Raw genomic sequence first — 71,781 nt, 5'->3', positions numbered from 1 at the left:
CGTTTAAAATGGACACTCTGGCTGGTCAGAAACCTACTTGTGCTAACCTTGTTAAACTCAACATCCAGTCGTTAGAGACGGATGAACTGTTTTGTGATATAACCTCGGTGGTTAACCCAGCTTGGGCTGACGATGTTAAAACTTTACCGCATAAACAAGATTTAAGTGGTTTCCGTCATTTTCATGACGTGAATATGTTTCATTTGAATGATTGTAGTATTGTAGATGTACTGATTGGCAACGACAACGCTTATTTGATGTGGGCAAAAGAAGAACGAGTTGGTGAAAATCGTAGTGAACCGCATGCTTTACTCACTCCTCTCGGTTGGTTGGCTTGTGGTGGTAAGTCACCCTTAGTTGAAATTGAAAGCGTTGCTAATGTGTGCAGAGTGCAGACGTCTTCAGAGTCGGATGTCATCTCTGGCTTTCAGCGTAAAATTGAGTCTCGTGATATGGAAATAGCAGACCTGAACAAAGTCATTCAGGATTTGACCTTGCAAAATGAAACCTGTGAATTGTCTCGCAATGATATTTTGGCTAGAGAACTTGTCGAACCGAATATTGAGTTGAAAGATGGTCGATTTGAGATACCTGTACCATTGAAGGAAGATATTGATTTACCTAACAATTTTCTGTTGGCGTCAGATAGAGCTGCTGCTTTAAGGAACAAGGCTTTAAAACAATCTGAATTTCGAGGAACTTGTGTTAATGATGTAATGTTTTCGGGTCCTGATTTGTTAAACCCTCTGGCAGATCTCTTGGCCAGATTTCGGCTTAGTAGATTTGGTTTCGTGGCCGATATGATTAAATACTTTTTTCACATTTTGGACTCTTCAATTCGTAAGCCCAATTTTATTGAACTGCTTACGTACACAGGCAGTGCCGTTCGGATCGTGAACGAACGCCCTTTGGTACCTTTGAGTGACGACCCTAGGGATTTTACTGTCATTACCCCTGCCTCACTTTTGACCCCATACTTAGACCCATACTGTGCTGTTGGGCAACCACATGATCGTGACCAATTAAGAAGGGATTATCGGTTCAATTTGTCACTTTCTCAGCAGTTTTGGAGTGAATGGATCGATTTTTACTTGCCAGGTCTTCAGGGCCGGAAAAAATGGCTAAAAATGGCCGAGAATTTGGAGCCTGGTCAACTTGTAGTGGTGGGTTCTCTCCAAGACATTGGTAAACGTGGGAGGTATCAACTTGGGAGGGTGCATGAGGTAGTTCCACAAATTAGGAAAGGGAAGCCTGTGGTTCGTAGAGCCAAAGTTGCCGTCTGCAACTATGATGAGAGTACGGGGAAAGTGAAAGTAGACTACGTGTTGAGGGATATTTCGTGCCTCGCCCCCGTAAAGAACACCTAAGTGTTAGAGTTTGAGCCTGGTTTTGTCTGCGGTGGCCGACACTTGTCTGAGCCCGGAACAGTCGGTTATTATCGCAACCATTGTATATAGCGTCATTTTAGCGTGTACCTATGGTACCAATTTCATGTATCGTCGTGTTTATTCTTATTGTTGTTCATTCTTTGTATGCCCTTTGTATTTGCGTATTAACTTAAACGTGAGTGACTCAAACAATTTGTGTATCATGTGTTTTTATTCATTGGCTCACAATTGTCGTCAATTCTTTTTTAGTTATGCCATGTCAGACTGTCATAACTAGGGGCCGCTATGTTCCCGACAATGGTTCACCTAATCAAACGTCATATAAAAACCGTTCAGGTCTACTGAATCTTAGCGTATTACGTCATGGAATTTTTCCTAAAAATGAGCCAAAATTGCACCGTCGTTCGTAAGACTTGTGTCAAACCTGTTTAAACATGAAACATGGCATCACCACCTTTGAACACCTGTTTGAATTGCGTGACAATGTCTTTCACTATTACGTCACAGTACTGCGTACGTGAGTTTGAGATATTGATATCTATTCTGGTCATTCGTGAAATGGTTGCTTGAGAGTTAGTCGCACATTTAACTGTTTGCTTAGTGCTTGCTAGCTGGACAAAAATTCCGTCTTTATCTAAGTACGGTAGTTTGTTCTGTAGTGACAGGTTTTAGTGGCGTACCATGTTGCGTCCCATTTTCGATAGCCGCGGGCTAATTTTACAGAAATACAAATTTGAATAGACGTTTCAAAGGAGTGTTTCTTTCGGTCATTACATTCAGACGAACGGATTCGGGAATCTTATGTTACAATTTTCCCACGAAGAGATTATGGTTTACCGCTGTGACCAGGTGTTGATGAAGCTTTCATCCCCTTTTTTGACGGCGTCATATTGGTTATGAAGTGTTGCGTTTGCTGTTGATATCTACAAACATAAAAGTACAACACAAGCAGTCAGGCGCGGTTCTAGGAGTTTTTTTTTGGGGGGGGGGCAGAAAATTTGAAAATGATTTAAAAAGTAAAAAAAAGAAAAAACAGATATGAACAACCAGTGGCGTAGCCAGGAATTTGGGGGGTTTGACGGCCGGCGGGCGAAGCCAACAGGCGCCAGAAGCCAGGCGACAAGGCGACAGAAGCCAAAGGCGACACCCAGCGGCGGGAGTCTGAGGGGCCTCCCCCAGAAAATTTTGAAAAATTGCTTTGAATTTGGTGCATTCTGAGAGCATTTTCAACAAAATTATGGGTATAAATATTCCTGTGAAATAGTGCTGTCCGATGGCATAGCAAAAGGATAAGATCATGTTTTCTACGGCATTTTTTCAGTAATAAAGCTAAGTTTCTATGTTTTCTTGTTGCTAATTCCTGGCTGAGATGTTTGAGTGTGGTTTGGTATTGGCAAAACTCGCTCTTTTAATGCAGTTTCGCTTAAAATTAGGCAAGCTTTGTTTTAGAGACATGGAGACTGAAAGCATCATTCTCAATATCGTGACGTCACACGCGTGCCAAAGGGGGGTTGTAAGTCCGCTGTGGGACTAATATCAGCTGTTTAGAAGCATATCAAACCATTCAACAATTTCTCACAAAATTTCGGGGGGGCCCGGGCGCATATTTACAAAAGGTTCCCTATTTTGTGCCTATCTCGAAAACTGACCAATCAGAAGCCGTATCGCTTTCTTACGTCATTGCGTCATTTACGTTTTCTTTCTTTGGTCTTCTGCTAGTTGTCTTAATGTCTGGTACAGGAGCAGGCTGGTAGGTTAAAGTTCGCAAGTTAGTCAGTTAATTGAAATGAATGAAAGCGCGCATAAAATAATTATCAATGGAAAATGAGTTAGTGTAATTTTCTTGGCACTCGATGTAGCAGTTATAGCAAGTTAGTCAGTTAACTGTGAGCCTACTGGTGCAAGTGAAATTGAGCCTGACGAATTGGCAATGTTAATTTTTTTTTTTTGGTAGCCTAACCTAGGCAATTGCTGGCATCATGGCTTCTCAGGTAGCCTACCACCTGTGCAATTGGTGAAGGGGTTAGAACGTTGCAAACTTGAGAAAGCCTGTGCAATTAATATCTTTCTCCAAGCTGGCTAATAAAACCACAGATAGTCTAGGCTGGTTGCCAGGGTCAGCAAAGTTGCCAAAGTTTAAAAATGAACAGCTGTTTCGAATATTGAAATTAAGAGAGTGAGGAGGTTCTGCTATTAACATTTTCTCTTTCTACGCATAAATTCGTTGTCCTTGAAAGATTTCTGATTTTATCAGAATTGTAAGGCATGCAGTGCATGTATGGAGAATACGCCACTAAATTAAGCAATGTTTTATTAAAATTGCACACATTTTGCCCCCTAAAGTGGTTCTGTACGGTTATAGCTGTAAGCCTAGGCTATAATAGGAAGTAAATCAATATTGGCTAACTAAAAGGCTAGCTTGTTAGTAGTCCAGAAAGTTATTTATAAACAAAAGTATATACATACATATGTTAAATTTTAGTAGCAATCCAAGGTTTTAATCGGATCTTTCATTTAGGTTTTATTGTGATTAATTCAGTGCTTTAATAATCTATATTTGTGAAATGGGGTTTGTGTGTTGTGTAACAAGCTGTAAAAGTGGGTACAAGTCCTGCAAGACTGCAGTGAAAGTACCAATGTTTTAATTTCCGAAAGATGAAGAAATGAAAAAAAGATGCTGCCTGTTTCATAAATTTAATTGCAAATGTGTGGAAAATCATGTCTGTTGCAACACCTACAAAAGGTAAGAATAAGATCAAAAGAATGGCTTTAGTTTGATTGTTAAATTTAATTAATTAGATTGAAATTGTGTAGAGGGACAACAGTACTTATTACGGCCCAGCAAATAAGTTTTGCTCATTTATTCACCGTCTTCTGACTTTAATTCGAGGCAAAAAAGGTTCGTTTTGGCAAGGATAGTAGGTCTAAATTGTATGTTGTGTACCAATGGGTGTACAGTTGTACACTACTCAGAAATTGCTAATGTGCACTGTATTTTTCAGCTTTTCGAAAAAGAGATGAGATGTGTTCTCCAATTGAAGCTGATGGAATCAAACAACAACCGAGTTTGACCTTCTTGGGAAAAGCTAGAGATCTATTTATACTTTGGAACAAAGAAACCTTTCTGGGCTCACTTCACAGACATTTACTGCATGCATTCAGACCATGGGTGCGGTTCCAGAGTTTGCGCAACATTGATAACCAACCATCATTTCACCTATGTTATTTGTTATACCTCACAGCCAATGGAGTTGCTACTCTCATATACACCTTAACAGTTTTTTCAAGCGTGCTTGGTATTACTGTAACGTTTATTGTATGCTTACTTCACATTTATTTACAACCAATCGTATGAAGTGAGTATTGGTGAAGTTGCTGTTGTATTCTTATTGAATAAGATCAAATTTTCATTGATAAGCAATACCTTATTGTGGCAGGGTAGATTGTTTATCAGTGTGTTGTGATTTGACTACATAATCTCCTGGTCATTCCGGACTATTTTTGATGGCCATATCTCGAAGAAGTATTTGCTTATTTTTTATTTCTTTTTTTTAACATGTGATATATTTTATTAAATACAGGTCATCTTTACGAAGCAGACACAAAATGCTGACTTTTAATAAGTAATCACCCTATCTACGAAGGGATAGGCCTATAGCTGTTTGCATGATTAACAGTCATTGATTAAGTATATTAACGTCTACTTGTGTATATCACGAAACATAGTGTAATCTAAATGGCGATATAAAGTAGATATTTACACTATAGAATATTTGACTTGGGTAACTTTGATCAAAGTGTTGGAAGCATTAATTACGTTGTTCAAATTGCTTGTATCATCAATCTTATCATTTACTTGCTTCCTTGATTGTCACTATTGCATGCAGGGCCTGATTAAGGCTCACGGGGGCCCGAGGCACAGCTAAGTTTAGGGGCCCCTATTGGCAATAGCTTTCAATGCAATGCCATGTAGTCTCTGCGAATGATGAAATATGGGCTAACAAAAAGTTGACTTCATTAAGTTGACTTCATTACAATTTCACTGTTTTTGAAATGTGAGCTGGTTGACAGCAGGATTCCAGGATAGTACAAGAAAAAATACAAGGTTTTATAAAAATATTATGGCAGGCTATTCAAGGAATTATTAATAGCCTATGTAACTAATACTAGTTCCATTTCATCGTGGTAGGCTACCAGTAATGGAATGTTAAATATAACAACTGTGCACACACTGGCACAACAACTTTCACTACCTACGCCTACAGTACTAATGTAAAAAAATTGGGGGCCCCCAAAACCAGGGGGCCTGAGGCCTGTGCCTCATGGATAATCGGGCTCTGATTGCATGGTATTGTGCTCTGTCATGTTACACCATCTGATGTATCTTCTTAAAGAAGTAAATTGTAGTAAATGAATTTTATGCATAACGTTTATGTTTTCATCTTACCAATAAAGTATCCTTAAAGATGACAATCATATTCCAATCATATGCAGGACATATTTAAGCAGGGTGAAGAGCAGCTGTTTACATTTGAATCATGCCATGTGGTAAGATTATTGGTAGCCTATCAACGAGCTCCTGCAGAGCGTGCTCTTTGTGACCATAGATCAATATAACCTGTTTAAAGGTATGAACACTGATCCTCTAGACAAGTTCCATGCAACGCACTTCTCTGCAGTGGCGTAGCAGCCACTTGGCGGTTCTGGCTCTGCGCCAGGGGCGGCAAAATGAGGCTGCACAGTGCACACAGCACGAGAAATGAAGTAATGCAAAAATAAATAAAAAATAAAACAAGAAAATGATTTACAAAGAGACAGCTAGTAGGCTACACCTTAAAAAATTTAGGTATATAACAACAGCTAAAAACCTCGAGTTGCTTCTTGCGTGATGTTGGATAGCTGTAGCCTGTACTTCGTCTGTTCAATTTTTAGTAACATTTATCACGTCATAAATCTAGAGGAGTTTCTCAAAGCTCAAAATGATAAAGTCGTATTTACGTTCTACCATGAATGATGATCGGCTATCAGCTCTATCGATTCTTTCTATAGAAAGAGACTACGTTCAAAAACTTGATTTTGAAGATATTATCGCTGATTTTGCTTCGGCGAATGCTCGAATAATTCAATTTTGAGGCGGCTATTGATCTATTATTTGCCTAATACATTTGTTGTCCATTTTTTGTCTTTTATTTTGTCGTTGAGTCTTCCACATTTTTCTTTTATTTCATTAGAAAAACAAAGATATCCTTACTTAACGCCAACGGTTTGATTTCTAATATGCTTTGTATTTTGCATTTGGGTTGCAAACGCAGAAAGTTATGAGTCAAAATTTGTAAATTATAAAGTCAAAATTTCAAGATTTCAACTTCAGTGAAATGTTTGCAACATATATAGGAATGAGATGTAGGGGTGAAATGCTTTCTTTTTGTCCGATAGTCCAAATCTAAAATTGCAGATAAAATGTATTGTAAGAATTGGATAATCATCACGGTTCATTACTGCACATTGTATATTCAGTGATTATTTGATATATACAAAAATATTACGAGATATAGCCTGCCACAGTAGGCTACTAGCCTAGCGATTAGCCTGCCAGACAGCAGAGCAGACACGAACAGCGAGCAAACTAAAATTGCCAGATGTTTTTAAAATTTATAGCCCAACTGCTACTGAAAAGTAGCCCAGTCGTCGAAAGTGATGAAACAAGTCCAGAATATAGTCAAAGCTTTTTTTGTGAATATAAAACAAAACAAGAAAAACGCCACTGCTAACATTTTTCCGCGACTTTGAAATAAAACTAGCCTAACTCCAGGGGAAAACCGCAGAACTGGCAATCCTGGAGAAAACCTACGAACTCGACGCAATCACGCAAAGAAACTTTGCAAATGAGTTGACGTAAGAAAGCGATACGGCTTCTGATTGGTCAGTTTTCGAGATAGGCACAAAATAGGGAACCTTTTGTAAATATGCGGCCCGGGCCCCTTGGACCCCCCCCCCCATAAATCCGCGCCTGCAAGCAGTCGTAGTACTGTTAGGTAAGCTTAATCTTTTGTAAATTATTTATTTAATTTTTGTAGAGACGTTTTATTAATAAAAGGCTATTAGTCATATATATTTTCTGCTGGATTATTTTGTGGCAAAATAATTGAAGATAGAAAAGAATAAAAAAATCAAGAAAATGGAAGAGTCTGTCGTGTTCTGTCCTCTTGGCTCACTTTCATCGTGCTTTCTTTTCGTGATTATTTCGATCATCAGCCACTAGGTGGAAAAGAAAAGAATTGATGTTTATTGTTTACTAATGATGTCATCTTGTAACTTGTAGTTGTAGACACCACCGTCATTCTGGCAGAATAATTCTGCGCGATCCGCCTAAAAAAATGATCCGTAAAAATTTACGCGATAAACAATGCGATGAAAGTAGCAACACTCGGAAGCTGATAAAATCACTTCTCGTTACCACATCAAAGCAAATCTTATATTTTTTCCATAGCCAAATGAACAGTGAACACAGAAATTTAAATAAAAAACTCGACTTGTCAAAGATAAAGCAACTGCAATTGCGAAAAGTTAGACAAAAAATCGTATCTATTAAGACTGCTATATGTGCTATGGCAAGAAAAATAAGCATCACAAAAACGACTATAAAAATACTTTCCCGAAATATTTTTCGGAATTTTATTTTTGAATCGTGTTCAGAATTAAATTTCCTTTCCAGGGGTGGCAATTTCGTGGTGGGGCAGACGAAGGAAACGCGAGCAGAATGGTTTAAAAATGGGGTAAATGTCTTACAAATTTAAAAATAAATAGAGTTTTTAACGTATATACACGCCTTCAATTAAGCGTTTATAAATATATTTTCTCGAAATATTTTTCGGAATTTTATTTTTGAATCGTGTTCAGAATTAAATTTCCTTTCCAGGGGTGGCAAGCTCGTGGTGGGGCAGACGAAGGAAACGCGAGCAGAATGGTTTAAAAATGGGGGAAATGTCTTACAAATTTAAACATAAATAGAGATTTTAACGTTTATAGACGCCTTCAATTAGGCGCCTATAAAAATATTTTCCCGAAATATTTTTGGGAATTTTATTTTTGAATCGTGTTCAGAATTAAATTTCCTTTCCAGGGATGGCAAACTCGTGGTGGGGCAGACGAAGGAAACGCGAGCAGAATGGTTTAAAAATGGGGGAAATGTCTTACGTATTTAAAAATAAATAGAGAATTTAACGTTTATATACGCCTTCAATTAAGCGTCTATAAATATATTTTCCCGAAATATTTTTCGGAATTTAATTTTTGAATCGTGTTCAGAATTAAATTTCCTTTCCAGGGGTGGCAAGCTCGTGGTGGGGCAGACGAAGGAAACGCAAGCAGAATGGTTTAAAAATGGGGGAAATGTCTTACAAATTTAAAAATAAATAGAGTTTTTAACGTATATACACGCCTTCAATTAAGCGTCTATAAAAAATATTTTCCCGAAATATTTTTCGGAATTTTATTTTTGAATCGTGTTCACAATTAAATTTCCTTTCCAGGGAAGGATGGCAAGCTCGTGGTGGGGCAGACGAAGGAAACGCGAGCAGAATGGTTTAAAAATGGGGTAAATGTCTTACAAATTTAAAATTAAATAGAGATTTTAACGTTTATAGACGCCTTCAATTAGGCGTCTATAAAAATATTTTCTCGAAATATTTTTCGGAATTTTATTTTTGAATCGTGTTCAGAATTAAATTTCCTTTCCAGGGATGGCAAGCTCGTGGAGGGGCAGACGAAGGAAACGCGAGCAGAATGGTTTAAAAATGGGGTAAATGTCTTACGTATTTAAAAATAAATAGAGATTTTAACGTTTATAGACGCCTTCAATTAGGCGTTTAAGTTATAAAAATATTTTCCCGAAATATTTTTCGGAATTTTATTTTTGAATCGTGTTCAGAATTAAATTTCCTTTCCAGGGAGGGATGGCAAGCTCGTGGTGGGGCAGACGAAGGAAACGTGAGCAGAATGGTTTAAAAATGGGGTAAATGTCTTACGTATTTAAAATTAAATAGAGATTTTAACGTTTATAGATGCCTTCAATTAGGCGTCTATAAAAATATTTTCCCGAAATATTTTTCGGAATTTTATTTTTGAATCGTGTTCAGAATTAAATTTCCTTTCCAGGGGTGTCAATTTCGTGGTGGGGCAGACGAAGGAAACGCGAGCAGAATGGTTTAAAAATGGGGGAAATGTCTTACGTATTTAAAAATAAATAGAGATTTTACGTTTATAGACGCTTTCAATTAAGCGTCTATAAATATATTTTCTCGAAATATTTTTCGGAATTTTATTTTTGAATCGTGTTCAGAATTAAATTTCCTTTCCAGGGGTGGCAAGCTCGTGGTGGGGCAGACGAAGGAAACGCGAGCAGAATCGTTTAAACATGGGGGAAATGTCTTACGTGATTAAAAATAAATAGAGATTTTAACGTTTATAGACGCCTTCAATTAGGCGCCTATAAAAATATTTTCCCGAAATATTTTTCGGAATTTTATTTTTGAATCGTGTTCAGAATTAAATTTCCTTTTCAAGGGTGGCAATTTCGTGGTGAGGCAGACGAAGGAAACGCGAGCAGAATCGTTTAAACATGGGGGAAATGTCTTACGTGATTAAAAATAAATAGAGATTTTAACGTTTATAGACGCCTTCAATTAGGCGCCTATAAAAATATTTTCCCGAAATATTTTTTGGAATTTTATTTTTGAATCGTGTTCAGAATTAAATTTGCTTTCCAGGGATGGCAAACTCGTGGTGGGGCAGACGAAGGAAACGCGAGCAGAATGGTTTAAAAATGGAGTAAATGTCTTACGTATTTAAAAATAAATAGAGAATTTAACGTATATAAACGCCTTCAATTAGGCGCCTATAAAAATATTTTCCCGAAATATTTTTCGGAATTTTATTTTTGAATCGTGTTCAGAATTAAATTTCCTTTCCAGGAATGGCAAGCTCGTGGTGGGGCAGACGAAGGAAACGCGAGCAGAATGGTTTAAAAATGGGGTAAATGTCTTACGTATTTAAAAATAAATAGAGATTTTAACGTTTATAGACGCCTTCAATTAGGCGCCTATAAAAATATTTTCCCGAAATATTTTTCGGAATTTTATTTTTGAATCGTGTTCAGAATTAAATTTCCTTTTCAGGGATGGCAAGCTCGTGGTGGGGCAGACGAAGGAAACGCAAGCAGAATGGTTTAAAAATGGGGTAAATGTCTTACGTATTTAAAAATAAATAGAGATTTTAACGTTTATAGACGCCTTCAATTAGGCGCCTATAAAAATATTTTCCCGAAATATTTTTGGGAATTTTATTTTTGAATCGTGTTCAGAATTAAATTTCCTTACCAGGGGTGGCAAGCTCGTGGTGGGGCAGACAAAGAAAACGCAAGCAGAATGGTTTAAAAATGGTGTAAATGTCTTACAAATTTAAAAATAAATAAAGTTTTTAACGTATATACACGCCTTCAATTAAGCGTCTATAAAAATATTTTCCCGAAATATTTTTCGAAATTTTATTTTTGAATCGTGTTCAGAATTAAATTTCCTTTCCAGGTATGGCAAGCTCGTGGTGGGGCAGACGAAGGAAACGCGAGCAGAATGGTTTAAAAATGGGGTAAATGTCTTACGTATTTAAAATTAAATAGAGAATTTAACGTATATAAACGCCTTCAATTAGGCGCCTATAAAAATATTTTCCCGAAATATTTTTGGGAATTTTATTTTTGAATCGTGTTCAGAATTAAATTTCCTTTTCAGGGATGGCAAGCTCGTGGTGGGGCAGACGAAGGAAACGCAAGCTGAATGGTTTAAAAATGGGGTAAATGTCTTACGTATTTAAAAATAAATAGAGATTTTAACGTTTATAGACGCCTTCAATTAGGCGCCTATAAAAATATTTTCTCGAAATATTTTTCGGAATTTTATTTTTGAATCGTGTTCAGAATTAAATTTCCTTTTCAAGGGTGGCAATTTCGTGGTGAGGCAGACGAAGGAAACGCGAGCAGAATCGTTTAAACATGGGGGAAATGTCTTACGTATATAAAAATAAATAGAGATTTTAACGTTTATAGACGCCTTCAATTAGGCGCCTATAAAAATATTTTCCCGAAATATTTTTTGGAATTTTATTTTTGAATCGTGTTCAGAATTAAATTTCCTTTCCAGGGATGGCAAGCTCGTGGTGGGGCAGACGAAGGAAACGCGAGCAGAATGGTTTAAAAATGGAGTAAATGTCTTACGTATTTAAAAATAAATAGAGAATTTAACGTATATAAACGCCTTCAATTAGGCGCCTATAAAAATATTTTCCCGAAATATTTTTCCGAATTTTATTTTTGAATCGTGTTCAGAATTAAATTTCCTTTCCAAGGGTGGCAAGCTCGTGGTGGGGCAGACGAAGGAAACGCGAGCAGAATGGTTTAAACATGGGGTAAATGTCTTACGTATTTAAAAATAAATAGAGATTTTAACGTTAATAGACGCCTTCAATTAGGCGCCTATAAAAATATGTTCCCGAAATATTTTTCGGAATTTTATTTTTGAATCGTGTTCACAATTAAATTTCCTTTTCAGGGATGGCAAGCTCGTGGTGGGGCAGACGAAGGAAACGCAAGCAGAATGGTTTAAAAATGGGGTAAATGTCTTACGTATTTAAAAATAAATAGAGATTTTAACGTTTATAGACGCCTTCAATTAGGCGCCTATAAAAATATTTTCCCGAAATATTTTTGGGAATTTTATTTTTGAATCGTGTTCAGAATTAAATTTCCTTACCAGGGGTGGCAAGCTCGTGGTGGGGCAGACAAAGAAAACGCAAGCAGAATGGTTTAAAAATGGTGTAAATGTCTTACAAATTTAAAAATAAATAAAGTTTTTAACGTATATACACGCCTTCAATTAAGCGTCTATAAAAATATTTTCCCGAAATATTTTTCGAAATTTTATTTTTGAATCGTGTTCAGAATTAAATTTCCTTTCCAGGTATGGCAAGCTCGTGGTGGGGCAGACGAAGGAAACGCGAGCAGAATGGTTTAAAAATGGGGTAAATGTCTTACGTATTTAAAATTAAATAGAGAATTTAACGTATATAAACGCCTTCAATTAGGCGCCTATAAAAATATTTTCCCGAAATATTTTTGGGAATTTTATTTTTGAATCGTGTTCAGAATTAAATTTCCTTTTCAGGGATGGCAAGCTCGTGGTGGGGCAGACGAAGGAAACGCAAGCTGAATGGTTTAAAAATGGGGTAAATGTCTTACGTATTTAAAAATAAATAGAGATTTTAACGTTTATAGACGCCTTCAATTAGGCGCCTATAAAAATATTTTCTCGAAATATTTTTCGGAATTTTATTTTTGAATCGTGTTCAGAATTAAATTTCCTTTTCAAGGGTGGCAATTTCGTGGTGAGGCAGACGAAGGAAACGCGAGCAGAATCGTTTAAACATGGGGGAAATGTCTTACGTATATAAAAATAAATAGAGATTTTAACGTTTATAGACGCCTTCAATTAGGCGCCTATAAAAATATTTTCCCGAAATATTTTTGGGAATTTTATTTTTGAATCGTGTTCAGAATTAAATTTCCTTTCCAGGGATGGCAAGCTCGTGGTGGGGCAGACGAAGGAAACGCGAGCAGAATGGTTTAAAAATGGAGTAAATGTCTTACGTATTTAAAAATAAATAGAGAATTTAACGTATATAAACGCCTTCAATTAGGCGCCTATAAAAATATTTTCCCGAAATATTTTTCCGAATTTTATTTTTGAATCGTGTTCAGAATTAAATTTCCTTTCCAAGGGTGGCAAGCTCGTGGTGGGGCAGACGAAGGAAACGCGAGCAGAATGGTTTAAACATGGGGTAAATGTCTTACGTATTTAAAAATAAATAGAGATTTTAACGTTTATAGACGCCTTCAATTAGGCGCCTATAAAAATATGTTCCCGAAATATTTTTCGGAATTTTATTTTTGAATCGTGTTCACAATTAAATTTCCTTTCCAGGGATGGCAAGCTCGTGGTGGGGCAGACGAAGGAAACGCGTGCAGAATGGTTTAAAAATGGGGTAAATGTCTTACAAATTTAAAAATAAATAGAGTTTTTAACGTATGTACACGCCTTCAATTAGGCGCCTATAAAAATATTTTCCCGAAATATTTTTCGGAATTTTATTTTTGAATCGTGTTCAGAATTAAATTTCCTTTCCAGGGATGGCAAACTCGTGGTGGGGCAGACGAAGGAAACGCGAGCAGAATGGTTTAAAAATTGGAAAAATGTCTTACAAATTTAAACATAAATAGAGATTTTAACGTTTATAGACGCCTTCAATTAGGCGCCTATAAAAATATTTTCCCGAAATATTTTTGAGAATTTTATTTTTGAATCGTGTTCAGAATTAAATTTCCTTTCCAGGGATGGCAAACTCGTGGTGGGGCAGACGAAGGAAACGCGAGCAGAATGGTTTAAAAATGGTGTAAATGTCTTACGTATTTAAAAATATATAGAGAATTTAACGTTTATAGACGCCTTCAATTAAGCGTCTATAAATATATTTTCCCGACATATTTTTCGGAATTTAATTTTTGAATCGTGTTCAGAATTAAATTTCCTTTCCAGGGGTGGCAAGCTCGTGGTGGGGCAGACGAAGGAAACGCGAGCAGAATGGTTTAAAAATGGGGGAAATGTCTTACAAATTTAAAAATAAATAGAGTTTTTAACGTATATACACGCCTTCAATTAAGCGTCTATAAAAAATATTTTTCCGAAATATTTTTCGGAATTTTATTTTTGAATCGTGTTCACAATTAAATTTCCTTTCCAGGGAGGGATGGCAAGCTCGTGGTGGGGCAGACGAAGGAAACGCGAGCAGAATGGTTTAAAAATGGTGTAAATGTCTTACGTATTTAAAAATAAATAGAGAATTTAACGTATATAAACGCCTTCAATTAGGCGCCTATAAAAATATTTTCCCAAAATATTTTTCGGAATTTTATTTTTGAATCGTGTTCAGAATTAAATTTCCTTTCCAGGAATGGCAAGCTCGTGGTGGGGCAGACGAAGGAAACGCGAGCAGAATGGTTTAAAAATGGGTAAATGTCTTACGTATTTAAAAATAAATAGAGATTTTAACGTTTATATACGCCTTCAATTAGGCGCCTATAAAAATATTTTCCCGAAATATTTTTCGGAATTTTATTTTTGAATCGTGTTCAGAATTAAATTTCCTTTTCAGGGATGGCAAGCTCGTGGTGGGGCAGACGAAGGAAACGCGAGCAGAATGGTTTAAAAATGGGGTAAATGTCTTACGTATTTAAAAATAAATAGAGATTTTAACGTTTATAGACGCCTTCAATTAGGCGCCTATAAAAATATTTTCCCGAAATATTTTTCGGAATTTTATTTTTGAATCGTGTTCAGAATTAAATTTCCTTACCAGGGGTGGCAAGCTCGTGGTGGGACAGACAAAGGAAACGCAAGGAGAATGGTTTAAAAATGGGGGAAATGTCTTACAAATTTAAAAATAAATAGAGTTTTTAACGTATATACACGCCTTCAATTAAGCGTCTATAAAAATATTTTCCCGAAATATTTTTCGAAATTTTATTTTTGAATCGTGTTCAGAATTAAATTTCCTTTCCAGGTATGGCAAGCTCGTGGTGGGGCAGATGAAGGAAACGCGAGCAGAATGGTTTAAAAATGGGGTAAATGTCTTACGTATTTAAAAATAAATAGAGAATTTAACGTATATAAACGCCTTTAATTAGGCGCCTATAAAAATATTTTCCCAAAATATTTTTCGGAATTTTATTTTTGAATCGTGTTCAGAATTAAATTTCCTTTCCAGGGATGGCAAGCTCGTGGTGGGGCAGACGAAGGAAACGCGAGCAGAATGGTTTAAAAATGGGGGAAATGTCTTACGTATTTAAAAATAAATAGAGAATTTAACGTTTATAGATGCCTTCAATTAGGTGTCTATAAAAATATTTTCCGGAAATATTTTTCGGAATTTTATTTTTGAATCGTGTTCAGAATTAAATTTCCTTTCCAAGGGTGGCAAGCTCGTGGTGGGGCAGACGAAGGAAACGCGAGCAGAATGGTTTAAACATGGGGTAAATGTCTTACGTATTTAAAAATAAATAGAGATTTTAACGTTTATAGACGCCTTCAATTAGGCGCCTATAAAAATATGTTCCCGAAATATTTTTCGGAATTTTATTTTTGAATCGTGTTCACAATTAAATTTCCTTTCCAGGGATGGCAAGCTCGTGGTGGGGCAGACGAAGGAAACGCGTGCAGAATGGTTTAAAAATTGGGTAAATGTCTTACAAATTTAAAAATAAATAGAGTTTTTAACGTATGTACACGCCTTCAATTAGGCGCCTATAAAAATATTTTCCCGAAATATTTTTCGGAATTTTATTTTTGAATCGTGTTCAGAATTAAATTTCCTTTCCAGGGATGGCAAACTCGTGGTGGGGCAGACGAAGGAAACGCGAGCAGAATGGTTTAAAAATTGGAAAAATGTCTTACAAATTTAAACATAAATAGAGATTTTAACGTTTATAGACGCCTTCAATTAGGCGCCTATAAAAATATTTTCCCGAAATATTTTTGAGAATTTTATTTTTGAATCGTGTTCAGAATTAAATTTCCTTTCCAGGGATGGCAAACTCGTGGTGGGGCAGACGAAGAAAACGCGAGCAGAATGGTTTAAATATGGGGGAAATGTCTTACGTATTTAAAAATAAATAGAGAATTTAACGTTTATAGACGCCTTCAATTAAGCGTCTATAAATATATTTTCCCGAAATATTTTTCGGAATTTAATTTTTGAATCGTGTTCAGAATTAAATTTCCTTTCCAGGGGTTTCAAGCTCGTGGTGGGGCAGACGAAGGAAACGCGAGCAGAATGGTTTAAAAATGGGGGAAATGTCTTACAAATTTAAAAATAAATAGAGTTTTTAACGTATATACACGCCTTCAATTAAGCGTCTATAAAAAATATTTTCCCGAAATATTTTTCGGAATTTTATTTTTGAATCGTGTTCACAATTAAATTTCCTTTCCAGGGAGGGATGGCAAGCTCGTGGTGGGGCAGACGAAGGAAACGCGAGCAGAATGGTTTAAAAATGGGGGAAATGTCTTACAAATTTAAAATTAAATAGAGATTTTAACGTTTATAGACGCCTTCAATTAGGCGTCTATAAAAATATTTTCTCGAAATATTTTTCGGAATTTTATTTTTGAATCGTGTTCAGAATTAAATCTCCTTTCCAGGGATGGCAAGCTCGTGGTGGGGCAGACGAAGGAAACGCGAGCAGAATGGTTTAAAAATGGTGTAAATGTCTTACGTATTTAAAAATAAATAGAGATTTTAACGTTTATAGACGCCTTCAATTAGGCGTTTAAGGCACCTGCAGCTAATAAGGCCCGGCCAGTAATAAGGCCCACCCCCTGGATCTCCGTTGTTACAAATCTTTTAAACAAAATTGGAAGCTCTGATTGCTGCTATGGTGAATTGAAACTAACTGGTAAAGTTTCACAGCCTAAAGTTGAGAACTTTTTGAGTTACGGAAAGTTGAAGTTTGGGGGGGGCTGAAATTGAGTGGTTTTATTAATTTTCACATATTTTAGACTGTTCTGCAGTTAACAAACCGCTTTGACTTCCGTTTTTTTGCATTTTATGTGAAAGATATGTGCATGCTGATGCAGTAAAACCAATAAATTTGAACTTTTTTTCTAATTAAAACAAGACTGATAATGATGATCAGACTAGGCTAATTTTGATAATGAGGCCCATGGGCCCCTGGGATAACGTTGTTCACCCCTGGTTAAGAAAGTGAGGGTTAAAGACTTGAGTGACCTAAACAATTTTTGTTACACCATTAATCCAATTTGTTATTGCAATGGAAATATCATAATTTCAGAATCAAAATACTTTAGTATCCCTACCATATCTAAAAACACCATGTCGCTTTTTAAAAAATGAAGCATGGGGCGGGGGAGGGAATAGTTGTCTCTGTGTATTTAATTCCTAGTTATGTGCCTGTGTTGTCGATTAGAATATGTTTTGTGGTGTTGTTATTGTGCAAATATACCTTTTCCATCACTTTTGGTGCTAATTCAAACCGGGCCTTATTCACAACACGAGTATCTAATAAGGCCCGCTTGAGATTTTTTTAATTTTTTTAATATTTTACAACCCCTTAAACTTAGAAACTTGCTTCATAGATATGTTGTTTAGATAGACCCAAAGTATCCTCATTCCAAGTTTCGTTCAAAATTATGCAGTATTTAGAAAAATATTGAAGTTTGAAAATTAGCGGGCCTTAATAGCTGCAGGTGCCTTATAAAAATATTTTCCCGAAATATTTTTCGGAATTTTATTTTTGAATCGTGTTCAGAATTAAATTTCCTTTCCAGGGAGGGATGGCAAGCTCGTGGTGGGGCAGACGAAGGAAACGCGAGCAGAATGGTTTAAAAATTGGAGAAATGTCTTACGTGATTAAAAATAAATAGAGATTTTAACGTTTATAGACGCCTTCAATTAGGCGCCTATAAAAATATTTTCCCGAAATATTTTTCGGAATTTTATTTTTGAATCGTGTTCAGAATTAAATTTCCTTTTCAAGGGTGGCAATTTCGTGGTGAGGCAGACGAAGGAAACGCGAGCAGAATCGTTTAAACATGGGGGAAATGTCTTACGTATATAAAAATAAATAGAGATTTTAACGTTTATACACGCCTTCAATTAGGCGCCTATAAAAATATTTTCCCGAAATATTTTTCGGAATTTTATTTTTGAATCGTGTTCAGAATTAAATTTGCTTTCCAGGGATGGCAAACTCGTGGTGGGGCAGACGAAGGAAACGCGAGCAGAATGGTTTAAAAATGGAGTAAATGTCTTACGTATTTAAAAATAAATAGAGAATTTAACGTATATAAACGCCTTCAATTAGGCGCCTATAAAAATATTTTCCCGAAATATTTTTGGGAATTTTATTTTTGAATCGTGTTCAGAATTAAATTTCCTTTCCAGGGATGGCAAGCTCGTGGTGGGGCAGACGAAGGAAACGCGAGCAGAATGGTTTAAAAATGGAGTAAATGTCTTACGTATTTAAAAATAAATAGAGATTTTAACGTTTATATACGCCTTCAATTAGGCGCCTATAAAAATATTTTCCCGAAATATTTTTCGGAATTTTATTTTTGAATCGTGTTCAGAATTAAATTTCCTTTTCAGGGATGGCAAGCTCGTGGTGGGGCAGACGAAGGAAACGCAAGCAGAATGGTTTAAAAATGGGGTAAATGTCTTACGTATTTAAAAATAAATAGAGATTTTAACGTTTATAGACGCCTTCAATTAGGCGCCTATAAAAATATTTTCCCGAAATATTTTTCAGAATTTTATTTTTGAATCGTGTTCAGAATTAAATTTCCTTACCAGGGGTGGCAAGCTCGTGGTGGGGCAGACAAAGGAAACGCAAGGAGAATGGTTTAAAAATGGGGGAAATGTCTTACAAATTTAAAAATAAATAGAGTTTTTAACGTATATACACGCCTTCAATTAAGCGTCTATAAAAATATTTTCCCGAAATATTTTTCGAAATTTTATTTTTGAATCGTGTTCAGAATTAAATTTCCTTTCCAGGTATGGCAAGCTCGTGGTGGGGCAGACGAAGGAAACGCGAGCAGAATGGTTTAAAAATTGGAGAAATGTCTTACGTATTTAAAAATAAATAGAGAATTTAACGTTTATAGATGCCTTCAATTAGGTGTCTATAAAAATATTTTCCCGAAATATTTTTCGGAATTTTATTTTTGAATCGTGTTCAGAATTAAATTTTCTTTCCAGGGATGGCAAACTCGTGGTGGGGCAGACGAAGGAAACGCGAGCAGAATGGTTTAAAAATGGAGTAAATGTCTTACGTATTTAAAAATAAATAGAGATTTTAACGTTTATAGACGCCTTCAATTAGGCGCCTATAAAAATAATTTCCCGAAATATTTTTCGGAATTTTATTTTTGAATCGTGTTCAGAATTAAATTTCCTTTCCAAGGGTGGCAAGCTCGTGGTGGGGCAGACGAAGGAAACGCGAGCAGAATGGTTTAAACATGGGGTAAATGTCTTACGTATTTAAAAATAAATAGAGATTTTAACGTATATACACGCCTTCAATTAAGCGTCTATAAAAATATTTTAACGAAATATTTTTCGAAATTTTATTTTTGAATCGTGTTCAGAATTAAATTTCCTTTCCAGGTATGGCAAGCTCGTGGTGGGGCAGACGAAGGAAACGCGAGCAGAATGGTTTAAAAATGGGGTAAATGTCTTACGTATTTAAAAATAAATAGAGAATTTAACGTATTTAAACGCCTTTAATTAGGCGCCTATAAAAATATTTTCCCAAAATATTTTTCGGAATTTTATTTTTGAATCGTGTTCAGAATTAAATTTCCTTTCCAGGGATGGCAAGCTCGTGGTGGGGCAGACGAAGGAAACGCGAGCAGAATGGTTTAAAAATGGGGTAAATGTCTTACGTATTTAAAAATAAATAGAGAATTTAACGTTTATAGATGCCTTCAATTAGGTGTCTATAAAAATATTTTCCCGAAATATTTTTCGGAATTTTATTTTTGAATCGTGTTCAGAATTAAATTTCCTTTCCAAGGGTGGCAAGCTCGTGGTGGGGCAGACGAAGGAAACGCGAGCAGAATGGTTTAAACATGGGGTAAATGTCTTACGTATTTAAAAATAAATAGAGATTTTAACGTTTATAGACGCCTTCAATTAGGCGCCTATAAAAATAATTTCCCGAAATATTTTTCGGAATTTTATTTTTGAATCGTGTTCAGAATTAAATTTGCTTTCCAGGGGTGTCAATTTCGTGGTGGGGCAGACGAAGGAAACGCAAGCAGAATGGTTTAAAAATGGGGTAAATGTCTTACAAATTTAAAAATAAATAGAGATTTTAACGTTTATAGATGCCTTCAATTAGGTGTCTATAAAAATATTTTCCCGAAATATTTTTCGGAATTTTATTTTTGAATCGTGTTCAGAATTAAATTTTTTTTCAGGGGTGTCAATTTCGTGGTGGGGCAGACGAAGGAAACGCGAGCAGAATGGTTTAAAAATGGGGTAAATGTCTTACAAATTTAAAAATAAATACAGATTTTAACGCTTTGACAAGCCTTCAATTAAGCGTTTATAAAAGATAGTTGAAAAATTGGAAATTACAGAAAATAATGGAAATGACCTGTACAAAAATAAGTTCCTTGTGTTACATTTGTTGATTAAGTTCTGTACTGTTGTAAGGTTTTGCCACCGCACCTTTGAGGCAACCTTATGCGGTCGTTAGGTTTTTTGTTAACGCAGGACCTGTCGCCAGTAGCCATATTACACCTGCCTATACAGCACATCTTGAGTAGTGCAAAAAAATTGTACAGAATAGTTAATGCTTCATCAATATTAAACTTTTCAGAATTTGACAAAATGAAGTGTAAATTGAAGAGATCCTAATTTGAAACCTTAAATTTCTCTAGAAAGCGATTATCGGCTATACATTTCGAATGGGTATTTTTTTAAGTTTTAATAGATTACTGCATCTACAATGATTTGATTTAGAAATCACTAGGTTTGTTTGTCGTATCCAGGCTTACACCTGGTGGTTGAAGATTTGGATTATTGGACACGAAGGCAATGAAGCCAATCTTTGTGTCCACTTTCAGGCATGCCTTTAAGTGTCCTGCTAAAGACACAGCCGCATGCTCTTGAACGGTATCGAACCCAGTGCCCTTTCGATTGCCTTTCCAAGTTCTCACCACTCGGCTATGCAGCCGACCTCACCACTCGGCTATGTAGTAGGTATCAGTTAATGAAGAATAATTTGTATTCTCTGAGCACAACATAAACTTCTAAACATTTTTATCAGCAAATCGAGTAGGATGCTGCAGATTCTTTTGCTATATTCAGTCTTTAGCTTTTACGTAGAAAAACAAGTATCCGCGATCCTGTATTACCTTTGTCATTTCGCAGAACGAAATACATCGAACTTTTTTGTCATTAAATTCCCAAACTACATTGGCTCCTTCTAGACAATAACAAATGTAATGGCCGTTTTCCTTCCCTTCACCAAAATGTGCAATGGCACTTACGAATTTGTAATTACATTCAACGCCATTTGCATCCTCAAGAGTAAAAGTTTCATCTGCTGTGACACATCTTTTGGATTTGATTACACCAGTATTTCTACCTAAAGACAGAACCAAAACTTTGGGGAAACTAAATATTTGTTCACTCGTAGTGCAGTTCACACTTGTACATTTACAACATGGTGTTACAGACGGTTGTTCGCCTGGTCAAACGTCATGTAGAAACCGTTCGGGTCTACTGAATATTACGTCATGGAAATTCCTAAAACATGAGCCAAAATTGCACCATCGTCCGTAAGACTCGTGTCAGACCGGTTTAAACCTGTTTGGACATGTTGTTGCGTCGCGCTACTGCTGGCGTGCCTTTGAGTTATCACAAATTTTTCTGATTCATTCTTGAAGTTGTTTGTTGGAAGTCGGTCGCACATTTAACTGGTTTATTTGGTGCTTGCTAGCTGGACAAACTCTCCGTCTTTTATCCAAGTAATCTGTATCGTAGTGACAGTTTTAGAGGTGTAGGCATTGCACCAGTCATTTCGATAGCCGCGGGCTAATTTTACTGGAATACACTTTGAATAGACGTTTCGAAGGTGTGTTTATTTTTCGGTCATTACGTACAGACAAACGGATCCGGGAACTTTATGTTACAATTTTCCCACGAAGAATTATGGTTTACCGCTGTGACCATAAAAAATAAAAGACGAGTTCTTGTCAGTTGGTAGGTCAAGAAGAAATTAAAGCAAAAAAGAAAAATAAAAGACGAGTTCTTGTCAGTTGGTAGGTCAAGAAGAAATTAAAGCAAGAAAAATAAAAAACGATTTGTTAGCTGGTAGGCCAAGAAGCACTTGAAGGCATAAAAATAAACGACGTGTTTGTTGTCAGCTAGTGCAGAAGAACTAATTAGAAGTACAAGAAATAATAAAAGAAGATTTGTTGGTTGGTAGTCTACACTCTTACAGAAGCAAAGAAAAGTAAAGACATTTCTTCTCAGTTTGGTGCAGAAGAAAAATAACTTTGACAATCATTGGCAAGAAAGAAGATTAAAAGACAATCCATCTGTGCTTGTAGATTCAAGTGGAAGAATCCAAGCAAGTTTTGTGGACTTTAGGACTTCATACTCGTACAGCTACGGTATCGTGCATTTAAATTCTTTTTTGTATTTTTACTGTCTTTGCAGTTAAGTTTTTTATAACTACTGTAGCCTAATAATTTTGTGTGTTTGTGTAACTTAGTTTTTTAATTGTTAAATTTAGCCCCAACATTTAATATGTCTACACTCGGTGGCGACAAGGACTCGACCGCCGTCGACTCGACTGAGTTTAAGCTTGATGATGTTCTTTGCGGTCGGGCAGGCCATTCTGGGGAGGGACCCATTAACGATGAGGCTAAGTCAGTTCGAGAGGCCCGGCATCTTAGAAGGGATATTTTGACTCAAATTGGGGAACTTTCTCTAGCCCTAGGTTCTTTGAGTGATAAGCAGGAACTGTTAATTTTTAGATCTAAGTTCTCTACTTTGGAGGAGGATTTACGGCATTTCCATGCTCTTTTGACTAAAATTTTTAACTCTGCAATCTTGGCAGAACTTCGTGATAGGGTAGACCCTGAATTTAACTCGTTAAAAAATAACCTCGAACAAAAAGTAAGTGAGTTCTCAGATGTGTTGGATGCTGACATACATCCTGAGGATAGCGCCTCAAATGTAAGCACTAGGATGTCTAGGACTTCGTCTCGGATAGTGGCACAAATTAACCTGCAGCTAAGACGAGAGGAGCTCCAGATACAAGCTGAGGCCGAAGCGAGAGCTGCTGAGGCTGCCGCGAGAGCTGAGGCCATTCGAGCTGAGGCCGAAGCGAGAGCAGCTGAGGCCGCCGCGAGAGCCGAAGCGAGAGCTGCTGAGTTCGCACTCAAAGACGCTCAGTTGAGGGCTGAACAACGTAAAGAGGTAGTTTTAGCTGAATATCGATCAGAGGCGGGCTCCCGGCGTAGCTCTAAGAAGAGCTCTTCTAGGCATTCCAGAAATGAACATCAATCGCAGTTTAATTTACATAACCTTTTCCAAACGCCCGTTCAACCTGTGAGTAGACCAGGGCAATCCACACGTTTTCCAGCTGTTTCAGGAGGTCTCGGGGCCGCGGCTAAGGGTCTTCCGAATGCTGTAGAGCCAAGGTCTGCGAATTACAACCGAACTCCTCCCCCAGAGTGTACAGGTCACGGGGCCGCCATTAGTAGTAATGCTTTGCCCCCTTCACAGTTTTCTGCGCCGCTAGGTTTTGATCGCCCAGCTACACGTAATTTGGGTGGTTGTGAGAGGCGTATCGCGTCTGATCGGGCTGTGCATGTGACTGAGCCCACTCAGCCCCTTAAGGGATATAGCTTGTCTTCTCCCGCTAAATCGAGTTCTCAACAGCAGGATTGCTTTTTTGAATACCAAAATAGTAGGACGTTTTTCGATAAGGCGGCCTTGATTGGTTACGATGGTAATAATATGCCATTTATCTTCTTTAAAAATCGTGTTACGGCCTTAATGGCAGCTTCGCCCTTTAAGGGGACTCGTTTGACTTTGTTACAAGCAGCTTGTGTTAGGACAGCTGCGCAAACGATTGCTAATTTGGTTTCTGATACCCCTGGCTTGTCAGAGAAAGACAGGATAGAAATGTCGTTAGCTCGCTTGTCCCAGCGTTTTGGGGTTCGTGGAGGTCTTTTCGCAGAACCAGAAATTAGAAAGTATCGCTATGGTAGCAAATTGACTTCGACCTCTTCCAGTGATCTGAAAGAGTTTAAAGATGAATTATCGCAGTGTTTGCTTTACGCGCAAGCTTATGGTCAGCGTGATAAATTAGAAGGACGTTTTGTTTTGGATTTGGCTAAGCGACTCCCGTTTGACGCTAAGCAGCGTTATCTTGACTTTTTAGGTGATCAGTATGGTGGCACTGATGAGCCTACTTTTCAGAGTTTGTTTGAATTTGTAGTACGGGAGAAAACGCGTAAGTCGACTGATTTTAGCATTATGCTAATGGGCGATTCTGGTGAGTCGCAGCAATTTAAAAAGTTTGGCAAAGGAAAATTGCCTTCATGTCCGGTTAGGCAGACGTCCGTAAAACCCCATGATGATGTGATGTCAGGGAGTTCGCAGTACTCGACTGTTGTTGGCGCACCGCGCGGTGGTGAAGCCAGACGTAAAAACCTACCGGCGTGCATTTGTTGTTCGTCACGTGGTCAAGTTGAATATCATTTTTTGTCTAATTGTAAAGAATTTTTGCGCTTGACACCTAAAGATCGGAGAGATGTCATTATGAAAGCTGGCAAATGCTTGAATTGTTTGCGCCAGCATATGGTTAGGGATTGCGTTCATGCAAATAACTGTCGTAAGTGTGGGCCTAACAACGATAGGAAACACTATTTTCTTCTGCATGATTTTTATGTGACGTCACGTGATTCTCTGGATTCGGTTGGGAAAGATGATGCTCGTGCCAGAGTTCCTGTGCGTAATGTTAAGATTGGAAATGTTAAAGCAGCCTTTAACCGCGTTACTGCTGCTCGTGTTTTGAATCCAATGACTGGCAAATCGAAGTTGGTGTATTGTCAGCATGATCCTGGTTCGCAGTTGACGTTTGTTTCGAGTGACTTGGTGTGTGAACTTGACCTTAAACCGTACGATAAAGCGTCGTTTAAAATGGATACCCTGGCTGGTCAGAAAGCTACTTGTGCTGACCTTGTCAAACTCAACATCCAGTCGTTAGAGACAGATGAACTGTTTTGTGATATAACTTCGGTGGTTAACCCAGCTTGGGCTGATGATGTTAAAACTTTACCGCATAAACAAGATTTAAATGGTTTCCGTCATTTTCATGACGTGAATATGTTTCATTTGAATGATTGTAGTACTGTAGATGTACTGATTGGCAACGACAACGCTTATTTGATGTGTGCAAAAAAAGAGCGTGTTGGTGAAAATCGTAGTGAACCACATGCTTTGCTCACTCCTCTCGGCTGGTTGACTTGTGGTGGTAAGTCACCCTTAGATGAAAGCGTTGCTAAAGTGTGCAGAGTGCAGACGTCTTCAGAGTCGGATGTCATCTCTGGCTTTCAGCGTAAAATTGAGTCTCGTGATATGGAAATAGCAGACCTGAATAAAGTCATTCAGGATTTGACGTTGCAAAATGAAACCTGTGAATTGTCTCGCAATGATAATTTGGCTAGAGAACTTGTCGAACCGAATATTGAGTTGAAAGATGGTCGATTTGAGATACCTGTTCCGTTGAAGGAAGATATTGATCTACCTAACAATTTTGTGTTGGCGTCAGATAGAGCTGCTGCTTTAAGAAAGAAAGCTTTAAAACAACCTGAACTTCGTGATTTCCTTACTGACACCATGAAAGATCTTAAATCAAATGGCTATATTGAGCGTACTGGTGAAGCAGGAAATGTCAAGGGATTTGAATGGTATTTACCATACTTTGTTACGTCACAATTAAAAAAGCGCATTGTTTACGATGGCAAGTCTGAATTTCGAGGAACTTGTGTTAATGATGTAACGTTTTCGGGTCCTGACTTGTTAAACCCTCTGGTAGATGTCTTGGCTAGATTTCGGCTTGGTAGATTTGGTCTCATGGCTGATGTGACTAAATGCTTCTTTCAAATAAAGTTACCTGAGTCGCAAAGGGATTTGTTTCGTATATTGTGGTTTGAAGATGATGACCTTGAAAATGGTAGGATGGTACCATTTCGTTTTTGTGTACACCCTTGGGGAATAAAGAGTAGCCCGTATATCGCTTGCTTGGCTATAAAGAAAATGATCGAGCAGAATCCCAGCAGTGCTGGTGAATTGACTCTCTGCAATATTGCAAATAATATGTACATGGATGATTTTATATTTTCGGCTGATAGCTTAGAGGAAGCTCAGCAAATCACTCATGAATCAATTGCTTTGTTTGATAGCCGTGGGTTTAAACTTGGTAAGTGGAGTGCTAACAAGGAGGCTATGATTGTCTTGTCAAATTTGGATAATGAGATGCTTTCACCTTTGATTCGTGACATTGACTTTCAGACTGAAAATATGACTTTGCCATCAGCGAAGACATTGGGTTGTGTGTGGCAAACCGAGTCTGACGAGATGCGTATCGCATGTTCCTTAAAGCCCTTAGCTAAACACACGCGCCGAAGTATGCTCAGTCAGCTTGGACAAAATTTTGATCCGCTAGGCTTTGGAGCGCCATTTTTTCTAAAAGCACGCCTTATACTTCAGCAATTAGCGATAGACAAGTTTGATTGGGACACCGAGGTCCCTGATAGCTTTGTTAAAGAATGGGAGTCGTGGCTTCGCTCTTTGGACCTGCTTAAGGATTTTTTGTTATCGAGATGGTATTTTGCAAACTCTGGCAGTGCCGTTCGGATCGTGAACGAACGCCCTTTGGTACCTTTGAGTGACGACCCTAGGGATTTTACTGTCATCACCCCTGCCTCACTTTTGACCCCATACTTAGACCCATACTGTGCTGTTGGGCAACCACATGATCGTGTCCAATTAAGAAGGGATTATCGGTTCAATTTGTCACTTTCTCAGCAGTTTTGGAGTAAATGGATCGATTTTTACTTGCCAGGTCTTCAGGGCCGGAAAAAATGGCTAAAAATGGCCGAGAATTTGGAGCCTGGTCAACTTGTAGTGGTAGGTTCTCTCCAGGACATTGGTAAACGTGGGAAGTATCAACTTGGGAGGGTGCATGAGGTAGTTCCACAAATTAGGAAAGGGAAGCCTGTGGTTCGTAGAGCTAAAGTTGCCGTCTGCAACTATGATGAGAGTACGGGGAAAGTGAAAGTAGACTATGTGTTGAGGGATATTTCGTGCCTCGCCCCCGTAAAGAACACCTAAGTGTTAGGGTTTGAGCCTGGTTTTGTCTGCGGTGGCCGACACTTGTCTGAGCCCAGAACAGTCGGTTATTATCGCAACCATTGTTTATAGCGTCATTTTTTGCGTGTACCTACTACCTATGGTACCAATTTCATGTATCGTCGTGTTTATTTTTATTGCTGTTCATTCTTTGCATGCCCTTTGTATTTGCGTATTAACTTAAACGTGAGTGATTCAAACAATTTGTGTATCATGTGTTTTTATTCATTGGCTCACAATTGTCGTCAATTCTTTTTTAGTTATGCCATGTCAGACTGTCATAACTAGGGGCCGCTATGTTACAGACGGTTGTTCGCCTGGTCAAACGTCATGTAGAAACCGTTCGGGTCTACTGAATATTACGTCATGGAAATTCCTAAAACATGAGCCAAAATTGCACCATCGTCCGTAAGACTCGTGTCAGACCGGTTTAAACCTGTTTGGACATGTTGTTGCGTCGCGCTACTGCTGGCGTGCCTTTGAGTTATCACAAATTTTTCTGATTCATTCTTGAAGTTGTTTGTTGGAAGTCGGTCGCACATTTAACTGGTTTATTTGGTGCTTGCTAGCTGGACAAACTCTCCGTCTTTTATCCAAGTAATCTGTATCGTAGTGACAGTTTTAGAGGTGTAGGCATTGCACCAGTCATTTCGATAGCCGCGGGCTAATTTTACTGGAATACACTTTGAATAGACGTTTCGAAGGTGTGTTTATTTTTCGGTCATTACGTACAGACAAACGGATCCGGGAACTTTATGTTACAATTTTCCCACGAAGAATTATGGTTTACCGCTGTGACCACATGGTGACATTTCGTTGTCAACAAGCAAGTTCTTTAGATATAAGGATAAAAGATTATTTTCTGAAATCCAGTGGTACATTGGTAGAAATAATACTTTTTCGTTATTTCTATGAAGCTCACTTTTTGAACCGCATTCAATACACTGGTGATACGTGACGTATTCCAGTGCCAATGTTATATCAGACCGCTTTAATAACAATGGCCAATACGATTCGCTAAAGAATTCGGCAGGGTCATGCTGCAAATCCAGTGGAAATTTACTTCTTATATCATTCAACGTGTTTTTAAGTAGTTTTTCTTCTACGTTTCTGTTAACAATAAGATTATGCATTATAAGAAATAAATTTCTGTCCAGTTTTGCAATACCTTTGTCGTTTTCCAGCCACGATATTGGCACATCACATGTTATAATTACAAATTTAAGCGCTTGCAATGCAACGTTCAACTAACAGGAGTTACCTACATTTACTAAGCCAGGAGGAAGATTGCTATTAGGAGTTCCAGATAGAATCATTAAATCGGGATGAGCTTTGATAGCGTTTGTAACGATGTAATATATCATCCAATGTCGATAGGTTGTGAAAAAATCAACATCCAAATTTCTTTGGTTAAGCTTTTCATTGCTGTTGTTGCAAAGAATATCCGCTGTCATGCAAACGGCCACTCCACAAGTATTGTTGTCTGGTTGCATCAAGATGTGTTTAGTGTCTACGGCACAATCGTCCTTACATAGCCCGTAATCAACCAAGACATTTTATAAACAATCTACGCCGTCACGAAAGAACTTTGAAACATTACTGGACATGCCATTGTTTAATGAATCATAGCAATGTAACAACTCCTTTTGGATGGAAAAATGTAACAAACGAAAATGACCATTGCACAAGAAAGGCAGAAAAACGACGGGTCGCAGTTTGTCCTCGTTTTCTATCATGGCCGTTTTGAAAAATTTTATTGACTTTACGGGTGTTCCTTGAAGAAGCTTGCTTGTGGAATCGCAGTCTAAAGCTCCTATGGCGTTAATGTTGCTCGGTTCATTGACTTTTAGCAAAATGTAAGCCTCTACCAGACGTTTGCTTAGGCAACCAACGGCCGATGGATTTGTATAGTGCTTTTCCAATTCGCTCTTGATTTTCCTGCAGGGGTTATTACACGCCGTAAGTAAATCTAGCCAAGACACTTCGTGGTTTTTGTCTATTACGAGAGCGGTATCAGATAAACAGTTACGATTTATTGCCAAACCGTGCCACACCTTTGTTGAAAATTCCTTCATGTACTCGAAATCTTTTTTTATAGCAGTCCAAAAGTCATTTATCCGTTTGTCATCACACATAGAGGTTGCAAAAGCAGTGTTTTTATAAACAGCCGATGTGGACATGGAGTCACTTATGACATTGCGTATCGAATATGCTTTTTTGATTCATTGTTAGTGTAAAACCCAGTTGAACGACGTTTTTTTGGTTTTCTAAATTTAGAAACTACCAGACTAGTGCAATGGTTTGACTGATCTTTCAATGTTTGGTCGCTTTTGTTTTTGGAAGAAATGTGAGGTTTTCTGTAACCTTGGTGGATATAATGTGCAGAGTATATTTTTTCACTAGTTCTGATTTCATTTTCATATTGTTCCACAAAATTATCGATACTTACAACTCGCTTTCCTTTTAAATAAATTTGTTTCAAATCCCAAAAATGCTGCTCAATGATTCCTTGAGTTAAGTTATCCCGAGAAATATTTCTTAATTCGGAAGAAATAACATTTTTAAACCAAGAGGAATACCGAAAGTGGAGTTGATCATTTGGGCATTGATGATGAGACGAATGCCGGGATAAGTCTCCCAGAATTAGCTGCGAAGTTGTACTAATTCGACTTAAAACAATTCGAATAAGTTGGGAACAAAAGGTTTTGTCCATATAAACATTTTCGTGCTTTAGCTTTGAATTGCAATGGTTAAGGTGATACGAAAAGTTATTAGAATCTAAAAAAGCGACAAGTCGGTTATGGTAGCGTAAGTAAAATGGAGATTTCAATTCTTGTCTTTGATCCTCACGCATGCTGGTATGAAAATGGTCAGTCAGGTCGTTTACATCGGTTTCTTCAATTTCATTTGTTACTTTTGATTTAGTTTCGTAAGGTTTAACGCCTTGATGCAGTCTGTTAAAATGATAGTCCACTTGAAAAGACGTTCGTTCGCAATTGGTTACCCAAATAATGGTTTCCGTTATTTCGTCCAGTTCACGCAGGGTTGTACATGCAAATAACAACGAAATCCAATGCATTGCAGCCAATCTGTGTTGTTTATGTTTGTAATGTTTTTTTGCCATAACTTTAGCTGCACGCATGGCATGACTCAAGCAATTGTGAACGAACGTTTTTTCTTATTGCCTCGCCTGTAACTACTCTCCAGCATCTGTTGTAATAATCTAACCTTGTCTCATTGCACATAGCACTTAATACAGCATTCCACATAGCCATGGAACTGTCAATCATCATCAATGCCGGCTTTTTTACTTTCCCGCAAATTTTTACAGTGTCCATTAAAAATTTTCCCAGAAAACTCCGTATACTCTCAGAATTATGAGTTGTTGCGATGTTTGTTGCCACCGGGAGCGCTGGACCCCCGGTGTATAGGCTTCTCACTAAAAGCGAATAAATTTGAAAGTCTTTTTCACCTTCTTGTTTTCTGACTATATACTTCCAGTTGCGTCGAAATAAACTACATCAATGGGGCATAAATCCCGATAAAGTTTCACTTGTGCATTTGAATACATTATAACTCCTGGTGGATGTGTAGTTATTTGTCTTATAAAGGTTCGATTTTTCATTTCAAACTCGTATCTCAGGCGATTGATGTTATACATCCAATTTTTTGAGTATCTATTGCAAAGCTTACCTTCACTTTTTATATTTCTCAAAACAGACGAGGCAGGAGCAAAGTTATACGCTCCGTAAAATAGTTCATCTTCAGTTAAGTCATCTACCAACTTTTGGCCAACTTCGCTAGGATGTTTACATTGTAATTGTTCCATAAGTAATTTACGTTGTTCTCCTGCGACCGGCCTTCGTTTAACGCAATGCGATTCATGGCTACGCTTCCCCTTCACACTTACGACTATTTCAACTTTATCAACGTACGAAAATATACGAATGGTCCCCTTTACTGAGCATTCACAACAACGCGAGTGCTTGCAATACATGTTAGCATGGCCATTGTAAAATTTTGTATCGCCGCTGCTTAGAGATTCAACTGCTGCTGGTTCTACCAAATCATGATTTCTGAAACAAAAAACACATCTGTCATAAACCTCACAACAACAGGACCGGCACTACTCGTCCTTTTAGCAGACCTCACGACAACAGGACCAGCACCACTCGTACATGTGTCAGATTTCATACCACCAGAACAGGCACCACTCGTCCCTGTACCAGACCTCACAACAACAGGACCGGCACTACTCGTCCATTTAGCAGACCTCACAACAACAGGACCGGCACCACTCGACCCTGTATTAGACTTCATAGCACCAGAGCAGGCACCACTCGTACCGGAAGCAGACATCAAAGCACCAGAACAGGCACTACTCGACCCTGTACCAGTACTCACAACAACAGGACCGGCACCACTCGAGCCTGTATTAGACTTCATAGCACCAGAGCAGGCACCACTCGTACCGGAAGCAGACATCACAGCACCAGAACAGGCACCACTCGACCCTGTACCAGACCTCACAACAACAGGACCGGCACTACTCGTCCTTTTAGCAGACCTCACAACAACAAGACCGGCACCACTCGACCTTGTATTAGACTTCATAGCACCAGAACAGGCACCACTGGTAAATACGTAAGACATTTCCACCATTTTTAAACCATTCTGCTCGCGTTTCCTTCGTCTGCCCCACCACGAGCTTGCCATCCCTGGAAAGGAAATTTAATTCTGAACACGATTCAAAAATAAAATTCCGAAAAATATTTCGGGAAAATATTTTTATAGACGCTTAATTGAAGGCGTGTATATACGTTAAAAACTCTATTTATTTTTAAATTTGTAAGACATTTCCCCCATTTTTAAACCATTCTGCTCGCGTTTCCTTCGTCTGCCCCACCACGAGTTTGCCACCCCTGGAAAGGAAATTTAATTCTAAACACGATTCAAAAATAAAATTCCGAAAAATATTTCGGGAAAATATATTTATAGACGCTTAATTGAAGGCGTCTATAAACGTTAAATTCTCTATTTAATTTTAAATACGTAAGACAATTACCCCATTTTTAAACCATTCTGCTCGCGTTTTCTTCGTCTGCCCCACCACAAAATTGACACCCCTGGAAAGGAAATTTAATTCTGAACACGATTCAAAAATAAAATTCCGAAAAATATTTCGGGAAAATATTTTTATAGACGCCTAATTGAAGGCATCTATAAACGTTAAAATCTCTATTTAATTTTAAATACGTAAGACATTTACCCCATTTTTAAACCATTCTGCACGCGTTTCCTTCGTCTGCCCCACCACGAAATTGACACCCCTGAAAAGGAAATTTAATTCTGAACACGATTCAAAAATAAAATTCCAAAAAATATTTCGGGAAAATATTTTTATAGACGCCTAATTGAAGGCATCTATAAACGTTAAAATCTCTATTTAATTTTAAATACGTAAGACATTTCCCCCATTTTTAAACCATTCTGCTCGCGTTTCCTTCGTCTGCCCCACCACGAGCTTGCCACCCCTGGAAAGGAAATTTAATTCTGAACACGATTCAAAAATAAAATTCCGAAAAATATTTCGGGAAAATATATTTATAGACGCTTAATTGAAGGCGTCTATAAACGCTAAATTCTCTATTTATTTTTAAATACGTAAGACATTTCCCCCATTTTTAAACCATTCTGCTTGCGTTTCCTTCGTCTGCCCCACCACGAGCTTGCCATCCCTGAAAAGAAAATTTAATTCTGAACACGATTCAAAAATAAAATTCCCAAAAATATTTCGGGAAAATATTTTTATAGGCGCCTAATTGAAGGCGTCTATAAACGTTAAAATCTCTATTTATTTTTTAATTTGTAAGACATTTCCCCATTTTTAAACCATTCTGCTCGCGTTTCCTTCGTCTGCCCCACCACGAGCTTGCCACCCCTGGAAAGGAAATTTAATTTTGAACACGATTCAAAAATAAAATTCCGAAAAATATTTCGAGAAAATATATTTATAGACGCTTAATTGAAGGCGTCTATAAACGTAAAATCTCTATTTAATTTTAAATACGTAAGACATTTACCCCATTTTTAAACCATTCTGCTCGCGTTTCCTTCGTCTGCCCCACCACGAAATTGATACCCCTGGAAAGGAAATTTAATTCTGAACACGATTCAAAAATAAAATTCCGAAAAATATTTCGGGAAAATATTTTTATAGACGCCTAATTGAAGGCATCTATAAACGTTAAAATCTCTATTTAATTTTAAATACGTAAGACATTTACCCCATTTTTAAACCATTCTGCTCGCGTTTCCTTCGTCTGCCCCACCACGAGCTTGCCATCCTTCCCTGGAAAGGAAATTTAATTCTGAACACGATTCAAAAATAAAATTCCGAAAAATATTTCGGGAAAATATTTTTATAAACGCCTAATTGAAGGCGTCTATAAACGTTAAAATCTTTATTTAATTTTAAATTTGTAAGACATTTCCCCCATTTTTAAACCATTCTGCTCGCGTTTCCTTCGTCTGCCCCACCACGAGCTTGCCATCCCTCCCTGGAAAGGAAATTTAATTCTGAACACGATTCAAAAATAAAATTCCAAAAAATATTTCGGGAAAATATTTTTATAGACGTTTAATTGAAGGCGTGTATATACGTTAAAAACTCTATTTATTTTTAAATTTGTAAGACATTTCCCCCATTTTTAAACCATTCTGCTTGCGTTTCCTTCGTCTGCCCCACCACGAGCTTGCCACCCCTGGAAAGGAAATTTAATTCTGAACACGATTCAAAAATAAAATTCCGAAAAATATTTCGGGAAAATATATTTATAGACGCTTAATTGAAGGCGTCTATAAACGTTAAATTCTCTATTTATTTTTAAATACGTAAGACATTTCCCCCATTTTTAAACCATTCTGCTCGCGTTTCCTTCGTCTGCCCCACCACGAGCTTGCCATCCCTGGAAAGAAAATTTAATTCTGAACACGATTCAAAAATAAAATTCCGAAAAATATTTCGGGAAAATATTTTTATAGGCGCCTAATTGAAGGCGTCTATAAACGTTAAAATCTCTATTTATTTTTAAATTTGTAAGACATTTCCCCCATTTTTAAACCATTCTGCTCGCGTTTCCTTCGTCTGCCCCACCACGAGCTTGCCACCCCTGGAAAGGAAATTTAATTCTGAACACGATTCAAAAATAAAATTCCGAAAAATATTTCGAGAAAATATATTTATAAACGCTTAATTGAAGGCGTCTATAAACGTTAAAATCTCTATTTAATTTTAAATACGTAAGACATTTACCCCATTTTTAAACCATTCTGCTCGCGTTTCCTTCGTCTGCCCCACCACGAAATTGCCACCCCTGGAAAGGAAATTTAATTCTGAACACGATTCAAAAATAAAATTCCAAAAAATATTTCGGGAAAGTATTTTTATAGTCGTTTTTGTGATGCTTACTTTTCTTGCCATAGCACATATAGCAGTTTTAATAGATACGATTTTTTGTCTAACTTTTCGCAATTGCAGTTGCTTTATCTTTGACAAGTCGAGTTTTTTATTTAAATTTCTGTGTTCACTGTTCATTTGGCTATGGAAAAAATATAAGATTTGCTTTGATGTGGTAACGAGAAGTGATTTTATCAGCTTCCGAGTGTTGCTACTTTCATCGCATTGTTTATCGCGCAAATGTTTACGGATCATTTTTTTAGGCGGATCGCGCAGAATTATTCTGCCAGAATGACGGTGGTTTGTAGACTGCCTAGTACCTATCGTGAAAGAAGTGAATTCTTCAAAGATTTGAGGTTCAGGTTGAATAGTTTGGTTTGTTTGTATTTCTGGCCATCATTGCAAAGATCATATGCTAAACATAACAGCGGTCTAGAAAAAAGGCAGTTTTTGTAAGAAACAAAACGCAAACATTATATATAATAATCAACTTGAAACCGAAGTAGGATAATGAGTGTAAAATATGGCAGGTTGCAACACCTTGGTCTAGATAAAATTATCATTTATGCATGCTTTTGTTTAAAATGTTATTTTATGGCCAGCAGCTATTTTTATAGCAAATTTTACTAGATTTGGGAATATCGATGTAGTGTGGGATAGCTCTGTTGGGAATGTTTCAAAGCACAGAGATCAGTTTTCAATTTCAGTTTTGTGGAAGATACTTAAACTATAAAATTTTAAAGTGATTAGGTTGTGTTGGCCAGTTAAGCAATTGACTGGTAAAATATATCAAAGTTTGCATTCTATTCAAGAAAACTCTTTTCCTTCATTGCAGTAAAAGTTAGCCAGCTTCTTTTTTGGATTAAATTACTTATGTAAAGTGTTGATCAGTTTGTCATTACAAAATATTTCAGCCTATTTTATAAATAACGAATACGACAATCCTTTTCAAGTTTTCTTAAATACAGTCGGTGTATACAGAAATTGCATTTGTTTTAAGTTATTGCATTCAGGTATGAGTAGGCTATTAATTATTAAGCTTCAAGGAACTCTGTTACACATTTATAGGTTGCAAGTAATGCATTGTAACTTTTGAAACAGTTGTTAACTTTGTTATAAAATCCAACCATTACTCATGGAAGAAAGTACAGAAGTTCCAACTGCATACAATAAAGTAAGAAACCCCTCTGAAACTTCCAATCGCAAAGATTTGGGATATTCTTCAGAAGTGAATAGTTGTGATAGTGGCCCAGAAGTTGTAAGTCTTCAAGAGGATGCCATGTCCGATTTCATTGATGAAACTGATGGTCTTTCCATCTTGAAGATCGAATTGCACAAAACTAAAGTGGTAGGTTACCTGCTATTCAATAAGTTTTTTTCTAGGATATGAGCATCAGATAGAGAAAAATTTGCATTGAACAATTAGTTTAGTTTCTTGATAAACAATAAAATGGTTAGCTGACATAACATTTGTTATTATCAGAATCAGTGTATTTGTGTTGTCTTGTAGATTTGTAGAAGCCTTGCCTAAATCACTTCAAGACACAAAAAAGGTTAAATTATTAATATGCTTTCAGACTAAGCATGTGGTGGACCCTGTGTTATATATAGCCTACTATTTAAGCCTGTATCAACAAACATAATAAAAGTATGCTGCATTTGTTGGCTATCAATTTTCGGGTGATGCGATAGCTTTGTAAAATTCAGTGTGTTTAATGTCTATGCATCAATGTTTTATTCAACTGCATTGCAGTTATATCTTATTTGCATTTTATGCTAACTGTGTTTTAAAAGATGTAGTTTTACATTGACTACTTCCAATTTTTATTCAATAAGCCTGCTGAATGTCTGACTGAAAAGCAAGTTTTAGTAGTGAGTGTAAGATAAATAGTGAGTGTAGTGAGTAGTAAGTGTAAGACCAACAGAGCAGTTCTCCAACAGATGGGCCAGGAGCAGCAGATAATGAGATCTATAGAAACGCGGCAACTGAAGTTCTTGGGTCACAGCATAAGGAAAGGCGAACTTAAAGATTTATCTTTAAGTAGAAAAATAATAGGAAAACGGTCAAGAGGAGCTCAAAGATTTACATGTTTGCACAATTTTCAACCACAAATCAAAAACCCTACTAAAATTTGGCAAGACGCACGAGATCGATCAAACTGGAACATCATTGTACATCGAGGGCTGTATCAGCCATGAATACCTACAGAGATAGAGAATAAGATAAATAAATGAATATATACCACTTTTAATCAAATAACCTTAATGAATATTAAACGTGTAAACTCAATTTCCATTTCAATTTCTGTTATGGTTGTACAGGAACTGGAACAGAAGAGTAGAGAATGTGACCAACTTCAAGTGATAAGAAACAAAGTAGAAGGAGAAATAGAAGACTTAACAACAAGTCTGTTTGAAGAAGCAAACAAGATGGTCTATGAGGCAAACTTAAAGCGGAATAAAGCTGAAAAAAAGTTGGCTGCTGCAGAAGGAAAGGTGATGCTTCATTTTTGTTGTATTATTATTATTATGCTATCTTCTATTTGAATAAGCACCTTCTGACGATCCCGCAAAGGCTGAAATAGGCTGTAAAGGCTACTTTGATAATAGTGATTCAATTTACTTCTATAATATAGGCCATTTAACATTTTATAAATGTTTATTTTTTTCTTGTTGAGACATTAGTTGAGACTTTTTCGCTAACACTTTACTTACAGTTTGACCATTACTTTTTTTGGCTGAGAGTTTATTTAATTAACCTCTCTTGTTAATCATGAAACGCCGTTTGATAACTGTTTATTGTTTCTTTTTTTGAGACTTTTTTGCTGACACTTTACTTGCTAAACCTCTGTTATAAGGCAATTTTGTTGAGTAAACAGATGCCCCTGTAGAATTTTAGAATTCTCCAAAAAAAAACTTTTTTTGAACTGGGATTCCACCGAACACTTAGCAGACCAGCATTTTTATGTAAATTTTACTAACTTTGTGGTTGATGAGCCGAATGCATCAAATTGTGCTCCCCACACCCACCATAAAAACTCTTGATAATGCACCATTGCTGAAAAATGTAGCAACTGTTTATCTCATTTTTTATGTGTTGTACTTTTTTCTAACGTTTTTTTGTTCCTAATTCTTTACTTTTTTAGCTTTTTTAAAGGTGTTGCAATCGTACAAAATTCTTTCTGCTTTCTTTCGGTCTAAAACACATCCTCACGTATTTTCTCACTTCTATTCTTTTGTATCGTAGACTTAGCTGTATTGTTATAGCCTATTGCTGGTCTTTTCTTATGTTGTTTTAATGATATAAAAATTGGTATGCATGCAGAGAAATGCTTGATATCTTCATCATATTTGCTAATCAAGGCAATACATTTGATGATATGCAATTTTAAAAATCAAAAAATCTTTCTTTTTATTATTTAATATATTAATAATTATTTAATAGCTGACATATTATTTTCGCTGAGTGGATTGTTGCATAGTTTGCAAAATTTCAGTAAAGCATTAACCTTGTATTTTTTATTGATTCTTTTGCAAGATAAACATTATATATTTGCACCAATATTTGGCTACTAAATTATGAAACAACCTTGTTCATTAATATCTATGTATTGTTATTATGTTTCAATCTTATTAACAAAGTTTTATGTAATGAAAGTGTGTGCAACCTTGATTTCTAAGTTATGGATATGCGCTTGCGTAAAATTACACTGTTGCTGCTAATGACAGAAAATTAAGCTTTATAGCAATTTAAACTTCTTTTATATTGGAATACAAGTGCTACTTGAGATTTCGTTTTATCTATTTTGAAAAATTTCATCATACTATTTATACATTCTTTTTATGTTTAGATCGACGCTTTAGAAATTGAAATTGATGCATTGAAAGCTTTAGTGATCACTTCAACACCGAGCAACCCGAACCCGAACTCTCATCCCCAACTCATCAAAAAGACTGAGTGTAAGGAATTTTTACTTGAGTACAACAATGACTGATGATGATGCTTGATGTGATTGTCTTTTTTCATAAAACGATGTAAAGTGATAAACAGAGATCTATTTATTGCGTTGACAATAATATGCTAGGGCAGTCAAAAAATCAGTCGGCGTTTTTAGATTAATTTAACAGTCACAGAGACAGAGAGATTGGTGACTTTTCTCGTTTATTGTGACCGTTTGTTTGACTGAATAACCGAAAAATAGTTCATCGTAAAAAAACAATATCAATTAACACAAAAAAACAAAACAACATCAAAAAATAATAAATTTGCAGCCCTCGTTGATTAAAAATTACGCAGTGCTTTAATTCAAATAGATCGCTATTAATATTATACTTCATACCATTTCAGACGATTGAACCAGAGAGCTGTTTTTCCAGTGATAACATGCCCTCGGGTGTATGATATTAAGCAATATTATAGTTTCAATGATGTGGCTTTGGCCCTTTGGGGGTAATTTGTATTGATGATTCCCTGCCTGCTTTCAATGCTGCATGATCTGCGATATAATGTCGATGTATCTCTGTGTGTTTCAGCTTCTCCCATTCGAATGAAACTGCACAAAAACCGAATTGTTTTTGAAAGAGAAAAGGAAAAACCAGCTAGCCCGAAGCATGATCTAAAAATGGGAGAGTTCAAACTCGCTCCACCTTCCACTCCATCAATGCCTGTGTATAAACTACATAAAGATGTAAGTGTAAAAAAGTATGCTTGAAGAGGAATCAGTGATGTTCATGTCATTATGTGGGAGGTTTCTTTTAAAACTGCAGCAGAAAACGTAGGCTACGCTAAAGTTCGGCTTTTTGAATGTGAACTTATTTCTAGACATTATGTGGTCTTGGCTTCGTTTTTGGACTTAATATTTTGGATTTTGGTCTGAAAGAAACAGACAGCGCATTGCTCTAATTGCTATTGCCAAATTTATTTTTGTTCCAACTATCGTCGCTCTTTTGATAGAATTTGCACCCGCACAAAGTCTTTTCTTGTAAAGTTAACTTGTTTAAACGCCTGGTGAACAGTTTCATTCTGTTTTTAGTTGCAGTAATGTGTTACGAAGTTTATACAAAATAATAGAAATATCATAGGTCAGTGGTCAGTGCGTTAAATGGAAATCTTTCTGAGATTAAGAAATCGTTCCGATTGAATTGCTCTTGTTTTGCCGCCCAGCGCATGCCCACGGGCAGAATAGCAAATTTTTGTACTTTGGAAAAGCATTTGAGTAGCTGGAATTGATGGTTTATTTATAGGACAAATCCAACATACGGTATTTAAAGAATGCGTATCTCCCAACTTATCGACAATATAGCATTCGCTTGTGGAAACCGTTCATTTAAGTCTAGTTGGGCAATATGCGCACTGCAAGTAACATCGTCAAAGCACATTTTTGATAGCCCACAAAAGCCGGTTATTTTAACACAAAACATTATCAGAGTCCCGATGCGTTTGTGATGTACTTTTTCAAATTGCAAGATTTCATACAGCAGTTTGTGTGATTGTCATCATACAATCTTTCTTATCAAATGGATTTCACCTATCTTCATTGGTCCCTTCATGGTTTTAGCTGGGAATATATCATCTTCATTGTCCAATTAAATGACTGACATTTTTCTACTACTGTATATTATATACAAACCAATACCAGTGAAACCTAACAGCAATAGTTGTCATTTGCTTTTGTTTATATGAAAAATGTGATGAGTAATAACGAAGCGGTATGATAAACAGCTGCCATAACTTGAGTTCAATGGTTTCGGTTTTAAACTGCGTTTTCACAACGTGTAAATAAATGTTACCTGCTAGCAACAATAGCACAAAAACTAAAGTGTTCTACTTCAAGATTGGTTTGAGTAGAGCTTGTGTGTGCAACAGTCTGAGTGCAGTCACAAGTATTTCCGCTTTTAAGGTTCAAACTTTCGACCTAAATTCAACATATAGCGACGTTAAATCAATGGAAAAAGATACAATTTCGCAAGCCAAAATTAAATGATTTTTTTCCCAGGCAATAAAGGTTCAACTTGTATAAAAATAAATCGCGGAGTTGGCATGATCGAAAGTCTTCAACAGATGAAAACGATCGATTGTTACGAACTAGTTTCAATCTTTCAACTCAAAACGTTTCTAATAGTATCCACAGAGAAGTGATTTCTATCATTTTTCTTTCTTTTTCTAATTTGTAAACATATGGCATAAACAAAATTACACAGTGCCCTTGGTTGGAAATGTCGGCGTGTAATCTACCATCAACTGCTGATACAAAATCTCCTATTCACTCATTTCAAAGGATTTTAGAATGACTTTTTATCAACAAGCGTTATTTTGCAATGATTCAACCACCCGTTTTTTAAGTTTATTGAGATAAAACGTTTCCAGAATTGGATGGTGATTGAAAATAAATCAAACAACTGTTGTTTTCTTTATCGTGTTTAAACATTCAGTTTTGACTTGGTTTATACGATCATATTCCATGTTCAAGGTCGCATGGAGGTATTCCAGTGTAAACACTGCACTGACGAGACCGGAAGGTCGAATCGGTGTGCACTGTCTGCAGTTAATGTTTTTTTTATGTGCGTATATTATGATTGCAACAGATGATGCTGTATAGATGTTTTACATCTATATAGATGTTTTATGAATAATTCTGCTAGTGGTAGCAATGCTGCGTATAAAAAATGGACATTTTTTTGTCTTCAGACTAACAACTGGTTGTTCCAAGAGTTGTCCTCGTGGCACGGACTTATCAGCAACTCATTGGACACTTCGCTTGATGTGTCTCCGACCTACTGTGATTGCTTTGAGTTGGGTTCTGACGTCGTCAAAGAAGCACAGTGTTTCCCACTGAAAGAATGCAAAATGATAGAAGACTCTGCTTTCTTGAGGCGCGTTTTTGACGAAGACGTTTCACTTTGCTTGAATTTTCGCAACAAGGAGCTGTCGAGAAAGGTTTCCCATTGCATTCATAAAAACTCTTTGTGTGTGGAACTGGCTACTAACAACGACTCATTAACACAGTAAGTAATCAATTTAAACAGTTTATTTTTCAAGATAAAAGTCTTTAAAATAAACTGTTTACAAATCAATCAGAAGAACTGCGACAGTTGGCTGACTGGTGTAAAACAAATTATTATTTTCGAAAATTAGAATGAACACTCGGGGAATACATTTTTTAACATTCATTTATAGTATAGTTGTACCTTGACTTAATATAACGTGATAAACTTCCAGCAAAGATAGCTGATTCGCACTGCTTTTGTTGCTTAGTATGCTATTCATAGGGCAATTGGTTACGACGTAGACATGCATGACAGTGCAGAAAACTGACTGATTGACCAGCAAGCCACGTCAAGTGGCGTATCTCATTTGACAGTGCTGGCTGCAAATACGTAATGATTTATGTTTCTGAGCAAGGGCTTGTCTTGTTATTAGGAAACTTTTCAGTGAGGAAGTTTGTAGTATTGGTTTAAAAACGGGTAGTTCGTTCCTACTCAGGCAGCAAATCAATGTTAAAACAGTTGATTTGCTGTCTCCCAGACAGCAAAATCCGTCATTTTTACATTGATTCAACGTCTGCAGACGTGATGTCTGCAGACGTTGAATCAATGTAAAAATGGCGGATTTTGCTCTCTGGGTTGGGTAACCGAGTGTGGCCCTGAGTGAATTTGTTCTATTGATCTTTTCCATCCCCTCCAGCGAAAATCAAGATGTTATCATTTAAAATTGAGAAAATTACTGCTCAGCTGACAGTAACGTCGCCGAGATCTTGATGTCGTTTGACGTTGATGCAACGTTAAAATTAAGCTCATCGCATTTAGGAATGTTGTATTCGGTTTTGATACAACATTTGCTGACTTTTTGTTTTGTTGTGAACAGCAACAGTTGAAAAGGCACCTTCCATGGGTTGGGTATGAATATGAAACTTGCTGTCAAATATACGTTTTCGTTCCTTTGCTATCACTCCTCAATTGTGTGTCACACCCCAGACAGCAAATCAATCGTTTTTACATTGATTCAACATCTGCATGTAAAAACGGTTGATTTGCCTCCTGAGAAGTCAGTGTCACACCGAGTCACTGCCGACTGAGTCAGACTATTTTTATCTCGGCCCACAATGCAAACCAAATCATTTCCTTGTGTCATGTTTTTTTAAAAAAGCACTTTGAAATTCGAATAAAGGAAATTGAACTCTTGTTCATCATCCTGCACATGCATTTCCTTGTAAGGCAACGATGCGAATGAAATGCGACGTAATATTAAAATTGGCAAAGTTCAAACGTGAACCGGTTAAGTTTTCCTCATTTTCATTCGTATTTCTGTAACAATTCCACGCACTTCAGCTGCACTCGGTTTAACGTGTGCGTCTTTCTGTATCTGATTATCTTGCGAAATTCAAATTGACATAATGCGAATCATCGTTTGAAAGTTAGCAAAACAGTGAAGTCCCACCAGAAAATCATTCTTTTCACATTGGCACAACGCCTGCACCTGTTGAACGTTGATTCAATACTAAATCAATCATTGAAAGTTTGAAATCATTGAATCAAATCAAAATATGCTTTTCTAATCAACTTGGCTAGCTTTTCTGGTCAAGTTGACTGGAAAAGCATGTTTTCAATGTCGTTTACTTATAATGAAGTTCATTGAACTGTGTGTCATTTTAACTTTCAATGTGCAAAACCCAGGGCTGTGACAAACACTTCTGTTTTCTGATAAGGTTTTAGAGTGCAATACAGAGAAAAAGAAACAATATTTTGAAAAAAGATCGCAAACACAAATTTTATTGTTCATCCTTTTGTATCAAGTCGGAGTCGGTCTTTTTTTAACGATTTGGGACAACCCAAAATCTCTCCGACTCCACTGCTTAGGAAAAATCAGTCCAGGAATCACTAAGTTATAAGATTTGTTTATTTGTCAATAGATTTTTGTCAATTGTCACTATTCTGCTCAGCACTAGCTCAGATTTTTAGCAATTTTCTTTTGGTTGGTAATAGTAGTATAAGCAGGAAATGTACCAGTAAATTGCAGCCATTGAAGCTCACCAAGTTGTAGTTATCAAACTAATTATATCCTCGACTTTTCTTCACAGCAACCAAGCGTAACCCCAATTTTATATTGTACGTAAATTTGTACAACCGATACTCGACTGCTCGAATGTTTTGAAGCATTGTGTTTGACGTTTTCCAGCCAGCAAAGTCAGTTACTTTTTCGTTGATTCAACGTCTTCAGACGATTATTTTGTACCCGACTCACTCTTGCGTGTGACAGATGTTGAATATATTTTATTTGCATCTCAATATATTACGTAGCTTTTGCCATCCTTCGCAAAAAAAGAGATAACAGCAGCCATGAAAAGCAACTACTATTTTAATCGATGTTTTACAATGGAAACGTCTTCTCTAAAGACCCACACATCGTTTATATTACCAAAACCGTTTATTTACGTTACGACTAATTAATCGCTGAACGGTATGGGGGCTTTTGGAGGTGAAGACGTATGCGATAATAACGATTGATCGCATGTTTGTGCTATCACTCAAAAAAATAATAAAAACTTTCAAGACAAAGTAGGGGCAACTGCTGTTAATTAGGCAACTCACAGACATTAATTGTGAGCATGAGATAGTGCAGTTGATTTATCTGCAAAATAGTCAATTTTTTTCGCTTCGACAAAATTAGTGACGTGGTTAACTTCATAAACACTTTGTTATCAGAGATTTAGTCAGTGGAAACTGAAATGTTGTAATTGTTAATGTGCGTGTGCAAAAAATTGCCTTTTCGCAAAGCACTAGACCGGTTAGGGTTAAACCCAAATAATAAAACGGCAAATTTTGGAAGCTTGAAGTTTCTTTTTCTATAAAATGACTAGTGCTTGATGCACATCTTTGGCTTCTGAGGTGTTCATTGTTCAACCCATTTGCTCTCGTTTACTCTGGTCAGCTCTCTGAAGGCAATCTCTTTCCATCGTTTTTTATTTTCAGAACAGATTTTGAGCAATTAACAGACTAGTGAGTTCACCTCTTTGGTATGTGGAATTTACCCACAGAGTATAGAATTTCTCCCGATTGTGGTTGAGAACCCTTGGGACGGGGTCTGGTGTTTGTGGTACCGGTAATTGGTTATCCTTTATGAATAACATGCATTTAAGTTGTTAAAGTTCTGCCTCCAGTCAATGCAATTAGGGTATGCGTATGCTGATGATCGGACATCACGGCATCGTTTTACTTTCAGCTTTCTTCAACCAATACAACATCTGTTGCAAAAACACTCCTCAAACATTCAATATTACTTACCACGCAGATTTCTGATGCGCGAACATTCAAAAGACATTCAGCGTTTGAAATCGAGTTGTTTGTCCAAGTGTTTTGCAGAAGTTAGCTATTTCTCCCTTTCACTTAATAGCTTTGTTGATAGCTCAAAAAGTTTCCAGGTTTGCAAACTTAATTCCTGTTCTTTCTTTTAAGATCATGTGCTTTGTCAGAAACCACAGCCGCCTGTAAACATCGCATCCGCCTGGCCGACACGGATGAGTGGTTCAGTATTTCCCAAACCGCGAGAAACAAAGTAAGTGGAAAACAACATGCTGGAATGATGACTGATCGTTTTGCACCAGATTTTTTTATATTAACTTTAACACTGTAAGGATTAACTTTGCTTCAGCACTGTTTGCTGCTACCAGTGGCGTATCCAGACCGATCGCCCCCACTCTTTACAATAAAAAGGTAAAGGTGCCTTGAGTGCCTCCGTACTGCCAAGTGTGGGGGTGGAAAAATAAGGTTCTTATTGTGCCAAGCCTTCGGCACTAAGGAAAGTAGGGTGGCCAGCTCCTTTTTTTCGGCTGCCTTTCCTTCGGCAATTATGCCAACCCAATTTATTACACCCTCGATAGAGGTGAGCGGTGTTTTCAACAACCAGCGTAAGCCGGGAGTCGAACCAGGTTTGCGTTATTTGAATGCCAACGCCCTATCCGCTGCGCCATCCCACTGAATACAATGGAAATATTTTTAACTTGTTTTAACTCCAATCGTGATCTTCCTAATTTAACGTTTCCGTAGCGCCAAGTCATAATTAGCATGTTACAATGTTAGCACTTTCGAAAACGCGTGCAACTAATGTGAAAAAGATTATTTTCAATGTTCCATTTCGAGATGAATGGAAAAAGACGAAATATGTCCCCAACCGGTAATAGTTGCCAGTTTTTCATCACTTCATCATCTTAAAAATTATAAAAACAGCTTCTAAAGACTCCGGTGTGTTTTTGAGAGTCAGATCCTTTCCAACTGTTCGTGGGGTACTCCCAACAACAAAATCCGTCATTTTTGCGTTGAAGCGTTGATTCAATGTAAAAATGACAAATTTTTTGTTGTCTGGGAAGGTGCCGCGAAACTCTGTAGCTGAAGTGCAATATTTCTTGTCATGAGTTAAATTAACAATTGCTTTTATGTGTTCACAGGTAACAAGTATCTGCAATTTCTTCACCTATCTGCGCTATGTTAAGCAAGGCATCGTGAAACATAACGGTGAGCTATTTCTTGTTGCTTTGTTTTCAGCTTGGAAGCGTAAAAAAATAGTGATTGTGTGAGGTATTGTACACAGACAACGAGTAATATTTTATTCCACCGTCTTGCTATGCAAACATAAGCAATCCTGAAGAAAGAAATTCCAATAAATTTCGTACAATTCACTTTGTTTCGAATAACTCCTGTTCTATCTTTAACTAGATATGTAACTTTCTCTTTAATGCTGTCGAAGCAATGTTGTTCACTTTGGAAAACAAGCCACAATAATTTGTGATTAATGACGTTATTTCAGAAGATATTAATTTAAGCGTACACGAATGTTTAATAAAGTGGTGACGAAGATTGGTTCAACTTTTAGCATAGGATTTCGGAAAGCCTTGGGATTCGATAATCATTTTCAATTTCAACTTACTTCATATTTCAGAACAAAGAAAGTTCAAAATAGAGATTTGAACGTTGTTTTTTCAACAAGTTGTCTCGTTTTACTTACTTTTGTTACCCAACGTTTGGTGACGTTGAAACGATGCAAAAAATCAGCTTTTCTAAGTGGGTAGAAGTTCAACACTAAATTAACTGTGTATCTCGCAAAAAAGAAACAAAAATTTCTCCTGGTTGAAATTTGCATTCCACACGTGTGCAAAGCGAGAACTCGAAACCTTGAGCCTTTTTCGAAGCGAAAAGTTTATATTTCTAAAAAGAATTTAAACTCCGAACGGTCTACAAATATTTCAAATAACTAATAATTCTCTAAACGGTGACTCAAGGTTACTCACTTTATATTGTAAACATGCTTTGTTTTTTCCTGTATTTCATTCGTTTCGAGTTGACAACGAAACGGAATTGTGCACAAAAGTTTTTTCTTCTGCTTTTAGAAATCTTGGGTCCAATAACCAACGTTAAAAAAATTGATCTTACAATATGAAGTGCCTTCAGTGAAGTTACCTTACCTTGCCTTCAGTGAAGAGCCAGCTAGATTGTGGGTTAACTGTGGCTGATGTACTATTGTTTTCAATTATTTAATCACTAAGCGTTTTTTTTTCAGCTGAACAAATGTATTGGAAGATTGTTAACCTTCGCACAGAAATGGTATTTGCCAGACTTGGCTACTACAAAGAGCAGCTCTAACAGTTGCGTGTTCTCACTAAATTTGTCTTTTTTGCATTTGGTCTGCGTCTGATTGAGAGAAATGAATTCTTTCATTGCAGCACGAAATAACAATGCAAAAAATACAAGTTACCTCACGACATCATTTTTTCAACCATTGTTGTAGGCCTACTGCGTGTTCACTCGTAAACTAGTTTGCCACTTCGTTCAGTATTGTACTTTCTTACAGTTTGCAGTGTTTTTGAATTAATTTTGTGTTAAGTGCAGTAATTTTGTTACATAACGCTGCAGAAGTGTTTACGCTCTTTCTAAATGCCTGTGACAAACGTATGGACTGCGCAAGCTTTAACTACAAATGAATGTTCTTTTGTCTTGTGCTTGCGAAAAATGTGTCAAAGCTCAAGTGAAGATCGCCGGTTGTGGCTGCTATCCCAGCTGGCGAAATCCATTTGTTTTTCAGCATTGATTCAACAACTACAGACGGTAAATCAATGTAAAAGGAACGAATTTTGTCAGGTGGGCTTGCATCTCTCCTCGCTGATACAATTGTGTAACAAACATCATTATTTTATAGCAATTATTGTCATTTAGAAGAACAACAGTCATAATCACAGTGTGTTTAAGCTAAACGCAGTTTCATGCCAAAAGTTAGGTAATTGTATTAAATTAAGTTGCTTTATCGTCGTAACACTTAGTCGCTGGTGAACAGTTCAAAGTGCTTTTGCAAACGAACTTTCATGTTTTTTTCACCAATCTCATTTAAAAAGATTTAGATTAATTATTTTTTGTGTAGTTTTATACGTAGCTTAGACCTTTTCTTTAAAAGTTTAAATCTTTACTAAGGCTATACTACTTTTATGAGTAAGACGATTTGTAGGTTTTCGATTTGTTTCACTCACGTTCACCGCGGCCATTATAGCTTGAATAGGAATGCGGAATGTAGTCCATTTCAAAGAATGTCATTTTTTATTGGTTTACACAAAACGCATTTCATTCAATGTAGTTTTTGTACCATTTGTCTTTTGTTTGGTTTTGTTTCATAAATTCTGCTTTGCGTTCAAAAAGTGACAAATTATGTTACAAAACATGCTGATGACATGACACCGAGCTAGCAACTTGTTATTTTTACATTACCTCAACGTTGAACGATGTAAAAACAAGCTGCTATCGTAGCATTTCATGGAGGCATGAGGTAACGTGACGCATGGATCATGAAGTCTGAATCAACAGACAGATATTCTGTGGCCTTGTAGATTGCAATCTTTACCGGCAAAATAAGCCGACTTGACGTATTGTGGTAGAATTCCACTAGAGAAGTTGCTGATAGAAATAAACATCCTGCAAGGCATTCCATCTGGTAATGCAGTATTTTTTTTCGCCGTTAACGATTTATCACACTAAGCAATTTTGTTAGTCTTGTGTTAACTCGGTTTTGAAGGTTAATTGGTGAAATCTTGGACAAAAAGTAAATAGAGCTTATTCTTTGAAGTGCAAACTGTTTGAGTTTTCCGCTTTTATTGTTTTATTGCCATTTGCAAACGTCTGAAACCATACATCAAAACAAATCGCATCCTATTATTTTATTGTTATATAATTTCATGTTCTTGTACTTTCACAAGTACCAGTTTAGTTTCTAAAATTTTAAACAAAAAAAATAAATCAATTCCTGCGTGCCCATCCAACCTCGCTTTTCACGATTAGCTTGCCTAATATATCAAATAAATCCAGTGTTTTTTGCCTGAGAGCGTGCAATTCCTGTTTACATTTTTACAACGCATCTTTTGTTTTCATCTTATTCACGTTTCATCAAAGGACGAGGACTCTTCCTTTTGTTACATCACTGTTAAAAATTGAAGTGCATTTTTTCGGTGTTGCAATTCTTACTTCACTTTAAATTCATATTGCAGTTAGAAAACACGGTCCTTTTAACACTAATTTAACGTTTGCAGACGTAATATAAAAAGGATCAATGTATCTGACTTGATGAATCAAAATACATCAAATTCCATTGTAAATTTGTAATTCTTCTAAAGTTGGGAGGATGTAAATTTGTCCAAACTTGCTCATTCAACTTTCACACGTCTGCAAAATTCAGCTGTGGTTCTGTTGTTTTGTGAAACGGTAGTTTCCTTTTCCACTTTGCGTTGGTCCACTACCGCGGACTGTACGCGGACTTCAAGCATGATTTTAATTTGGCAGCACATGACATACAACCACTTTACATTGCATCAACGTTACTTAAGCGTTAAAATGATGCAGACGCAAAGGAATTTGTTGACATCGTAAATATCCCATTGAGATGTGCCAAAAGATAGTCAACTCATTACCGAAATATTTCATCCTGGAGGCATTTTTCCATGTTTTTTCTTCTAATCAGTGAAAATGGATTAATATTGTGTTACTTTGGTGTCACTGGACATTAAAACGATGTAACAGTTGCAATGTCATCTTTTAGAGCCAACGCAACTATCTGCTCACTCTTTTGCGTTAAAAGGGTAATAGATTTGCAAGGTTAAATGTAGTTGATCTCGTGTGAAGTCGTTTTTTTATGCCAGCTTGGCATCCATTTGTGTTGTGTCATCACAAAACCTCATTTGAACTTTAAAGTGAAATGTTCCACAATGCAGGTGCAATTTGTTTGCATTTTGCAAATCACAAGCAACTGAACCGAGCCTGCGTGAAACAAGAAACGCCGTTTTTACATTTATATTGCGTGAATCGATATGAAATTTACATCTCGGTTATTGTTGGGATTTCAATGCAGAATATCACTCTTCTTGTTTGCAAAATGTATCGTTTTCACATCATTATGACGTTACTCAACTTCCCTTGGCTCCGTGGTAGCTCTTGATGCAATATACATGAGTTGGCTTGTCAACACAATAGACTTTTTTGTTAGCATCAATTTTTAATAACATTTTCATTGACATTTTGTTAGTTTTCTTCAAGAAAAGGAGATGCAATGTTGAAAAGTAATTGGTAAAAATGTCCCAGGAAAATTTTACCCTAGTAAACATTTACCCGCACAAAATCTACCATGGTAAATAATCCCCAGAAAAAATTTACCTTAATGATACCCCTACAAGACTAAATACTTTCGATTTTTTACCTAGGGGAAATGTTTGCAAGAGGGGTTTTATTCGAAGAGGTATTTATCAGGGTAATTTTTTTCCAGAAGGATATTTTTCATAAGGATATTTACCTGCATTCATTTTGAATCTCTCACGTGTTCTTATTCAACTTCATTTGTGACGTCAAAACCAGCTCCTTTGTTAAGCAAACCACTTGTTGAAACCATATTGTTCATATGTAATATTGTTTTGTGAATAAGAAATTGGGTGATTCTTGGAGACAGTTATGAATGTTGTCTAAGCGATAGCCTGGTTGTTTTAACCTGAAGTTGCACTGCTAACTTTCAAGCTCATTGCCTACATCGTGTATTGCATGGTTGCCATTTTTCCTTTGTATGTGAAAAATTTGTTGCTTTTTTTGCCCTATTCATTACAAGGCAAAAAAAATTGTTTTTTTATTGCTACAGTTATCTCCTATTTTTACACACCGCGCCATGACATTTGTGCATCGAGCAAGTAAAAATGCACTCTGAGAAAAAGTAGCCTACTCTAATTTTTTACTTGTGTCTGGCAAAGTTTGGCATAATTATTTTCTTGCTGTTCGCAGAAAACCGCCCTTTTGTTGTTTGCTATTAGGCTATATATTTTTGTATTCTTTCACTTTCATTCACAGAAATGTCGAAGCCAGATAAGAGCGTTGTTTGTAATGTTAATAAAGCATTAACACATGATGCTACAATAAAGTTTGGCCTTGAAAGTACATCAGTAAAATGAAGTCCATTGTGGATTCAATAATTACCTTTTAAATACTTCTACGGTCCTATTTTTATCATTGATCGAGCACGATTATTTTCCATTTGTAAGTTAACGGCGTTTGTTATAATAAAGTCGTAACTTTTGTACTGTTTATTTTTGATGACGTAGGCTATAACCCGGAGTCCCAGCAAGGGTTGCCTTTTTTGCATCCTTATCGTATTGCAACATCGTTGCGATGTAAAAAAGGCAACTTTACTGGCTGGAGTACTTTTTGTGTTTGTGTACAAGCTTATTTGTGCAATTACTAATTAATTACATATTCATATCATTTTGTATTTGTTTGCTTTTCTGCTATACCTTGCAGCAGACAGCGTGAGGAAGGGCTGTTTCCAAACCAATCTCATAGTCTTAAGTGAGCGGGCTGAGTTGGTTGGTTTTGAATCTTTATCCTCGGACTGACAAAACCTTTGGTAGGTCAATCCTGGCAGTTTGCAGAGATTGACAGAGTGAAGTTTTCGATAGTTGTCATTGTTGTTGCCGGGCAATTATTCCATCCACTAGGTGCTGCCGAATGGAGAGCAGTCCTGAATGACCCGCTGAATACGTTGCTCAAACGCATAAGCGCCGCGTGATTTTAAGTCCGGCGCCTAACTACTCAGCTCACATGGCAGACAAACGTAGGCTATGACGAATGAGTTTTCTAGATTTCATTATGGAAACAGTCATGAGGTTGTGAATTGCATTTTTTCATCATCATCCAAATTCGGTTTTGTCCCCACTAGTGGGGGTGGCCGATTCTTTCCTTGCAGCGATTGCCTTCACTCTTATTCTCATTTGTTCATCGCATTTCTTTCCTTCAGCCCGACTTTGCCTTATTCTTCACTTGTTCTTTTTGGACGTCCTCGTTTCCTCTTCCCATCTATCTTTAAAGCCAATGCCTTTTCGAAGAAAACTTCCTCCCTCCTTAGTACAGTACATCGCAATTAATTTTATTGACAAAGTTTATCGATTTCATTGCTAAAAAACACCATAAAAGCCGTTTATTTTAATGAGCTTGTAAAAAAAATTTTTTTTTTCCTACAAATTTTCATTGTTTTGCAAAAAATAAAACTTTAGATGTTTCAGTTTATCAGGTCAAGCCTATTATTTAAGTGGGCAGGCAATAGAGTCTATTGCCTCATAATAAGACGAAACGAGAAGACCAAACAGCAAAGGTTCAACTCTCGTGTGTGCCAAGTTGACCTTTAAGGACCGCTGGTGGGTGGAACATTTCACAAGCAACTGTAACCTACTTCATCAGAAACTTTGCTTTGTTTATCCTAGTGTTCGGTTCTGCGTCAGTGGTTCAAAGCCTTCACAACAAGGGTAGATTTGCCTTACCTTGGGCGGCAGACAGGGATATCTAGAGAAGGGGATATGAAGGCTCGCAGCGATTGCCTTATTCTCGTGACACTACCAGGGCGGTAGTTTGTTGTGCTTTAAACATGTGGTTCTTTTTAAAATCGTAGAAAGTTTTGTAGTGCAGCTGGTACAATGAGCTACAGTAAACAGTTAGCAAATGTTACGTAGAGCATATTTAAAGAATACTTGTTTACAAAGACAGCTAAAAAGTTACCAGTAAGCTGTTTTTTTTAACAAAGCCTTTGCAACAGGCTAGATGTAAAGCAAGTATATGGGTAGTTGAATTAACAAGCAACCATGAGCATGCTGTGAATATCCAGGCCTGATGCTAATAGCGCAATGCAAGTTATCATAACAAGATTTATTAAACTACTATCGGTGGCAATTGTCATTTTACGATAAACACAGATTATTTACGATAAACAAAAGCCCTTCTATTGTCAGACGTAATAAAAGCCTTCGTAAACCCGTCTTTAGATATCCCTGGCGGCAGACTTTGCAAGAAAGAAATTTGTAATTTATTTCTTAAAAAGCGTGCGTACAACTGTTGTAATAACACATCCGTTTGAAAGGTTGACTGTCAAGTCGTAAAAAGCCACACAGTAGTAACAATATCAGTATCATAGCCTAATCAATTAGTCATCTATTTAATAAATGAAGCTTTGTGAAAAAAAGGTAGGCTTCAGGGCTGTTTTTTAATTAAGTTTGGTACCAGTGGAAAAAGGCTTCAAAGTTTGTTCTTCCTAGTTGCGAAATCACGTGACTAAGTATTATAGCTGACTTGCCTTCTTTTTGAACTTTCGGAAATATTTTAAACTGTTTTTACAACCCTGAAAATTTTTCCACGTTTGCAACACCGTTAGATTTCAACACTGCATTTTAGCAACCGAGGATAAAAAATGATGTTGTAGGCTACAATTTTTTTAAATTCTAAATTACTACAATGCGCAATGTTGAAACCTAATCGTTGCAACCATAGAAACTTTTGAACTTAACTATTCTGTCTCACTCTCAAGCAGGATGTAATGTACGCATTTTGCCGCTTCTGCGTTTTTGTAAACCTCTGCTATGTTTGGCATGCACTGCTTGCGTTGTGATGGTCGGAACTAAACTGAACGTGTGCAATGTGCATTCGTTTCCCCTTCTGACAATGCTGCGAAATTTAACGACGTCAACTACACAAGCGACAACCGTCTGGGAATAAAATCTTCACGTATTTATTAACGTAAATACATTTCTCAAGTTAAATGTATCAACACCTGATTGGTCATTGATGCATTACAAAGATAGGAGAATAGACTAATAGACCGATATAAGGTGGTCTATTCCCGGACCTTGACGAAACACTTGAGTCATGCTGTGTTTCTGTTCGACAAATTTATGCTAAGCCAGAACAGCTTGAATATAGATCACGGTAAAATATGCAGTTGCCTACCGTATGGAAAAAATATTCATAGATATTTTGCAAAAAAGCCAGTTAGGCCTGTCTTGTCAGCAACATAAAAGTATTCATTCAATGCTCTTGTGTAGCGGGGTCTGTTTCCAAACCGGACGCCAGATCATTTGTGGCGAAGACCTATGAGTATATGTACTTCATACAGTTTCCTTTCAAAGCATTTAAAGGGTATCATTTACACTCACATAGTGTTGTAAAACAGCACATACGCTCGCTTCTTACTTCAGGCTATTTGTAGGAACTGGAAACTGTTTCAGTAAAGCGATAATGGAAATAGAGATTGCAACAACAAAAACACAAAACATTATTAAAAATTCCACACAACAACGATCTTGTGGTATAAGATAAACAAAATGCGCTGTTTAGTCGCTGATTTGATTCAATTTAATTTAGTTAGCGCAAGTGACGCAATATGTCTCCGTACAACAGTTCATGATAAATCTATTTGCACAGACAATGAAGTACTAGAAAAAGCTTAAAGATCAATTTCTGTTTAAGACAAAAACTTTCGATTTTCGTTCTTTCCAAACAGCGAGACGCGGATCTCTGGCATCATCTGAAAGACATTGCGTTGTTGAATGACGCCATTGCATTGCAACATAGCGGGAAAAAAATAACATCACGGTACTGTATTTCATGGAAACATTAAGTATTTTTTAAATAGAATGTTTAAACCATAAACAAGCAAAAAAAGTAACCTTAGCGGGTTTAACTTAATGTATTAAAACACAAATTTTTTTTTGTGTGTAATGCATTATGTTAAACCCGCTAAAGATACTTTGTTTTGCTTGTCTATGGTTCAAAAAAGTAAACTCTCTGCTAAAGCTTTAATGTTTAAACCAGCTCAGCAATAAACAGAAAAACTGAAAATTTTATTTGCCATGTTCAATAGTCAAAATGGTTACAACAGAACCGGTCATTATATAAAATCAAGAACTGCAAACAAAAAATGAAAGGCCGTTATTCACAGCTCAGCAATTAATAGTAGGCTAGCAAATTTAAGTGATACCACCATAATGAACATTGCTGAGAAAACATTACAAAGTAGTGAAATAGTTAAAATCTATACTGTAACATCATGGCCATAACTTATCATGCAGAAATAATAATGAATTGTATATCTTATTGACAGCATGCACGCTTTGATGAGAAAATACGTGTTTCTATACAAATGATAAACAGCTCCAAAAGTTAACTCGGTACAGCTGATTTCGTCGGAATGGCCCGATTCGGTGAGTCCGATTCGGTGAGTCCGATCCCTTAACGGGGGATTTTTTCAATTTTTTTTTAAATTATCGGGTACCGTGGCTTAATTATCATTGCCGTTTTAGGGTTAGGGGTTAGGAGTTAGGGGTTAGGAACTCACCGAATCAGACTCACCGAATCGGACTCACCGAATCGGACTCACCGAATAGTAGCAGACCCTGATTTCGTTTACAAAGCGAGACTTTTATCCGCGTGAGTTATCTGGCAATCTTACCTGCTTCCCAATGAGCTGAAGTCTTGCACCGAGAGTATTTCGAACTCGTATCGAGCCGGAGAGATTTGCCATCTCGACCCCACCGCACGACTCCGCCGTTAAGAAATCTTGAGCGTTAATCGTGACCTTAGCTTGGCGATTGGCTGCTTCCTTCAACTGCGCTAAGGCGCCAGGAAGAGCTGCCTGAGCAAAAACATAACTACGTCAACTTTTGCACCATTCTATTGTAAGTATTTTTGAATTCAATTGTGGGAACTTCTAATTGCACGTTTAACTCAATTTATTCCAAAAAACAACATAAAATTAAAACACAGTTGTTCAATGTATCAAATACACCTAGGCTTCAAAATCACCATCTAGTTTTCATGATTCAATCCTAATTAATTTTTTCGCGTTGTATTTCATCGTCTTATAGCGAGTGCAAAAAGCATAGCCATCCGGAACACAAACAACAACAAAAAATCGCCTAACTTCAAGATAACTCCCATCACCCCCGTCAGAAAAAGTCCTTTTGTATTCAACGTCTGCCAGACGATTCATCATCATCAATGCGACAAAAAACAGATTTGCTAGCTGAGACGTCACCTTCACAAGATCGATGTCTTTCTTCATACACGTGATGATCAGGTCGTCCTCCAGAATGTGAAACAAGCCCTGGGCGATGAGGCCAGTTAAAAGTTCAGTATACTTTTCCTTGCTTCCCTGGATCTCGCTTAATCGGTCTCTAGCTTCGTCCATCATTTTCTGCATTTAAAATAGAATGGTTTTAAATCATTGCAAATTAAATCAAACGTTGAACATTTCCAAGTCAATCATAGCTCTCGTAATATTTAGATTGCAATGCATTGGGTATGTGTATAGTTTGAACCGTAGAAACGGAATGGCCCGTTTCGGTGAGTCCGATCCCTTAATGGGGGATTTTTTCAATTTTTTTTTTTAAATTATTGGGTACCGTAGCCTAATTATCATTGCTGTTTTAGGGTTAGGGGTTTGGGATTAGGGTTAGGGGTTAGGAACTCACCGAATCGGACTCACCGAATAGTAGCAGACCCAGAAAGAAACCACCAACGTTTTCACTTAGGAAGCCGTATCTCATCAAGAATCTGTACCTCGAAGTGGAAAACTATATGTATGTATATTGTATATGTAATATGAAACCGGGACTATAAAAACATTTCAGCTGTACTAAGTGTGCGATACGTGCTTCCTGGAACTATCTCGGTAAGCTAATGCTGTGTCAAAGTGTCTTAATTTCCAATTTAATTGAAACAAATCACAGTCGTGAGCACATCATGTCTTCTACAAGGCGCCACATACATCACCTGGATATGATCTTCTCTGCACTTTAAAATCTTGAGTCGGGCAGCATTGATGAGTTGGGATTGCTGACTGAAACGATAGGATATCACATAAGATGAATAAACAGAATTGCGAACACGACCAGACTAACCTTTTCAGTTGATTTTGTTTTAAAATCTTGTAAAGCGACGTTCAAACGTCAGAAGCACAAAAACATATGAGTTGTTTTTAGAAAAGCAATACAGTAGTGATGTACATTGTACAAATGTATGTTGCACATTGCACAACTTTACTTTGTTGTAATATTGGTTATTCACATGCAATTCTTCCCTATAAGCTACAGAGTACAGATAGAAATCACTGGTTTACTTGTTTCTCAAGTTATCACGACAATACATTGGTACATCACATAGTGAAATGGGCTATGAAGGAAGCGAAAGACTTTACGAGGTTACCAAGCCAGCTTCCACCCCGTCAGTATTTCACCAAATAAGTTAAGAATGAAAATTATACTAAAAAACACAAGAAAAAATAAAGAAACGCTCAATAAGGTTACAATCGCAATGTGGTAGTTAGTACATACCAGCAAACCAGTAGAAAATTGTACACTTGTACAGGGTGGCCAGCGAAGCGCGGACAAATAAAAGTTAGGATTTTTTCAGTTATATGAAGGCCAATACAAACAACTTATAAATCAAATAAAAGAGGAATGTATTGACTTTAATAATATCTAAGAGTTATTCAACATTATCCACCTTTCTCCTTGATAACCTGGCAAAGACGAGGGATAACCCAATCACATGTGGCGTCAATTTCTGCCCAAGATCACAGTTTCAGCGTCAATTTCTGCTAAAGGTTTAGTCAGTTTTTGCTTCAGAACCTCAACACTTGAGTGGGATACAGCGCAGGACTTCTGTTCCAACCGGAATGGCCCGTTTCGGTGAGTCCGATCCCTTAACGGGGGATTTTTTTAATATTTTTTTAAAATTATCGGGTACTGTAGCCTAATTATCATTGTCGTTTTAGGGTTAGGGGTTAGGAGTTAGGGGTTAGAGGTTAGGAACTCACCGAATCGGACTTACCGAAATAGACCATATCCCAGAGTCTGTTGGATTTAAATGAACAGAAGATGGAGGCCATAGTTCCTTGGGCCAAAACAACTTAAAATTGTGTTTGCACCAGTCCTGGACCAATCTGGCTGTGTAAGAGGTTGCTCCATCCTGCTAAAGTGTAATTCCTTCATTTCCAGTGACTTTCCTCACTCAAAGAACAACATCATTTAACATCTTCAGATGAACACGTTGGTTGATCTTGACACCAGCTTTGATGAAAATCAAAGAGATCTTCGATACCTGTGGACGTAACCCCTGTCCAGTGCCCACACTACTACCGAAGCTGATTTTTGTCACCTGAATGACGTTCAACGGGCACTGAATCTTTAGATTTAATCCAAATCCGATCATTTTGACTTTTACCGTATGTATTTGTATAGCTGGAAAGGTGCATAATTTTTTATCAGTCCCGAGAACTTAAAGCTGCGTGCCATTATAGAGCTTATTCAGAAGAATCTTTCATCTTTCGAACCTCTTCTTCTTTGTGGCTTCAGAAAACTGTTGTTTGGTAATTTTGTAGGTCATGACCTTAAGATTCCTTACCAGCACTCTGTGGACGGTTGAACGGCTAACATGTGCCTCTTTAGCAAGTTTTCTAGTGCTCCTTTCAGGATTCCGTTGCAACTTTTCTCTAATGTTCTTAATAAGGTTTTTAGTGCTCAAAGAGACCTCTCTGGGGTGCTCCTGACCTTTGGTAAGCAGCTAATATGTTTAAATTTAATATGAAATCCACACTTTGCTGGGCCAGTACGGTACATGAAACATATCATAACAAACATAACACACATCTGGTATCTATTGTACAACACACAGCAAAACACAAATGCAGTGAAATTCCAAAGGAGCTATTCTTTGCATTTTACTGCATAAAGAATACTAACATTTTCTTCTGTTGTTCAAGTTGTTTTTCTTTGCGTTCGTAAAATGCAGTGATCTTTTGTCTTTGTTGTCGTATTAATTTGCCTTTTTCAATTTCAAATTCTTCTTTCGCCTACAGTGAAAAACCATATATAAAACCAACATGCTATAGCAAAAGCAGATACAATATTACAACAAAACTAGCATAGTTTGTGGCCTGACTTGCGTGAATATCAAGAATTACAATTTTGAGATATGAATTTTTAAATAATAAAACTACAAGCTTCTAACCACCTGTTCAGAATAGAATATTTATGTATGTTGATAATATCGGAGTTTGCTTTATTTGTTTGTTTTACGTATTTTTCAAATTTTCTTTTTTACACGTGATAGCTGAAGATGTTATTACTATATAGCGAAATGGATTCTTAATAAACTACACTACACGTAGGTATAGGGAGTATCCATGACAAAAGTATGGCTACAAATGACATAAACAACAGTTGGAATGAAAGTTGTAGAACAAGTTTTAGAGAAGCGGTCGAAAAAGGTGGTGTAACTGAATGACGTGTAACTTGGTCTCATGCCAGAGAGGGGAACAACAGATGCTTTGTTCATTTTGAGAATGCAAGAAGCTAAACAAAAAAGGAGAAAAAACTGTACATGTGCTTTGGAGAAGGTGTTGAAAATCCCAAGGAAAGCGGGCGGCGCTGTTGAGTGTTGATGCATGAGGGAGCGAGAACAAAACATTGTAAAAGTTGGTTTAAGTCATTACTCAGATGAATTTTTTAATAAGTGTGGATAGTTGATACTTGCTATCGTGGTTGATGTTATAGCTGAAGGGGTAAAAGAGGGCTTGCTGAGTGAAATGTTGTATGCAGATGACCTGGTTTGACCAGTCATAGTATGGAGGAAGAAAAGTTTGGGAATTGAAAGGAAGCATTTGAGACAATGAGTATGAAGGTAAATCTAAAAAAAAACGAATTAAAGTGATGGTGATTGGAGCAGAAGGTATAGTTGTAAAGAGCAAAGTCGATCCATGCGCAATATGTGGAAAGAGGGTCATGAAAAATTCGATGCAAAGCAAGGAGTTTAGAAAGTAGGTACAAGCAAGATGTGTCAATATGCGGAGACGGAGAGCTACATCAAGGTTAGCAAAATGTTTTGTTTGTGGGAGCTGTATTAAACGAAAAGATTTAGTTGAGGATTGTGAAGACAGTTTCTCACATGGAATTGAATCAGTGACAAATTCCTGTTATTTGGGTAATCAAATAAATGAAAGCAGTGGATGTGAAGCATCTGTGACAAGAAGTGCAAGGCTGGGTCGGGCAAACTTTAGGGTTTGTGGAGCGGAATGGCCCGTTTCGGTGAGTCCGATTCGGTGAGTTCCCTATTCGGTGAGAGCCTTTTTCGGTGAGAGCCCTATTTGGTGATTATTTTTTAATTATTGGGTATCGTAGCCTAATTATCATGGGTCTGCTACTATTCGGTGAGTCCAATTCGGTGAGTCCGATTCGGTTAGTGTGATTCGGTGAGTTCCTAACCTCTAACCCTAACCCTAAAACGGCAATGATAATTAGGCTACGGTACCGGATAATTTAAAAAAAAAAATTGAAAAAATCCCCCGTTAAGGGATCAGACTCACCGAATCAGACTCACCAAATCGGACTCACCGAATCGGACTCACCAAAACAGGCCATTCCGAATTATCATTGCGTAGGGGTTGGGGGTTCCGGGTAGGGGTTACGAGTAGGGGTTAGGGTTATGGGTTAGGGTCTTATTTCAACGTTTAGCGACGTTAAAACGATATAAAAGCGGCAATGATAATTAGGCTACGGTACCCAATAATTTTCAAAAAAAAATTTAAAAAAATCACCGAATAGGGCTCTCACCGAAAAAGGCTCTCACCGAAAAGGCTCTCACCAAATCGGACTCACCAAATAGTAGCAGACCCCTGTGGAGAAACGTTATAGGAAAAACATTTTTGTTAAAAATAAAAGGGAAAGTCAATCGGAGTGGTGTACGGCTCACAATATAGTACAGTAGCAAGACATAGGAGCTAAGAGAAAATGAACTTGCAATTCTGAAAAGCACGGACAGTGCAGTGGTGAGAGCAAAGTGTGGGGTAAAATTGAGGAGGGAGACTATTGAACAACTTGCAAGAGCAAATGGAGTAAGATGATATGGGCATGTACTGAGGAGGAAGGAGGTTTTCTTCAAAATGCTTTGACTTTAAAGGTAGATGGGAAAAGAAAACGGGGACATCAGAAACAAACAGGTGAGAAATGAGGCAGACAAAGACAGACCGAAGAAAAAAGATGTGATGGGCAGAACGAGAAAGAATCGGCCACTCCCACTAGTGGGAACAAAACCGTATTTGGATGATGATGAACAGTAACACATTAGCAGTAACACACTGAACAGTAACACATTAGCAGTGGCTAACCAACGGATGCCCTGACATATAGCGACAATACGAGAGAAGAAGTGTATATGTCTGCTGGAAAATCTTTGAAATAACTCTACTAAAGGAAATACATTACAAACAAAGCATTCAAAACGACAATCAATTTTCACAAAGTAATATTTATAAATTCAAAACAGTATGTTTATTTCAAACTTCTTTAAGCATGAATCAAGCTAGTTTTTGATTGGCAGAAAATGCAGTATTGTATTTATATACTATTAATAAGTTGCGAAGAGAGGGGCGTTCTTCCCTGGCGCCTGCTGGTTTTGTTGGCGCGGATTCTCTTCGAAAAGCCGCCGACAGGAAACACGACAAGTACGGCGAGTTATGTGTCAACATAAAGGAAGACAGGAAGCGCCCTTGCAGGGACGTCCTGTCACTTCCGTTCGTCGTAGGCTCCCTCGGGAGCTATGCCCTGACGAGCTCTCGAGCTCTGACGGCCTTGGGCGTTCCTTCTCGTGGGGTAGCAGAGGTGGCTAGAAAAGTGGCTTCCCTCTCAATCAAAGGATCCTTCCGCGTCTGGAAAGCTTGGAACGCCGGGCTCACTTGTGGAGGGGCTACGTCATAGAAAAGACGACTTCAGCGATCAGAAACTTATTCCCCAATAACAGAAACGTTGCAGTAAGTATCCGAGCGCGCAAGACAGCAAACCGTTTAGACGTCATAACCTTATATCAATTGTCTTAAAATTCATCACCTTATATCATAGGCGCCTAACCCGTGGGGGCCCGGCCCCCACGCATATTTCTCCGTGGGGGCAAATTTTATGCTGTATTGATACATGAAACAATAGATAAACTAGCGATCGGCAGCAGGAAAACATTTTTTAAATGCAAACCGCAACAGCTTCGCGATAAATAATCACCAGAACGAGCAGCTATGCTACAATCCCACACCAGACAATAAAATCTGTCATTTTACATTGATTTAACGTCTGCAGACGCACCCAAAAACAAAACAATTTGCTACGTAGACACGGAGCGTGCGTTTAGCTTTATGCACTTGCAAACAGACTTGATGCGTTGCTCGATGTCGCTTTCGAAAGTCGAAACCTCTGCAGTGAATCGCTCGCTGTGAAAATGAACTTGAAGTCTCTGCCCGAGGTAACCACTAACATTAACCAACGCAACAAGGGCTGGTACAAACCGCATTGCGCACACACGGCCGTTGCCATAGAAACCCGATCAAAGGCAGGAATATGTGCATCTTTTGTTTCATCTACAACACGAAAACCGGCGTTTTACAGCGAATTGAAAGCAGATCAGTCATAAGTTGCGACATTGTAGTGAAAAGGGAGAAATGTCAAGTGGAAAACTTAATCAAACGTCTCTCCGTAACTATTTTCAAGGGCTGTTTACGGATGTCAGCAACTTCTAAATTTATTCAAGGTGACGTGCTGTCATAGGCGTAGCCAGGGGGGGGGGGGGGGCGAAAGGCGCCATGGCCCCCCAAATTTTCAAAGCTTGCATTCCGAAGTTGAACCCTTTGTTGAAAATGTAATAAAATTTGTAGAAATTTATAACGTTTTCCAAGACATCTGGCTATTACACCCCAAGGACTTGTTTTAGACACACAGAAAGACACCAATAAATTTTGCAAATCGTAAATCGCGCAAAATTTACTCGATTTACGTTTCTTTGAACTAATTTGTGGAAGCAATTTCAGAATGGCTTACTCTGTTGGGTTTTTGTGTAGCTGAGTTTTTGGTGTTCTCTAATGTTAGCCGCAGATTTTGCCCGTTCGTGTGTAAGAGCTACCTTTAATAAGTTAATAGCTGTTTATCTGCTAAAAAATTTTGTACTAATATTATCCTAAAAGTGTTTCCAGAAAGCGCTATAATCCATTATTTGAGTGTAATTTTGCAAAAATTTTCCGGGGGAGCATGCCCCCGGACCCCCCTAGAATACACATGCCTTCGGCATGCTCTAACCCCCACCAGTTTCATTGCTTCCCATTGCTCAACCCACCAGGATACGCCACTGCACATCAGGTGGCGATGTCTTAAATCAAACACTTTGTCGTTCTCTTCAATGCATCAAATATTTGGCCTCCCCCCAAATTTTTGTCCTGGCTACGCCACTGCGTGCTGTTGAATTGAAGTAAACATGAATGATTTTACTTTCAACAGGTATATTTTCAAGCGCATGATCAAGTTAGTATTTGCATTCCATTTTCAAAACATTGTCATTCCATTAATACAGTATACCTTTTACTAAACCTTTTCGTCTCGTGTTTCATGCTAATAAATCTAGTTCGTTGCTGAACTTTATGTTGTGCTTAGCTTAAAGAGTCGCAGTCCATCAACCGCTAGCAGACGCATGGCATGACTTGGCATGTGTTTGCTTAAGCGAAGTGATCGAGTTTTGTTTATAATAATTAACGATAGGTCGAACGTAGCGATAACTCCGAGTGTGGCAATAAAAGCAATCCTAGTGTGACGGCATAATTACGTCATCGATCTGCGTGACATTTTGCTGAATTTACGTTGCTGCTGATGAAACACGCTTTCGCCCCCACGGTCAAAAAAATAGTTAGGCGCCTATGCCTTATATCATCAACTTATGTCTATAAACCAGTGTCATCTTTTTTTATAACGCTCCAGTCTCATCAAACCCAAGCATTCAAAAATGAACAAAGGAAAGGAATAAAATGTCTAATGTACATGGTTTAACAGCAATTAAGTAACTTCAATCATCACTATATCTCTATGTATTAATCAATCAATTGTTTCGAATTATCTTACGCTGCCTTCGCCTTGTAACGCTGTTCTTGCCCGCTCGGATCAACCTCGCTCTGCTTTCAACGCATTGATCAACACGATCCCCTGATCAACTCGATGCAGCCTCAAAATTTCCACCCCAATTTTCTACTTTTTCCTGGTAATGTAGCCTATCAGTGCCTCTAGTTTCAATCGCTAGCCTCCCCGACCCAGCTGGGCGAACCTGCGTCAACGTCTGGCCAGTGCACATCCGTGCTCGCCGAATCAAAGCTTACTCTTTTCCAGTGAGTATGTATTACAATCCCACCTATATTTTTTGTTTCTATTGATTAATCGAGCCTCTGCTCCACATTTTTATTTGAATTTTGTTTGCCACGAGAACCAAATTATCCTTAAATAGTTGACTCTCTTCCTCGTGGTAGACCCCAATTTTATCCGCTCTGCCTACTGGCAGACCGGGTATAAGAGTCAAGTACCTGCGCCGAGGTCGCGTGAGGGAGACGTGGGCGCCGCCCGGCGGTCAATTACTGCCGGTTCCAGCGTCCACACGCGACGGGTCGCCCGGCCCGTCGCAGGCCATCTTTCTGGGCAATGCAGAAAGAGCCTGTCTCCCTGGCCCGCTCCGCCATTCTAAATTTGCGGACGGGTCATGTAACGTTTTCGATCCACACTCTCCCTCCACAGGTACCTCGACTCCCCAGCCTGGCCCCCGCGACCTAAGCTGGTGGACTTACCCCTCCGGGTGCATCGTCACCCCTAAATCACGCCGCTCCCCGCCGCCGCGGGGTGTGGCAGGCCGGTTTTCTAAAGTCTTCGACCTGGCTATGTTTGTTTGTGCTCTCTCGCCGTGTCAATTATTTGTACCCGTGCGCTGTTGATGCAAATAAAACAGTTTAACACTAGTGGTGCGATACTGACGAGCCCAGCCTCATGGGCGAAACACGGTGTCTATCGCTGTCAATTCTTGCTACAAATCGGCTGCCGAGAAACATACTATTAATAAGTTATTAACATTTATATAAATTAAATCCTGCATAGGTAAAAAGTTTACAAAGATAGATCATTTTGTTTTTAAAGTAGGTTTTAACACACAAAATCTTTCCTTGTGTTTTTTCATTACATACATACTTTTGATCTTATCTCTTCAACTTTCTCATCAGCTTCTTGATCAATGAAAGCAATCATGTGCTTAATCTGATAAAAGTAATTAAAAATTTAATTAGTTAAAAGTTCCAATAATGTCAACATGCACAAACTTGGAAAAAAATGTTTAAAGAGAAAACAAACTGTGTGACACACGAACAAGAAGGATATAAGTGCATATTGACATTTTCTTAAAGTTAATATTAATGCAGTGATCGTAGCACATTAAAACAAACAACTTATGACATATCACTGACCTGTCTCTCCACCTCGTCATCACTTAATCCCATATTCATGATGGATCTTGATCAGGAACTTAACAGAGATGCAAATCTTTAGCTAAGCAAATATATTATACCTAATATTCAATTTATCTGAGCTTTATTAAAAACATAAACTTTTACACATTCAATTACTTGACATAATACATTATTACAGCTGTCTGCCCAGATACAGTAGCTCAGTTGGTTAGCACGTGACTTTGTGAACAAAGAAGCTGCAAGATCAAGAGGCACTGGATCGACTCTCGGGATGCACCAGTGGCGTATCCTGGTTGGTTGAGCAAGGGAAGCAATATAACTCGTGGGGGGTTAGAGCGTGCCGAAGGCACGTGTATTCTAGGGGGGTCCGGGGGCATGCCCCCCCGGAAATTTTTTGCAAAATTACACTTAAATAATGGATTATAATGCTTTCTAGAAACACTTTTAGGGTAATATTTGTATGAAATTTATGAGCAGATATACAGCTATTAACTTATTAAAGGTAGCTCTTACACACAAACGGGCAAAATATGCTGCTAAAATTAGAGAACACCAAAAACTCAGCTACAGCTACCTACTGCTGAAGTAGCTTAAGCCAGAATTCATTTCAGTCAAGTCAATTCTAGCCTAGACCTCACATACCATGTCTTATGCCAAAGTCTACCCAGCCAAGATAACAGTGTAAAGCCAACATTTGGCTCAAACTTTTGCTTACCAGGCCGATATTATAACCATAACAGCGCCTTAGATTTTCTCATTACCTAGCGTCCTAGCCCACTGACACAATATCCAACAGATCAGAGTTGCCAGACTATGAAAAGGTCTTAAAGCCAAAATAATACAAAAAAGGCCAAAACAAGGAAAATATTAGACAAAAAGGCCAAATGGATATAGGCCTATTTACCTGATTCTATTAAAAATTATAAAATGTAGGCTACATATATTTTATGACTTGTAGCGGATTTTAATAAACTGTAGCAAAAATAATTCTGAAAGTAGCCCAAAACATAGCAAATATAAAAAGACTGTAGCGGATGAGTTTTAATCGGCCACATTACGAGTATAAACAAGTATAGAACATGTATTGAACAATGGTGAATATGGTTTTATCTGGTAAGGTTACGATATTTGAGAAATATTGATTATGCATTTTGAAGAGTTAATTTAAAAAAAAGCCTAATTCGAGCAATTCGTCCAATCTGGCAACTCTGGAAGCAATTTAAATATTGCTTCCATCGATTTGTTAAAAGAAACATAAATCTCGCAAACTTTGCGCTGCTTTTTTTCCTTTCTCTCTCGCTTGTTTCTCCTTATAGCAAAAACGAGAGCAAGGGAAGCGATACAATCTTTGCATCCGCAAGCTTCCAACTTTTTTAAAATTAAAACCGAGCTGAAATCATACGGGGACGTGAGTTAGAAACTGTTCTAATTCGTATTCAGGTAAAGAAATTACGAAATCGTTTTACTTAAAAATATCATCTTCTCTTTTTTCAATTTTGGCAGGGGAAGCAATGCTTCCCTTGCTTCCATTGAGGATACGCCCCTGGGATGCACGCTTGAGCAACGCATTCTAAGGACTGCTCTCCAATCTCCCTTTAGCGACACCTAATGGATGGAATAATTCCCCGACAACAACACTTCAACAATTGAAAACTTCACTAGCTGTCAACCTCGGTAACCGGCCCTGCGTCAAAAGCCTCTATATCTACAAGTATGCGAAGCTACCAGCGAATAACCTATCAAGGCTTCGTCTAACTCTAACCTATCAACTGTGATATTAATTATATATCAAAACAAACAATTAATTTATTGGCTGTGATAGTGTAAATATAGCGTCAATAGCGTTGCCAGATAAGGAATTCTGCCATAATCTGAGAAAAGTTCAAAGCTGTTGAAAACAAAAACTTGTATTTTGGAAAAGTTTTGTTAGTACTGGACAAAGATCAAAACCCTAACCTTATTCCTAACTGACAACTCCAACCCATACCTTAACCTTGCCTAACTTTAATCCTAACTCTGGCAACACCAGATTGTACGCATGGTAACAAGTGGATAAAAATTGCCACTTTGTAATTTATTACATACGGTATGATCAGTTCAATATCAACCAACTTTGCTGCAAAACCTAACTAATAGATAGCTAGTCCCAGTCCTAAACTAAAATCCCAAGCATCTCAAAGCACCCCCAACCATGAATAAGTTCCAGAGATGTTCTACTTCTTCCAGGATTCTGATCTGACAAGTACCGTACTAGTCCTGATCTGATGATTTTGGAAATTTAAAAGATCTTGTTGTGATCCTACCAAGTTTCAAGCATTGTTGTGGGTTTGACATCTATCAGAAGATATTTCATTTTCTTGATACCAAGTTTCAATGATTCTGTCGTCGTCATGGTCGTCATCGGCAACGACAAATGTTTCTGTGAACATCTCTGTTTCCTGGCAACCCTTTTACTCCGAAGCAGGACATTAAGGCGCGAACAAAACGGCGCAGAGACAAAATGGCGCAGAGGCAAAACGACGCAGAGACAAAATGGCGCAGAGGCAAAACGGCGTAGACAAAACGACGCCAAAGTCAACGTAACAATTTTTTTTTCTTTTGAAAATACTTAACTCAAGCGCTATTATAGTTGATTTGGAAAGTTCATTTGGAAAGCACGAAATAACATTATTGTAAAGAGAAACTACCATGCAATAATATCTAATTTGTGATAATTAAATGAGTTCAATAACACTCAATGACATTCTTGATTCAAATACGTTGCTCCTTATATTCGAAGTCAAGTTCAGTCGGAAAGTAAAGACCACATTTGGTCGGGAAGCAATTTGAAACAGCGTACATTTGTTTGCAATAAGTTCAAAGATTATGTCGCGTCATTTTCAAGACAAAACATGGCGCGATTAATATTCCCGCATCACACTTTGCGTTCTGTCTCTCACACTAACAACCGTGACGGCTTATCAACTGCCAAGAAACTATTTATTCTGTAATTAACTAATTATCCAGCTGGCAAAAGTGCGACCACAGTGCTTAGACGTGAAAATTGTTTGTTTTGAAAGGTACGAAGATCGGAAACAACTGTTTGCTTGAGATGTAGGCAGATTTGGCTACAAGCTGCAAAAATATATTCTTACACAGCTAACAATTCCATTGTTTTTGCATTGATGTTGATTCAACGTCTGGCAACATTGAATCAAAGTTATAATGGCGGATATTGTTACCTGGATAATTGCTTTGTAGTACAGAATTAGCGCACATGACAGTTCAGAGAGATGGGTGTCAAAGATCGGAATGGCCCGTTTCGGTGAGTCCGATTCGGTGAGTCCGATCTTTTAACGGGGGATTTTTTCAATTTTTTTTATAAATTATTGGGTAGCGTAGCCTAGTTATTATTGCCGTTTTAGAGTTAGGGGTTTGGAGTTAGGGTTAGGGGTTAGAGGTTAGGAACTCACCGAATCAGACTCACCGAATCGGACTCACTGAATCGGACTTCCGAATAGTAGCAGAACCGTCAAAGATAAGATGCAAATCAATATCACAGTTGGACGGAATCTATGGCAAACCAGACGGGTTTTATTTTTACTTTTCAAGCTGGGTACAAATTGCAACGGTTTGCCGATGATTAGCGAAATCAGGAATTGTTTATTTACCACGTTTCTGCAGTAATTGTGAATGGGCGTAATTGTTGAGAAGGTGTCTGTGCTGACTAGGCAGCAACGCACATTACAACTGATACTTCATACAACTGTTTACAATTCTGGTTAAACTTTAAAGAGTTTACTATTCTGTGTTACATTAACACTATGATGTATGTTCCAGCCAGCAAAACTGGTCCTTTTTACATTGATTTATCGTCAGCAACATTGAAACAATGTAAAAAAGACCATCTTTGCTGACTGGGAGAGCATGTACAATCAAAGCATTTTTCTGCAAACTGCGGCAATCGGACTAGTTTTCATCTCACCGACCTCTGTGATGTCACAACGCGAACTTTGACTGTTGAAGTTTTTGATTCAAGCGTGCTATTTTTAGCTCCTTACCAGCTGTATAGTTTTATGAATGGAATGTGGCCTACGAAAATAGTGGTATGGTAGAAAAACACGGTTCACACTCATTGTTTGTTTTGAAATCGCCAAGGTTTTTTTTTTCAAGTCTTTCGCGCTGTCTGGTTAAATAATTAATTTGCAATGTTCTTCAACTGAACGAAACTGCACAAATGAAATTACGCACTGCATTTCACAACAGTAGACTACTTTTTTTCAGCAATTTTAAAAAAATTTTCCAAAGTTTTCTGGTTTAAACTTTTGGGCATGCTTTCTAACACTTCCCTCTAGCCGAAATAATTTGTCCGTGTCCATTCCTTGGAAGGCCAGTCGCGGACGGATGACATCAAAAGTATTTAAACTTCTTTAAGGAGCAACGCATTTGAATTAAGAATGTCATTGAGTGTTATTGAACTCATTTAATTATCACAAATTAGATATTATTGCACGGTAGTTTCTCTTTACAATAATGTTATTTCGTGCTTCCCAAATGAACTTGAAGTGAGCAACGCGTTTGAATCAAAACTATTATTGATCAACTATAGCGCTTGAGTTAAGTATTTTCAAAAAAAAAAAAATTGTTACGTTGACTTTGGCGCCGTTTTGTCTACGCCGTTTTGCCTCTGCGCCATTTTGTCTCTGCGCCGTTTTTTCTGCGCCGTTTTGTCTCGCGCCGTTTTGTTCGCGAATTAATGTCGTGGACCGCTTTTACTCAGTCCTTAATTCTTCAAAAAAATGAATTCTAAATGACAGGTCAATGTAATTTAGAATCCATTCCAATGTCCTTTTGAACTCGGGTGCATAATGCACATCCAAACTACAGCTCACTTCATGCCATGCATAGGCTACACAAAAAGAATGCAATTTGGCAAGTTTGTCAATAATTTTATAGCCTCCCTACGCCGTTTTCAACCATTGATATGCTACAAAAACTTTTAAATGCTGTCCTAATTTCCACAAAACTCAAAATGCTGCCAATTTTCAATGATCCTGTGAACACCTCTGAAGAGTTCCTATTGTACGTAGTCTGCCACTGCCAGTGCTGACCCATGGGAGACAGGAGTCAGCCCTCATTGGATCCATTCTGAGCAGTGGTCTCATCCACAAATTTGAAAAAAACCTAGACTTTATCTTAAAAAACCCAGATTGGCTAAAAAAAAACAGATGTTTATATAGCACCGTAGCTATTAGAAAAGCTTCGAGATTACCACTACAATTTCTGCTATCTTTAAATTTTGTACCACCCATCGACTATTCAAATATACCGTGTTTCATTCTACAACAGTTATTTTCTGCAAATCTTTTTGTCCTTGGAGTCGTTTTTCATAACGTTGATGGCAAACAGCCAAACACGCTCTATTACTTCGTTCACCAATTTTCTTTTAAGTTCCCAGGTATGACAGTTTTGCTCTTTTCATGGTCTGTTTTGCTATCAACAAATCTTCCACAAAACTAGCAATTGAACCAAAACTAGTGGTACCATACGGTACTCACTCGTTGCTCAAACTGGAAACTGAATGCTTTACTTGTAATCAGGAAGGGAAACTAGTCTAGGGTATAGCTTTCAAATTAGACAGAATTTACTTTAGATAGGCTACCATATACGGTATTTTGTAGCAAAATAATTGCTTAGAATGGTTATTTAAGCTCGCGATTCCTATAATTTTATGCAAAATCAATAGATATTTAAGAAAAGTTAAAAATGCAGAAAAAAACCCAGATATCAACGTTTTTTAAAACAACAACTTAAAAACCCAGACGGGCAGCAAAAAACCCAGATCTTTCTGAGTATTTATATAATCACTGGACCGAATCGAAATCATGTGATAATAGAAATCAATTGAATTTCTTTCTTTTTGTAGAAAGGCAACAGTAATAATGATGTTCAAAGTCAACCAAAAAATCAATTTTTTGCCAATGCTTTTGCAAGAATGAATTTAAAACAATTTTATTTAAAAAAGGTATGTCTAAAACAGGTTTTTAGAAGTCTTGTGGAAAAAACATCGGCCTATTGGCAAACATATTTTGTCCATCCCGATAGCTCAGTTGGTTAGCAAGTGACTTCGTGAATGAAAAGGTATCAAAATCAAGCGGCGCTGGTTCGACTCTTGGGGAGTGCGCTTGAGCAACCCATTCTAAGAACTGCTCTCCATTCAGTGGCACCTAATGGATGGAATAATAATTCTCCGG

General features: G+C 37.5%; 2 protein-coding genes across 2 annotated transcripts; one reads left to right on the top strand and one right to left on the bottom strand.

Moving 5' to 3' along the window:
• Positions 1 to 36,047: 36,047 nt before the first annotated feature.
• LOC145783439 (guanine nucleotide exchange factor for Rab-3A-like) lies at positions 36,048 to 51,680 on the top strand. Its single transcript, XM_082595315.1, has 8 exons — positions 36,048 to 36,262; positions 37,237 to 37,410; positions 38,766 to 38,874; positions 39,448 to 39,602; positions 41,603 to 41,919; positions 45,367 to 45,466; positions 46,356 to 46,422; positions 47,465 to 51,680. Exons 1-8 carry the CDS (start codon positions 36,050 to 36,052, stop codon positions 47,545 to 47,547), a joined length of 1,218 nt encoding a protein of 405 aa, XP_082451441.1. The 5' UTR covers positions 36,048 to 36,049; the 3' UTR covers positions 47,548 to 51,680.
• A 2,274-nt stretch (positions 51,681 to 53,954) lies between these two features.
• Positions 53,955 to 65,900, bottom strand: LOC145783380 (V-type proton ATPase subunit E-like). The gene is made up of 7 exons (XM_082595236.1): positions 65,546 to 65,900; positions 65,274 to 65,339; positions 58,983 to 59,092; positions 57,013 to 57,079; positions 56,276 to 56,434; positions 55,691 to 55,873; positions 53,955 to 54,766 (listed from the first exon to the last, which is right to left on the bottom strand). The coding sequence occupies exons 1-7, from the start codon at positions 65,582 to 65,584 to the stop codon at positions 54,704 to 54,706; spliced, it is 687 nt and encodes a 228-aa protein (XP_082451362.1). The 5' UTR covers positions 65,585 to 65,900; the 3' UTR covers positions 53,955 to 54,703.
• Positions 65,901 to 71,781: the final 5,881 nt, after the last annotated feature.

This window comes from Aplidium turbinatum, chromosome 14 (assembly GCF_918807975.1).
Source record: "Aplidium turbinatum chromosome 14, kaAplTurb1.1, whole genome shotgun sequence".
NCBI classification, from domain to species: Eukaryota; Metazoa; Chordata; class Ascidiacea; order Aplousobranchia; family Polyclinidae; genus Aplidium; species Aplidium turbinatum.
The sequence above is the reverse complement of the archived record's forward strand: the minus strand, read 5'-3'. Positions and strand labels throughout refer to the sequence as shown.

Excerpts from the sequence above, each read along its gene's own strand:
- LOC145783439 (XM_082595315.1), top strand. The coding sequence starts at position 36,050 with ATGGAAGAAAGTACAGAAGTTCCAACTGCATACAATAAAGTAAGAAAC. Across the intron at positions 38,875-39,447 it reads ACTCATCAAAAAGACTGAGT|CTTCTCCCATTCGAATGAAA; the intron begins GTAAGGAATTTT and ends TGTGTGTTTCAG. Across the intron at positions 39,603-41,602 it reads TGTATAAACTACATAAAGAT|ACTAACAACTGGTTGTTCCA; the intron begins GTAAGTGTAAAA and ends TTTTGTCTTCAG.
- LOC145783380 (XM_082595236.1), bottom strand. The coding sequence starts at position 65,584 with ATGAATATGGGATTAAGTGATGACGAGGTGGAGAGACAG. Across the intron at positions 59,093-65,273 it reads TTGAAGAGATAAGATCAAAA|GCGAAAGAAGAATTTGAAAT; the intron begins GTATGTATGTAA and ends TTTTCACTGTAG. Across the intron at positions 56,435-57,012 it reads GCAGAGAAGATCATATCCAG|AAAATGATGGACGAAGCTAG; the intron begins GTGATGTATGTG and ends TTTTAAATGCAG.